This window comes from Dendropsophus ebraccatus, chromosome 14 (genome assembly GCF_027789765.1).
Source record: "Dendropsophus ebraccatus isolate aDenEbr1 chromosome 14, aDenEbr1.pat, whole genome shotgun sequence".
Lineage (NCBI taxonomy): Eukaryota > Metazoa > Chordata > Amphibia > Anura > Hylidae > Dendropsophus > Dendropsophus ebraccatus.
In genome coordinates this window covers 15,773,515-15,845,603 of record NC_091467.1, presented here as the reverse complement: position 1 = coordinate 15,845,603, position 72,089 = coordinate 15,773,515, and the positions used below count along the sequence as shown (strand labels likewise).

The window sequence follows — 72,089 nt, the reverse complement described above, 5'->3', positions numbered from 1 at the left end:
ATTTACTTCTATTTAAGAAATCTCTAGTCTTCCAGTACTTATCAGCTGCTGTATGCCCTGCAGGAAGTGGTGTATTTTTTCCAGTCGGACACAGTGCTCTCTGTTGTCACCTCTGTCCATGTCAGGAACTGTTCAGAGCAGGAGAGGTTTTCTGTTTCGATATATTTTATTGAATTTTTGTCAATAAAGTTTTGCAAACAAAAGTATAACAAGAGTACATTGAAAATACTACAGATAAAACAGTTTTCACAAATGGAATGAGAAATAGAGCAGGAGAGGTTTTCTATGGGGATTTGCTATTGCTCTGGACAGATCCTGACATGGACAGAGGTGGCAGCAGAGAGCACTGTGTCAGACTGAAAAGAATACACCACTTCCTGCAGGACATACAGCATCTGATAAGTATGGGAAAACAAGTTTTTTAAAAAAAATAAATAAATAGAAGTTATTTACAAATCTATATAACTTTCTGACACCAGTAGATTTGAAATATTATTTTCTTCTTAAGGAGTAGCTCTTCAATTTCTTTATAGGAGATAGATGTATGATCGCTGGGGGGTTTAATCAAGTATTGGAAGACTTGAGATTTTTAACTAGAAGTAAATTACAAATCTGTATAACTTTCTGACACCAACTGATTTGAAAGAAAAAAAAAATCAGGAGTACCCCTTTAATATGTATACCCTGGAGAGAAGGGTTTTTGTTTGTTCTTCTCTTGGAATTGCAAAGCAAATAAACAGAAAAACAACCCAGATGTGAACCTAGCCTAAGAAACCTTATAAAGACGTCGTGTTCACACCACAGCAACCTTATCTTCTGATGAGTAAAACTTGAAACGCGTCTTCCTTTAAAACATAGAAGATTGACAGATAAGAATTCCCCAGGGTGCGTGTAGTCTGCCCTTTTATTGTTTCCTTTTTATTCTTATCTACGGATTGATATATGTTTATCCCAGCCAGGTTTCAGTCATATATTGGTGATTTTCCAGACTCTCTTATTCCTAGCATCCACTACTTTATCAGTAACATACCTTCCCCAAGCTCATTCCACATTGTAGCCCCTTGTTCTTGCATCTTATTACCTTACCTACACCTTCTACATATGTAAACCTTTCATATTGTCCCACCATTCCCCTCTTTTCTCCAGCTATACAATGAAGTTCCTCATAGGGATCTCACCGACAATGCTTATCTCCAATCCACAGGAGGTGTCTGTATGATTCCTGGAGGTCTGACCTCTGGGACCCCCAGGATGAGACTAACAATTCCTTCCATACTTGTTATTATCTATTCAGTCTCCTTCTCCCAGTTCTCAGCTGCTGCTTTCTGCTGAAGTGGTACACAATACCAGGTAGAGGAGAAAAAGGGGGGCCCGATTCTGTATAACAGTCCACAGCCCATGGCCACTGGACACAGTATTTCAGATGCAATCTCACGGCAACCTGCTGTTCATCTCCTGTTGTTAGAGGAATTCTGTCTTGGGTAACATGCAGACCAGGACAGAACACAGAAAGTAAGGAAAGGAACTAGTTTTAAGTATAGTCTTAAGGACTAGGTGCTGTGATGTAATTGGCCATGCAGCTAAGGGAAAGTGAGTGCCTTCACGTGTACTGCTAGCAAACAGCTCTGCCCAAGTTCTGCCCCTAAAATGGGATAGGCGAGTGATTGTCTTCTGCACTCCTGTTATCTTTGCTGTCGGGCTGCGGGGGGGGGGGGGGGGGCTGCACTTTGGGGGATCCGTGCCGCGATCCTCCTCTGGCCATCATGTCACAGATAGTGTGAATGCGGTCTAAGGGTGTGTTCACATGTACAGGATCCACATCAGATTTGATGGCCCAAATATCAATGTAGCTAAATAACTGAACACACCATTAAATCTGCTATGGATCCCGTACGTGTGAACGCAGCCTAAGTGTCTCCATTTTGATCAATGCTACATATAGAAACGTTGCATGTCTCATACTTTTGTGTCTATGGCCAGTCTCTATATACATATGCTGCCCTGTCCGTTATTCCATTGTCTCCTCACTGGCCGCTTTGTCTTAAATTTATCTTTAGTTTCTTTGTAAGAAAAACTACAAAAGCAGTAAAAAGAACACGCTGAAAAAACCTCAGGAAATGCAGCAGATGAAAGCGCTGGCAAAGAGAACCTTATCTGACTAGGAGCCTGGTTCATGTCCCATCCTGAAAACCACAATGATGACGATCACAGGGCCCAGGACTGCTGAGACGGCCATTAGATGGATAGGAGGCTGGCAGCTCTTATCTAATGGGCAGCTTTCATCCTGGGCCGTACACAAGCTTATCCACTTAGCACCTTATATCTCCCGTCCCCTGAGATTATCCTCTGGAAGCCGTCCTGGTGCCAAAACGGGCACCATGGTTTCTTTTACTGTTCTAAACCTGAGCAGTTGTCAGGGCCCGTTATGATCTACGGTAAGTAAATCTGCACTTAGGGTCCTATTACACGGGCCGATGGGGGCCCGATTATAACTGTAAACGAGCGCCGATCTACTAGATCAGCGCTCATTTACTGGGTCTATTACACGGCCCGATAATCGTTTAACAAGGGCTGCAGGGACATCGTTACCAAAGTCCTTGCAGCCCTTGCTTAAAGGAGAAGTCCGGCCAAAATTAATTTTTGATATGTTGTTACTTATGAAAAGTTATACAAATTTCTAATGTACATTAATTATGGGAAATGCACATATAGAGCTATTTCCCTTAATTTAGTAGATCAGGAAGTGTTAGAAATATCTCTGAAGTGACGTCACGACCCAGGGTGTAATTCCTATGGAGTGTCCAGCAGGGGGCGCTCTCTATATAGAAGTCTATGGGACTTTATTGTTTCTATGGGTTTCTATGTAATGTAATGTAATGTAGTGTACAGTGCTTTATTGAATGAATACATCTATGGAATACTTTGGGGAGCAAGTGTCCTTGCTCCCCAAAGTATTGCATAAATGTATTCATTCAATACATTCAATACACAGTAAGCCCGCTGATCCGCCGCATTTCCGCCGAATTTCCGCCGCATTCCCGCCGATCCGCCACACGCTGATCCGGACCATATACATTGAACTACAGCTCCCATCATCTGCTTCTAGTATGAACAGGTGATGGGAGCTGTAGCTGGGTAATGGATATGACATGCCGCCGGGCGCAGGGGGGAGCCGCTCAGTACACAGCAGCTCTCCCCTCCTCCTCCTCCTTCCGTGATAACTTCCGCCTATACCAATGCTGACTCCCTGCCTGGCCGCCGCTCTCCGCTCTCCCCCCATACATACCGGCTCCCGATGCATCCTGGTGTCCGCGCTGATGCCGGGAGCCGGTATATGTGAGCGGAAAGCGGCGGCCAGGCAGGGACTCAGCATTGGTATAGGCGGAAGTTATCACGGAAGGAGGAGGAGGAGGGGGGAGCGCTCCTGTGTACTGAGCGGCTCCCCCCTGCGCCCGGCGGCATGTCATATCCATTACCCAACTACAGCTCCCATCACCTGTTCATACTAGAAGCAGATGATGGGAGCTGTAGTTCAATGTATATGGTCCGGATCGGCGGGAATGCGGCGGATCAGCGTGTGGCGGATCGGCGGGAATGCGGCGGAAATTCGGCGGATCGGCGGGCTTACTGTGTATTGAATGTATTGAATGAATACATTTATGCAATACTTTGGGGAGCAAGGACACTTGCTCCCCAAAGTATTCCATAGATGTATTCATTCAATAAAGCACTGTACACTACATTACATTACATTACATAGAAACCCATAGAAACAATAAAGTCCCATAGACTTCTATATAGAGAGCGCCCCCTGCTGGACACTCCATAGGAATTACACCCTGGGTCGTGACGTCACTTCTTCAGAGATATTTCTAACACTTCCTGATCTACTAAATTAAGGGAAATAGCAGTATATGTGCATTTCCCATAATTAATGTACATTAGAAATTTGTATAACTTTTCATAAGTAACAACATATCAAAAATTAATTTTGGCCGGACTTCTCCTTTAAACTCTATACATTACCTATCCATGCTGCAGGGCTCCCAGGGTCCCACGCGCTGCAGCTTCAGAGCGACCTGTCTTAGCTGACAGGCCGCTCAGCCAATCACTGGCCGTGGTGGTCCCAGCAAGTGATTGGCTGATCGGCCTCAGACAGCTGGAGCGCGCAGGACCCGGGGAGAAGAAGACCGCAAGAGGAGCCCTGCAGCATGGATAGGTAATGTATAGAGTTTGGAAATCGTCAGCCGCCGGCCGCGCACCGCTATTACACGTGGCGATGTGCGGTCGGCACTCGACAATTATAAGTCCAAACCTATATCAACCATCAGCCGATTGTTGTCATCAGCTGAATGTTGTGTTTACTACACGGAGCGATAATCGGCCGGATAGGGCCGATTCGGCCGATTATCGTTCCGTGTAATAGGGCCCTAAGGATACTATTCCACAAAGCAATTTTTCAACGATTAACGATAAACAATCTCAAACTACCGCTATGGCGAACGACCTGAAATCGTTCACCCAATTACACGGAACGATGATCGTTACTTCTGATCGTTCTTGCAGTCGTCCTCTCGAAGCTATTGCGTTCATCACTCCTACAAATGACCAAACGACGTCTTATTACATGCGAACGGTTTGTAAACGATCAACGATATAAATAGGTCCAAATTCTATAAAACGACCAACGATTACTCGTTACTCGCTATTACACTAAACGATTATTACTGAAATCCGAATGATCAAACGATTTTTTAAAGAATAATTGTCCCGTGTAATACCACCCTAAAGGGGAGATTTATTAAACATGGTGTAAAGTGAAACTGGCTCAGTTGCCCCTGGCAACCAATCAGATTCCACCTTTCATTTTCCAAAGAGTCTGTGAGGAATGAAAGGTGGAATCTGATTGGTTGCTAGGGGCAACAGAGCCAGTTTCACTTTACACCATGTTTGATAAATCTCCCCCTATATTACTAAGTTAATAAGCTATTCCTGCAAAGATTGAACAAATATTCCTTTCTCAGTCTTTCTATACTTATCAGCTGCTGTGTGTTCTGCAGGAAGTGGTGTATTCTTTCCAGTCTGACACTCTCTGCTGCCACCTCTGTCCATGTCAGGAACTGTCCAGAGCAGGAGCAAATCACCATAGAAAACCTTTCCTGCTCTGGACAGTTCCTGACATGGACAGCGGTGGCAGCAGAGAGCACTGTGTCAGACTGGAAAGAATACACCACTTCATGCAGGACATACAGCAGCTGATAAGTACTGGAAGACTGGAGATATTTCAACAGAAGTAATTTACAAATCTTTACAACTATACAAAATATTATTTTCACCGGAGTACCCCTTTAAGCTGCATAGGAACCACTTTGTGGTCTGATTGGCGACACTTCCCCTCCAAGATCAGGACCACTGGCAAACATGGGTAAAAGAAAATCTGATTCCAGTTCTCATCTATCAGACACTATAGGCACTCTTTCTATGCTGTACTTTTGATATACTTCTCCCCAGAGTGTTTTTTTTCTATGTAAAAACTAATAAATTCCACTTTATTCTAGTAGATTTCCATTACTTTTCTATTACAGCTCAATGGTAAAAGGGAAGTAATTGGCCCAGCCCGGCCGGCCGACGTATTTCTTACTCTGATGGTGCATTTACACAGACAGATTTATCTGACAGATCTTTGAAGCCAAAGCCAGGAACAAACTATATACAACAAACAGATCATAAAGGAAAGACTGAGATTTCTCCCCTTTTCAAATCCACTCCTGGTGTCGGCTTTAAAAATCTCTCAGATAAATCTGTCTGTGTAAACGCACCATGAGAGCTAAATCTAATTAAGGGGTTGTTCAGCGAAAAAATCTTTTTCTTTCAAATCAACTGGTGTCAGAAAGTTATATAGATCTATGATTTACTTCTATTAAAAAATCTTAAGTCTTCCAGTACTTATTAGTTGCTGTATGTCCTGAAGGAAATGTTGTTTTATTTTCAGTCTGACACACTGCTCTCTGCTGACCTCTCTGGCCGAGACAGGAACTGCCCAGAGTAGGAGAGGTTTTCTTTAGGGATTCATAGAAAACCAAGACAGAATTCCTGTCTCGGCCAAAGATGTCAGCAGAGAGCAATGTGTCAGACTGGAAAGAATTCACCACTTCCTGCAGGACATGCAGCAGCTGATAAGTATGGGAAGACTTGAGATTTTTTTATAGAAGTAAATTACAAATCAATATAACTTTCTGACACCAGTTGATTTGAAAGAAAAAGATTTTCGCTGGACAACCCCTTTAAGTTTCACAGAAGAGAAATGCCGGCCGGGTGAATCTTTGGTACAGTTACTATTCCTTGGTCTAAATCTTAAGTCAGACCTTACATTGTGTAAAGAAACACAAATCGTCAGTCTTTCCGCAGAAATGAACGTTGCAATAAACGTTCCCTGCTATTGACATGTCACTGCAGAAATGAGGTTTGGCCGCTCACATAATTGGCGTCTAACTATACTTGAGTAATTATAGAATCGATGGAGCCGTAATTGGGTTCACAGCCCGCGCTATAATAAATGATTTTCTGATCGCCGCATTAACCTATGTCATCAGAGCGTCCAACCACTGGCAGGAATAAATAATGGAGGGGCCTGGACTAAACACATGGGCCCTAACCTGCTATAAGGAACTCTTCAAGCTTAAAGAGGGTCTCCAGTAACTTTTTTCTTCAGTTGTCCCAATACATGTTAGTTAAAGGGGTACTCCGATATAACAGTGGAATTAAAAAAAAAAAATCAATTGGTGTCACTGTCGTTTAACATTTTTTTTACAGGCGATTTTAAGAAACTTTGTCATTGGTTTATTAGCCGAAAAATGCATTTTTATCATGAAAAAGCAGTTTGAAGCTCTCCCCGCCTGTCTTCATTGTTCTCTTATGGAGAGGGGAAGGGTGGAGGGAGATGAGGCAACAAACCAGGACAACAAACTGTTAATTTACAGCTACGTCACGTGCTATCTCCTCTGAAGTCAGTACTGACCTCTGAATACTGGCTTTCACACAGCTCCCACTGTGTAATCCTTTGTTCTCTGCTCTCTGCTGGTGGCTAATCTCCCTCCCCCCCTCCCCTCTCCATAGGTTACACAGGGCTCGACTTATGTAAAAGTCGAGATTTCCTGATAATGAGCAGTGAAGGAGAGAGAGGAGGAAGGGGGAAGGGGGGACCTGGGGAAAGTCTTTTTGAAGGCAGATAATGGCATATTTACTTAATAAACCCAATTACAAAGTTTCTTAAAATTGTCTGTACTAAATTACTTCTATTTAAAAATTTCAAGTCATCCAATACTTACCTGCTGCTGTTTTTCATGCAGAAAGCAGTGTGTATTCTTTCCAGTCTGACACAGTGCTCACTGCTGCCACCTCTGTCCATGTCAGGAACTGTCCAGGTTAGTAGTAAATCTTCTGTCCTGCTCTGGACAGTTCCTGACATGGACAGAGGTGGCAGCAGAGAGCACTGTGTCAGACTGGAAAGAATACACACTGCTTTCTGCATGAAAAACAGCAGCAGGTAAGTATTGGATGACTTGAAATTTTTAAATAGAAGTAATTTACAAATTTGTATAACTTTCAAACACCAGTTGATTTGAAAGTAAAAAGGCTTTGCTGGAGTTCCCCTTTAATCGATAACAGTTCTTTATTTCCTCAATGTTTTAATACCAGGTTCTCCTCGTTTTTGCTTTGGCTTCCACCAGCTTTCCTCCTATACAGATTTAGTGAGTTTGGAATTTAGATTTTGAGTCCTAATGGGGACAGGGATCAATCTGAGTGATGACAAGCCGTGTACAGCTCTGCAGAATACATTGGTGCTACATAAAGGGATTATTATCTGCCGGACATAAATCCTTGTTCAAGAAGAGCAAACCCTGAAACTAAAGGCCCTATTACAAAGACAGATTTATCTGACAGATTTTTGAAGCCAAAGCCGGGAATGGATTTGAAAAGAGGAGAAATCTCAGTCTTTCCTTTATGACCTGTTCTCTGTTTAAAGTTCTTGTTCATGGCTTTGGCTTCAATGATCTGTCGAATCATCTGAACAGATATTATAGAATCTTGTCAGCTACTAGAACATTAAAGTTAGTTTTCAATTTTTTAAATCAATGTTATACATATGGCCACTAGGTGTCTCCCTTCCTGTCATACTGTTCTCCTGCTCCCTCCCTGCCAGGAGACCAAACACAGGAAGTCCCAGTCCTTTGCACACTCACAGACTTAGCTTAGTGTTGATTGACAGCCATTCCTGAGCACATACGTAGCAGGACAAGTCTTCAAGTCTTCACTGCCCATGTGTACCGCGACTGCTCTTTTACATTGAGTAGCATTGAATCCCAGGGGTGCTCGCATTGTATGGTCAGCTCTCCTGTCACACAGCATCAAAACCTCTGTAACCACACAGTGACATTATACTGAATTAATTGTTACATAACACAGATTATTGTCTCATGGTAAGCTGCAGAGCTGATAATAGAATTAGTAATAGGTACTAATATAATTAGCCTAAGGTAATTGCCCTAAGCTGATATACAACCTGCATGATGGATAGGTGTCTTTCCTTGTTTGAACGACAAAGGATGGAGACTTCCTGTGTTCGGTCTCCTTTTCTGAACAGAGAAAAGACCAAATATCAGCATAGAGGAAGCTCAGAGCACAGTATGACAGGAAGGGAGACACCTAGTGGCCAGATGTGTAATGCTAACTTAAACATAAAAAACTTAAAAAGTGAGTATATTGCATAACTGCCTGCAATCACAACTAGAATTGAGCAAATTTATAGTAACAACGAAGCAAAGCGCCTCGTTACCTCTGCAATCCGCTCATCAGCTGGCTGTCTGCCGCTCCATCCTGCTCCTCCCCGGGCGCAGGGAAAAGCTGGATCCAGTCCTGGGAAACTGGGAGAAGTCTAAAGCCCAGATAACTACTTTAAAGGGGTGTCCTGTGAAAATCTTTTTCTTTCACATCAACTGATGTCAAAAAGTTATATAGATTTGTAATTTACTTCTATTAAAAAATCTCAAGTCTTTCCATACTTATCAGCTGCTGTATGTTATGCAGGAAATGCTGCTGACTGAATGCTGCTCTCTGCTGACATCTCTCTGTCTCGGTTTTATATGAATCCCCATTAAAAACCTCTCCTGCTCTGGACAGTTCCTGTCTCGGTCAGAGATGTCAGCAGAGAGCACTGCGTCAGACTGAAAATAAAACATGTCCTGCAGGACATACAGCAGCTGATAAGTATGGGAAGACAAGATTTTTTAATAGAAGTAAATTACAAATCTATATAACTTTCTAACACCAGTTGATTTGAAATAAAAAGCTTTTCGCTGGACAACCCCTTTAATATTTCCAGCATATCATGACAACGTGGGGTTAAAGTGGCCCAGCAGAGTCCCAGCGGATCCTGTATCGGGATCAGTCTAATATACTATAACGGGCCCCAAAGTGCCGCAGAAGGATCACCAAGCTGTAGCTGACTTTCCACTAAGGTATTCCTTATGGGACGTTTCACAGATAACCTATTGGACCTTATTGATCAGGTGTCTTGTGTGCTCAGCTGAAAGGGAACATTTATATAACAGTCTGTCAATTCACATTAGCGTTTGTATCTCCAGATAACATTAAAGTGTTGCTCCATACTAATATGTCATCTACACCTGAAAATGGAGTGAATAGGTGTGAAAAAGTGATCAGCATTAAAGGGGTACCCCAGAAAAAAAAATTCTTTAAAATCAACTACTGTCTGAAAGTTATATAGATTTGTAGTTTATTTCTATTTAAAAATCTCAAGTCTTCCGGTACTTATCAGCTGCTGTATGTCCTGCAGGAAGTGGTGTATTCTTTCCAGTCTGACACAGTGCTCTCTGCTGCCACCTCTGTCCATGTCAGGAACTGTCCAGAGCAGTAGAGGTTTTCTATGGACGACACTGCAAGTTATATCCCCTATAGCTGTAACACTGACCTGCGTAGCACAAGCTTCATGGTAAGAAGTGATCAGACATGAGGCCAAGAAACGCCAACATACAGAACACTGTCACTGTGGGAGATATTTCCCATTCATAGACATCTACTGCCCTCTACAGGTAAAGAGAGGGATAAACTCTGCAGAAGATATGAATTCTGGATTCTCAAACCCATTCATAAAATTCTTTCATAAAAAAAATCTATCAATCTACTACTACAATATCCCTAAATATTGGCTGGGAAGTCGGGGATTTCATCAGCTGTTAGGTAATTGTCAATACTGGACGGTAATGTTAAGCAAACTGTAAAATAAGTAAGGAACCCCAATAAAGTTAATGGGAGATTAGAGCATTTATCCAGGTTTCCCCTGGTCAGCAGAGGGGAGGGTGTCTGGTTCACCTGAAAACCTCAGAAAGTTACAATCTGGCCCCTAGGGCATTCAGTGCATGCTCACATAACCCTCTGGGGGACAGACTATACTATGTTGGGGGGGGGGGGATTATACTTACCATCCTGAGCTCCTGACAGCATCTTTTATCTTGAGCTTGTTTATCTGCAATCAGTCAATCAGCAGCCAAGACAGTTGCTGATTGGCTGTGCGGGGATGATTGACAGGCGGAGAGACCCATTACACTTGCCTGGTTAAAGGTGTTATCCAGAGCTAGAAAAACATGGCCACTTTCTTCCAAAGACAGCACCACTCTTGTCTCCATTTTGGGTCCAGGTTTTGTAACTCAGTTCCATTGAAGTGAATGGAACTTAATTGCAAACCGCACCTGACCTGGACACAAGAGCGGTGCTGTCTCTGGAAGAAAGTGGCCATGTTCTTGTAGCACTGGATAACCCCTTTAAGAAATACCCAACACTTGGAATCCCAATGGCCCATGAGTCAATAAAACTAATTTTTCTTAGTTATGTTACTGCTTTGGACATCAACATAGATTTGTTTCAGCTTGTCTCATGTCACATATATAGCGCTATCAGCAATAGTGCTGAGAGTGTCACTCCCCCAACCCCCCCCCCCGGTCCTCAAGCCATATATTTGTTGAAATAAAGGAGCATAATTTTATTGAAGATGAAGAGTCATGATTGTCCTTTTCCTTTATAAATATACTGGATTTACTGTTGCTACCACTGACCACCATCAAAGGAGGATAAGGAAGGGTTAAGGAGAGTAGTACCGATGTTTCTTCCTTCTACTTTGGTGATTTAAAAAAATTAAAAGTATAAAAAGGAGACGCGGTGATGAACAGGGATCAGAACAGCAGCTGCAGGGGATCGGGGTAGGTGAGTATATGAGTAAATTTAATCTGCAGGGGATCAGGGTAGGTGAGTATATGAGTAAGTTTTATTTGCAGGGGATCAGGGAAGGTAACTATATGAGTAAGTTTCATTTGCAGGGGATTAGGGTAGGTGAGTATATGAGTAAATTTAATCTGCAGGGGATTAGGGTAGGTGAGTATATGAGTAAATTTAATCTGCAGGGGATTAGGGTAGGTGAGTATATGAGTAAATTTAATCTGCAGAGGATCAGGGTAGGTGAGTATAGGATTAAATTTAATCTGCAGGGGATCAGGGTAGGTGAGCATGAGAGTACATGTAATGTGCAGGGGATTAGGGTAGGTGAGTATATGAGTAAACTTAATCTACAGGGGATCAGGGTAGGTGAGTATATGATTAAATTTAATCTGCAGGGGATATGGGTAGGTGAGTATGAAAGTAAGTTTAATCTGCAGGGGATCAGGGTAGGTGAGTATGAGAGTAACTTTAATTTACAGGGGATCAGGGTAGGTGAGTATATGATAAAATTTAATCTGCAGGGGATCAGGGTAGGTGAGTATGAGAGTAAATTTAATCTGCAGGGGATTAGGGTAGGTGATTATATGAGTAAAGGCCCTATTTCACCAACAGATCTGACAACAGATTATCTGCCAAAGATTTGAAGCCAAACCCAGGAACGGACTATAAACAGAGATCAGGTCATAAAGGAAAGACTGGATTTCTCCTCTTTTCAAATGCACTCCTGGGTTTGGCTTCAAATCTTTGGCAGATAATCTGTTGTCAGATCTGTTGGTGGAATAGGGTCTTAAGTTTAATCTGCAGGGGATCAGGGTAGGTGAGTATGAGAGTAAATTTAATCTGCAGGGGATCAGGGTAGGTGAGTATATGATTAAATTTAATCTTCAGGGGATCAGGGTAGGTGAGTATGAGAGTAAATTTAATCTGCAGGGGATGAAGGTAGGTGAGTATGAGAGTAAATTTAATCTACAGGGAATCAGGGTAGGTGAGTATATGATTAAATTTAATCTACAGGGAATCAGGGTAGGTGAGTATATGATTAAATTTAATCAGCAGGGGATCAGGATAGGTGAGTATGAGAGTAAGTTTAATTTGCAGGGGATCAGGGTAGGTGAGTATGAGAGTAAGTTTAATATGCCCTCAGCCATTTACCCCCCAAAATTTTTTAAATACTAGAGGTAAATGTTGAAGCCTATTATGATCTCCTGAATGAAATAAAAAAAAAAAAAAAAAAAAAAGTTATATTCTTCCATTCATGTTGATATAAAAGAAAGCTAATCTGGAAAATAAGGGATGCAATTCAGATTTAGTCTTTAATTAATGCTCTAGTTTTCATAACGCGGGAATAAAGAATGTTTCACAGATTTCATGGAAACAATGCAGTCAGCCTTGTGTTACCTCGGCTATAAATAAAGGGAATTCATTGTAATCAAAGTGTTACTTCCATCTGATGTACTGCGCTTTATCTCTGCCTGCACCTTGTAATAAGCTGCATTAGTTGTGATTATTATCTGTACATTGTCATAGTATTGTGACTCATTTCCATTTCATTTTATGGTCTTGTTTTTATGTACTATGAATTTATACAGCCGCAAGAATACTAAATAGAACTCCCTGAAAGCCACCGAATCTTTCATCGGTTTCTTAACTATGGTTGTCAACTATGGCGACGTCTTTATGGTACAAGAATCTTTCATAAGTAAGGGGTATTAGGTTATCAAGCTGTAATATGAAGGAGAAGCTCAGGGCCGGTATCAGCACAGGGCTCGCCCAGGCAAGTGTCGGGGCCCACGGCGTCTCTAGGGGCCCAGAGAGGGAGAGGAGCCCGGTGCTGCAATGTTTAGTCTGCTCACTGTAGTGCCGAGTGAGTGGCCTGAACATCAGAAGACAGGGGAGGAGCAGAGAGAGAGAGAGAGAGAGAGAGAGAGAGAGAGAGGGGAAGGACCTGATCACATGACCTGCAGGTCCTCAACATTACAGTGTGCTATTCAGCCCAACACAGAGAAACATGGAGAAGCCTGAGCTGCGAGTGCTTTTTGTACCAGTAAGGCCTAATTCACACGTCAGTATTTTTCATCCATTTTCCCGGACCAGGAAAAACGGTATCCATTACAACTTATTATTTTCAATGGTGCTATTCATACGTCCGTTTTTTTTGTGGATCCGCAATCCGCGGAAAAAAATAAAACGGACATGTTGTAATATGGTCCGTAATTACGGAACGGACACCCCAATAGAAGTCTATGGAGAGCACAAAATTTGCGGAGAGTACATTGCAATCCGCAAAACCATCCGTATCACGGATACGTTTTTTGTGACATCACCAAGCTCCTCCTGCCAGAAATATCCTGCCTGATAGAAATAACAGTAGAATGACCCCCAGATGACCAGGTGACCTTTTCTGGGGGGTTGGGACAGCAAATGACATCATTTTTGCCATCCCCTCTCTTTTCTTCACTACAATACAGAACACAATACGGATGCAAAACAGATGATTTTTTGCGGATTGCGGATGAAAAATAGAGGATCCAGATTTTCATCAAGGAAAACATACTGACGTGTGAATAAGGCCTAAGTGTCTGTGTCAGTAATGTGTAAGTCAATGTCGGTGTAAGTGTGGGTGTCAGTAATGTGTGTGTGTGGGGGGGGGGTAGGTGTGTCAGTCAGTGTCTGTGTCAGTAATGTGTGTTTGTGTATGTAAGTGCTGTCTTTGTGTAATATATATTTATATATATTAGATAAGTTTTCTAAATTAGACATTCTATTGACATTATCTCTACCCCCAAAGCAGGTGACAGGGAAGCAAAGGATCAGGGATGTTTTATTTTGACTACGGCGGGGTTCACACTGCATTTTTGCAGTCCATTTCTTCATTCATTTTATGCAAAAAAAAAAAACCTGATGTATTTGTGTGCATACCTTTTAAATTGCTATTCCACAGACTTCCATTATAAAGAAAAAAGGATCAGAAAACAGATCAAAACGCATCCTTTTTAGCATACACAAAAATGCGGTCAATCATGTTTTTACGCAAGCAAAAAAATAGTTAGTGACCTGGCTCTCAGTTAGGCTACGTTCACACATAGCAAAAGTGGCGGAATTCCGCGGCGGAATGCCGCCAGCCTCACTGTCATAATGACAGTCTATGGGAGGCTCACGCGGCTCCTCGCTGAAAAATGAACATGTTCACTCTTCAGCGGGGGAGAAAAGTCTGCCACTTTTGCTACGTGTGAATGTAACCTTACACAAAAACTGATGGATACACAGCACTCACATTGTATGCTGCACCTGCTCCACAGTCTTTTTCTGTCCATGGCTTCCTGCAGCTGTCAGGTCACCTAGCAAAGTCATGATAAAACAGATATAGATGTATACCATTTTATTAAGTGTTTGTTATTGTATTAATGTCTGGTGATAATAATAGACTTTGGTGTAGTTAGCCTATTGCTACATTTGGTATTAAAGGGGTACTCCAGAGACATAATTGTTTTCAGTTCAACTGGTGTCAGAGAGTTATATAGATTTTTAAATTACTTCTATTAAAAAATCTTCAGTCTTCAAGTACTTATCAGCTGCTGTATGTCCTGCAGGAAGTGGTGTAGTCTTTTCAGCCTAACAGTTCTCTCTGCTGCCACCTCTGTCCATGTCAGGAACTGTCCAGAGCAGGAGAGGTTTTCTATGGGGATTTGCTACTGCTCTGGACAGTTCCTGACATGGACAGAGGTGGCAGCAGAGAGCACTGTGTTAGGCTGGAAAGAATACACCAGTAATTTACAAATCTATATAACTATCTAAAACCAGTTGATTTGAAAGAAAAAGATTTTAGCCGGAGTACCCCTTTAATGTAATTAAGCAGAATAAGGAATGAAAAATAATTCTACTATTTCCACTGATGTTTCCGGCTTTTTGGATGTGCATGAAGTTGGTAGTAGGAGTAGCAGAGAAGTAATGTTCAGTTCTTCACAGTAGGTCAGGACAAGGACACCTAAATAACAATACATATAATTAGATATATTTTTCATGTATAAGTCCTAAAAACCTCGGTACGGATCACAGTTGACAAATCGTCGGCAATCATTCACATCCCATGGAGTCAGTAGGGTTTGCTTACAGATCTATCCAGAATACAATTGTTGCCATGAATAGCAAGTAGCAGCTTTGCTTCTCCGCTCACAATAAAATGCAGGAAATATTTGTCAGGCGGGATGTGTTTCAGTCTTTTTTGTTATAACAATAAACTATGAAGACAAGAAAAATTACCATAAATATACAGCTAGATCATGTCAGCGTAGTCATAATATAATAAATCATCGTATTCTCAGTGCTGGGAGCCTGTCTGAAACACGTCAAGGCTTTCTGCTAAGAATTCGGGAAAATTAGCATCTCTGGTTGAGAGAGGTAAATCCTGGCCGCCGCTCTTCCCAGGGTGATATAGTAGGCATGAGGATGATTCAGTCAATGAAGGAGGATGCAATAATAATCTGAAGTCAGGGTTGGGTAATATCTATCCCTTTCGATAAAAACTGCTTTAAATTAAAGGGAATCTGTCAGCACCTGGGCCCTATCTGTAGCTGGCAGTCCCAGAGTGAGTTTGGTACCTTTTGGTAATTTGTCAGTGGAGGGGATTATGCACAATCTCGAAACTGCTCCTGTAATGAAGAGTCCAAGAGGAGTTGTGGTTCAATGTTCGTGCAGCGCTCTGGCATGCCTCACCACTGCTTTCTCTTCTTCATTAATAATTTACACTTACACTGTCAGCCAGTGTCTGCCTACAGAAGACTGATCTGCAATAAGCTAAAGTTGTGTTAGAGCTGTGGTCTAGGGGTAAATTACTTGTCTGGAAACCATCAGTTTTTTTTTTTACTGGGTTCAATTCCCCTGATGGAAAAGAAATATTGTTAGGACAGGGACTGGGAAGACAAACAAACGGTGCAGTGCCTGATGCTGACACCCGCCCCAGCGGTCCCTGCCTGCTTGCTGCACTCTAAGGGCCCTATTACACCAAAAGATGTTCTGTCAGATTATCTGACAGATATTTTCAGCCAAAGACAGGAATGGACTATAAACAGACAACAGGTCCAAAAGAAAAGACTGAGATTTCTCCTCTTTTCAAATCCATTCCTGGCTTTGGCTGAAAAAAATCAGATAATCTGTCAGACATCTTTTAGTGTAATAGGGCCTTAAGCGGCAGCAGACAACTGGGCGACGTTCCCTCTCCTGCAGTAAGGTGGAAACACACAAAACAAGACGAGATGAATACACACAATAATGAGTAGTCAGCAGTCCAAGTTGGCAAGGTTCAGTATACTCAGGTACAAAATCGGGGTCCAAAAAGAATTGCTGAGGTCCAATAGCCAGAGGTCAGCGGACAACTGGGCGATGTTCCCTCTACTGTTGTAAGGTGGAAACACACAAAAAAATACAAGATGAATACACACAATAATAAGTAGTCAGCAGTCCAAGTTGGCAAGGTTCGGTATACTCAGGTACAAAATCGGGGTCCAAAAAGAATTGCCAAGGTCCAATAACCAGAGGTCGGATACACAGGATAATCAGGTCAGAAGAATGCTAGATCAAGATAACCTAGGGTTACTAGGCTCTATCACAGGCAAGGGTTAACAACAACAAAGAGTATATACGAGAGCCTGAGTCCCAGCCCTGGACGAGAAAACACAGTATACTGACTGGTGTTGCTGACCCCCAGTCACAATAACAACCACCTACAGCTGAATCCCCGGCTGCAGTAAAACGATAGGAGAATGCCGACGTGCTCCTCAGCAACCAGCCGGCTGCTCGGGACGCCCTCGGCGCGCCCTCAGTAACGGTAGTGGGGGGAGCCTAGCGCGGCCCGGCTCCTGACAAAGGTTAGTTATTTAGTTTAGAGTTATTTATTTTTTCTTATTCTCATATTTGTTTTAAAATTAGTTTTAAAATCAATTTGTTAAATTCAGTGATGAAAAAATAAATAAATAACCACATTTTCTTGCATTAGGGGAATTGAGTCAAGGAAAAAAAACTGTTGCTGGTCTCTAGACAGGTGATTTACCCTTAGACCACAGCTCCAACATAGTTAATATTCAACTATATTTATTTCAGATCAGTCCTTTGTAGGCAGGTTATGAGTGAAATAAACACTGGCTAAATGCGTGAGCAAGCAGGAGGCCGGGCAGCAGAGAATATTCATGAAGAAAAGAGAGGAAGGAGTGGCCATAATGATCCTTCCTTCAGTACACTGCAGTCGTCCTGTGTCCTTTGCACCCCAAAAGTATGATGTTTACACCCTTATGCTTCAAGATTGGGACAGTGTTCTTGGGCTTGTACTCATCCTTTTTTCCTTCAAACACAGTGATTGGGGTTGATACCAAAAAGTTCTATTTTGGTCTCATCTGATCACATGACCTTCTCCCATACTTCCTCTGGATCATCCAAATGGTCATTGGTGCACTTTACATGGGCCTGGACATGTGCTGCCATGAGCAGAGAGACCTGGTGTGTCCTGCAGGATTTCATTCCATGACAGCATAGTGATGTGTGGCCTTTTCCAGAATCATCCTTACCCCATGAGAAGGGATCTTGCATGTAGCTCTAGACTGAGGAAGATTGACAGTCATCTTGTGTTTCTTCCATTTTCTAACAATTGCACCAACACTTGTTGCCTTCTCACCAAGCTGCTTGCCTATTATTCTGTAGCCCATATCAGCCTTGTGCAGGTGTACAATGTTGTCCCTGGTGTCCTTAGACAGCTCTTTGGTCTTGACCATGGTGGAGAGGTTGGAGTGTGATGAACTGAGTGTTTTTTATACAGGTAATGAGATCAAACAGGTGCAATTAATACAGGTAATACGAGCAAAGTAGGAGGAGCTTCTTATAGAGAAACTAACAGGTCTGTGAGAGGCAAAATTCTTGCTGGTTGGTTGGTGATCAAATACTTATTTCATGTAATATTGTGGTGTCCCACTAGGGGTGTTACTGTTGTCTACACCCTTCACGAAAGTCGGTAGTTTTTGTGGTCTTGTTGCACAGCTGAAGTGTCTCAAAGGGTTATTGTGTTTGTGTGCACCAGAATCTGTGAACCAGTAGGATATTTACTTTCTTCTGTCCTATCGCCTGCGAGGTGCCCCGCATGGGTAGGATGCAGGACAGTGCTCTCTTACAAACTTCTCTCTTAGTGCCTATACCCTGCATGATGCAGTGTTAAACCCCACAGGAGAGGACTAGTCAACAGACAACCTCGACCCACGCTGTGGACTCGGAGAAACAACAGTGCAGGACAGTATCCACTAAAGAGCCAAAGAGCTAGGACCTGAATCGGGTGAAGAAAAGTTACTGTACAGTCTATACACTCCATCTTGCAGTGCGAGTGTCAGCCAGGGAACCCTCAGCACTCTGCTCATCCCAGGTAACAAGGTCTGGGGCCTGTGTCACCTATTAGTACGGTTCAGCCAATGCTAGTGGGCATCACATTGTGTGAAAACTCAAGGTCAATACACAGGCACAGTTTTCTCATTCTTCTTCAACAAGTATTCTTCTCTACACTCCAACATCCCGGCAGAGCACATTACTACTTGGGTTGAGACTCTCACGGCACCCTCCTCTCTACGCTACCTCAGTACAACTCTACTCTACGAACTCTACTATATCCCACTTAGTAACCAAAAAAACAAAATTGAGTAGTGTAGCAATAATTTTATTTAGATCATGTTAAAATACAAAAATGCAAAAAAAAATGAATCAACACTATAAAAACAGGGTGGCAATCCTGGAGAGATATCACATACTTCATGTTACATAAATATATGGGAGCAATTCATATGAAAGAACACTGGGACCGGGTATAAAGTGCTAAGTGCAAAAACTTGTTACATGGGGAACAAACCCCTGTATCTAATGTAAACACCCTTCCCACCCCATATAAGAACCGCTCGTATTACCAGGGAATCACAAAGTCCACTTGCTCTCCAGGACGCCACCGCCCCGACGCGCATTTCGTGTCCTTAGCACTTATTGTACAGACCTGGTGGTCTTACGTTCAAGTATTTATTGGAACTTATCAAGCGTAAATCCGAGCTCATCTGTATCACCTGTTGCACATTTGCCAATAGTAAATCAAGTCAACGTTATCCACGGAGTCTGTGATTATTCATCATCACCTGCACAGCATATACACCGCAACCTTAGGACACTTCCCCTTTCTGTGAGTGGCGGGTCCTACCCTTCAGGAGGGTCATTACACCGCTCTGGCCATCTGTGACTGTATCATCCGTGACTACACTATTCCAATGGACCCGGCATAAACCTGACGGGACACTGATCACAAGGGGAAAAGGTACAACCGGACTTACACTATAAAAGCAGGCGTGCCATCACACCTGTGTGCCCACCTGGCACTGGCGTCACGTGACAAAACCCTAAGGTCCGGCGTCACACTTCCATCTAGCAAGTGACCGTCCGTCCCTCCGCTATAACACCATCCGGGGGCTCACCACAATATTCTTTATTGGAAAATCATATAGTTATTTTCTAGATTTTTTTTTTTTTTTTTTTTTTTTATAGATTCTGTCTCTCACAGGTGAAGTGTACCTACGCTCAATATTACACCGCTCTCCATTCTTTGTAGGTGAGAAAACTTGCAAAATCATCAATATATCAAATACTTATTTACTGTAAATACTGTATTAGGGAAGCACTAAACTTGTAATAAATATCTGTGAATATCTTGTATTTCTGTAGCCTATACTTACTTAGTATTCCTGTCACTCCTCCCTCATTTGTATACACTTTTGTGACTTCCATCTGTTTCATTGGATAAATCAGTACAGCGTACCAAAGGAAATGTCGATCTCAACAATTGATGTGCTATTGACTTTGACAGGTTCATCTTCCACGTCACTTCAGGGTCAGGTTGTAGTGAATGTTCTGAGAGATCATGGGAGGCATCTGAAAATGATAGTGTAATTGGGTCTGACCACAAGCCTCATGTTATCAAATTGAACTCATATTCAGAATAATTTAGGGTGTTGGAGTCCATTACAGCTACAGCAAGTCAGACTGCTTCTATGGTGGGAGAATCACCACTTATACCCTGTCCAGAGCAAGAAAGGTTTTCTATGAGGACTATTCTTCTCCTTGCTGCTTTTATTCCTGCACTGAAACTTAGGGCTGTATTAGACAGCTCAATATTCCGGATAAAGGAGCACCAAGCTGCTAGATCGGTGCTCGCTTACAGAGCCTATTACATGGCTCCGCTATTGCACACCAAGGGCTACATGGACATCATTAGTGATGTCCTTGCGGCTTCTTGCTGTGTATAAAAAATAAAAAAATATATAGATATAATGTTGTTTTTAAAAAAAGTTATTTTAAAAAACTATTGTATACAGGGCGCTGTACTTAAAAAAAAGCCAACTGTTATGCTGCTGAAGTGTAGCAAGGGATTCTGTGATACACCAGTACTATTTACTCGTCAGCAGCACATTATTTAAGTATACAATGTAGCGCTATAAGTGTACAAACATAATTTTGGAGAAAATAAAAAAGTTTTATACTTACCTCTCCATGCTCCCCGGTGTCCTTCTAGATGTTCCCTGCTGACCTCAGCCAATCACAGACCAATAAAAGCGTCGCAGTTCGTGACTGGCTAAGCGGCCTGTCACTTTAGAGAGTGTAAAAGCTTCAGTGGCAGCTTCAGTCAGTGGGGAACAAGCAGGAGGATGCTGGGAAGTGTGGAGAGGTAAGTATACATTTTTATTATTTTCTATACACGGCCTGATTTTATAACATGCCGAAAGAAACCTATTATTTATTAATACTTATTAATAACTGTCCGAATTGGCTTGATAATGGTCTTGTGTAATACGGCCCTTGGATGCTTTTTTCTCTGAGAACAAAGGGTCCAGGCAGTGAAAATCCATCATACCCCAACCATATATCCACCAACATCATCTGTCAGGGGAGACTCGGGAGACCCCTATACACTTTATACTGATGGGCAGCTGACTTTATGGGGCAGTGGACCCTGTGGGACACTACAAATGCAGTTAGAAAAAAAAATTCATTTGCATTGTACAACACGGATAGTGTCGGAATCTAGGGCTAGGGGATGTTGGAAGTGTGATGGGAGTTATAGTACTTGTGTTCATTCAAAGTCAAAGTGAGAAGTTACACCCTTGTACACCCTCCTGTCTGAGATTCCAGTTGAAAAAGGGGGTGTACTGGTAATAATAGTCTCTGTCCTCCAGAGCATCTCTTGTATAGCATGTCTGGTGGGTGTAAGTTGAGTTTCCATGATGTTCACAATGCAATGATGTAGCCAGGAATGAGTTAAAGGGGTACTCTGGAGTGTCGTTTTATTTATTTTTAATAAAAAGTTGTATAATTTTGTAGCTGTTACCTATATGTAGCAGTGGTTTGGTTTCCTCACCTGCATTTAGAAGTGTCACCATTAGATGGCAGCAAAGTAGTGAATTCACATTCACAGTGTTTGCATTTGTACAGCATAAGCCATGAATCACATAGGAAATAACAGTACAACCATAGGACAAGCAATAGGCTCTGTTCACATGGAACAAAACAGGCAGAATTATGCGGCTTGCGCACCTCCTCTCTCTGCACTAAGGAATGGACATGTCCATTCTTCAGCGCGGAGAGACGCCAAGAGAGGAGGCGTGCGAGCCTCCCATAGACTGTCATTATGAGGGTTGAGGGTACAAGCACACAGGCTGGATCCGCAGCAGATTTCTTGCTGCGAATTTGCTTTTCCTTAACCCCCTTTCTTGTGAGGAACAAGACACCTCACTTTGCTGCTTCAGATGGACTGATGCAACCAGAGTTCCAGTTGTTTACAAAGTATTGCACTATGGACAATTTAATTATTGCCTTTGCCAAAAGTTATTTATTTTAATATATAAATATGCCCATTTCTATTGCCTTATTTAACCCATGCTGTGTCTTACCTTCTTTTACGACTTCCTATTAGCGCTACACCGAGATTGGCTTTTCTCAAGTGGGGGAGTATGCGGTGTCCCACGACAGGTGTTGTTGTATATGCACCCCAGTAAGTCGTGCACTCAGGTAACAGTGGTGGATGAAGTACCTTGGTTTCCCCACTAGGTGTCTCTATTGTTATGTGTATTTCTTGTGTATACAGCTGACGTTAATGGGTTAATTGTTAATGTCATATGTTTATGTTGTACTTGACCAGTGACGTGCTGTGATGTTACTGGAGACGCCACTTCTATGGTGTTTGGTCGGAGGTGTTGTACGGCTCAGCCAGTGATAGTAATGTTGTGACGCCAGTGCTAGTCCAGCACACAGCTGTGGTGTTAATACCCGCATTATAGAGTGGCTTACTGTACCCCCATGAAATGGTCGGTGACCTGCCAAGTTGTGCTGAATCCTTTGGGCTCTTGTCACGGTAGTCTTGATTGGCAATCGACCCACCTGGACTATCAGTACCACCACCCACAGAAAGGGGAAAAATTACCCAAAGAGTGTAGCGAATGAGTATAGGTGCTGGTGCAGAGGAAGAGATGACCGAGTCCCAGTGATAAAGATAGAACAGCTTTACTGTGCAGTCTCTGAATAATACAGAACACTTTGGCAGCAGATAGATTATCTTTGTACAGGTAATATTGCCCAACTGGGTCTGTGCTGCAGAGATACTTGAAAGTGCTGAATATAGTAGAGGTAGTCATAGCGATGCTTGTATAGCTGAGAGTAGAGTGAAGCAGTGTAGAGGAGAGGAGTTTGTCAAGGGAGTCCCATCCCAATGTAGTACTTGTGCTCTGGCGGAACTTTAGAGAAATACTTGAGACTTGAGAGTGAGAAGTTAACTTGTACCCTTGTATAGACTAATGTCTGACCACCTTCTGCCCTACAGTGTCGAGCTTCCTGTGACACAAGCCCCAGCCATGGTTACCTGGGTGAAACTAAGTGTCCGAGGTTTCTATGTGTCACCTGCACTGCGAGATAGGATACGTAGACCCTCTGGTTGCTTTATCCTATCTTGGCTAGTTCCCCTGTATATCAGGATACTGCCCTGCACTTTGTAGAGTGATTCGCGGCGTGGGCTGTGTTTATCCCCGACTTTCTCCCTCTTGTAATGTCTAGCACTGCATAGTAGATATAGTGGATAGACTGGACATAGGGAGTCTGGAGAAACTGAGTGTCTCTGGTTGCTACTACTTCCTACAGAGGTATGTAATAGACCCTGTGAGTGGTGGAAAAGAATGTGTGCAAAGAGAAAAGACGAGTGATAGGTTAGAAAGAAAGAGTATCTCTTATAGGTCAGCACTGAACACAGAAAACCTTAACCAATTACAAACTACAGCTGTGCAATACCTAGACATATACAACACTGACATCTAGTGGTGAAACAACAAAAGTACTTCATCACCATTTAACCTGAATACGAAGCTTTTGCGAACGGTGCAAATAACATACACAAAAGAACCACAGTGATGGGATACCACATTTATGTGCTGACCACTAGTAGGTGCTCTTTCTATCTGTCCTATCTTCTTCTCCCTCTCTTCTACCCACACTCAGCCCCACCACTCACAGGAGGGTACACAAAAGCCCCTGTAGGAGGAGTTATACTCGTGGAGGAAGTAAGCTCAGTCTTAGTTTAGTTTCTAGTGAGAGACGACACAACACAAAAGAGTTACTGCCAGGGCTAAAGATTTCTTCTATACAAGCAACCACTATTTCTACTATGCAGTGCTAAGTCCAAGTAGGGGAGAGCAGTCACTTAGGAACACCCTAGCCCATGCCAGGAACCTTTTAAAAATGTGCAGGGTGATCGCTTGTTACTAGAGGAATCAACCCCAGTAGGACATAGCTACCAGGGGGGAAAAGTCTATGTATCCTACTGCACAGTGCAAGGCAACTGGGAAGTCTCGGGAACTCACTACATCCAGATAACGGAAGACTGGGGCTCGTGCAACCCCCTAGGACGGGTTGTACGGTACTAGGGGGCAGAAGGTGGTCAGACATTGTCTGAACATGAATACGGGTATCACTTATCTACTTATATCTACACTACAGTTCTGGCAGAATACAGGATCTACACTGGGCAAGAGCTCCTCTGGCAACTCCTCTCCTCTCTACCTCCACAAAGCACTTCTACCAAGCACCTATTCCTAAAAAGAACTAAGTCTGCTCTATTGTCAGCAACCAAGTTGTGTCAAGATCTCCACTGTCTGCATAGCGTGTACTGTTTATTTGCAAAGTTATACAGTAAACTGTTCTATTTTTGTATGAAAAGCACGGGACTCTATCTTCCTTTGTCTGCACCTGCACCCATACACACACCACCGTACAGCTTGGGATATTTCTCCTTTTACTGTGGGTGGCAGTACCGACATCCTGTGTGGGTCAGCTACCACTCTAGGTTGTTGTGTCAAGAGCCCAAGTGACCCACAGCAAGCCCGGAGGTTACCTACCATTTTGGGGATTACAAACCGGCCATACAAAGCAGGTATCAACATCACACCTGTGCACTGCTACAGTGCTGGTGTCACAAATTACCATCTACATGGCCGAGGGTAAATGTTAAAGTAACCACTCTTCCCGACTAAAACCCTACCACATCAGCAGGGACAGCTCGCTCAGCCAATCCCTGACTAAGATGGGTCAGTGACTGACTGAAAAGGCTGTCACTGCCAAGACAAGTCCTTCTCAAAAGTGGAGACAGGATCATTCAGCGAAGAACCCAGAGACCTGTAGGAGGACACAAGTCTTCAGCTACTTTGTTAAAGTAAATGTTACAGGGAAACAGGAGACAGAGATAGACGTTTACGCCAGGACTGCCCGGGAAGTTTCCCCCCTAGGTTTGCAGGGACTCAATAAAGAGGTTGAACCTGGAAAACGCCTCTTTCGGAGGTCACTTCAGATTGAAGCTGTTCATAGGAAAGTTATGTGACCAAAATCCCTACATCCTTGACATGTGACCACTGGGTGTAGCAATAACAAAGCAATATTAAAGTGGTTTCCCATTCAGAATTTTCCAGCCAAAATAGACAGATCAAAACCCAGTATCCATACAGATCAGCTGTACGGTGCCTGCACTACACAGTGATCGGAGCCAGAAGCAGCATGTCTCCATACACTCTATTGTAGTGGTGGCCTGTAACTGCAGCTCAGCTCTCATTCAAGTGAACAGGGCCTGAGCTGCAGTTACAGGTCCCCACTGAGGTGAACAGCGACAACCTGCTTCTGGCCTCGATCACTGTGTACTGCGGGCGCTGGACAGCTTATAAGTGCGGGTGCCAGTACTACAGTAGATCAGTGACTGATGAGTTATCCTCTGGAAAAACCCCTTCAGGTTCTATGCCCGTGGAGGGAGTGAATGAAAAAAATAACACATACTTATCTCCTATGCTCTTTGCTGCAACCAGTATCATGATGCTCCTGTCCCCATTGTACAGCTACCTCCGGGATTGGGGACATGACATACAGGCCCTCTCAGCCAATCTGAACCAGGAAATCGCTACTGCCGCCAATTGGCTAAGTACTACATCACATCCCTGAACCCAAAACATGAGCCAATGAGCCTTCTTGGTCACATCACAGAAAACAAATTAAAGCACAAAGGGGTTATCAAAACTTAAAAAACATGGCTGCTTTTCTGCAGAAACAAGGCCTCTCCTATCCTAAGGTTGGGTGTAGGTTTTGCAGCTCAATTCCATTGAAGTGAATGAAGCTGAATTGTAATACCACACACAACCTGAGGACAGCAGTGGTGCTGTTTTTGTAAAAAAAAATAAAAAATGCTATGTTTTTTTCTAATCTCCAATAACCCCTTTTAGGGTGCGTTCACACCTACAGGATCTGCAGCAGATCTGCAGCAGATTTGATGCTGTGTTCAGTTATTTAAATGAAATCTGCTGCAGAAAATCAGCTGCAGATCCTGTAGGTGTGAACGCACCATTAATGTATGAAACTTGTAATAGCAGTTTTAAGTTATACCACTAGATGGTAGTGTTGCTACAAGTATGTATAATACTAGGCGACGTGGCCAAACAAGTGCAGTCCTTGTCCAGTTAGGATCAGGGCCAAGATGTCTGCTCTGCCATATGCCAATATCTGATTTATTCAATGTCTGTTATTAAGTTGTGGTTTTTTTGCACATATTTTACAATTGTCTTGTCCTCATTGACTATCTTATAACGCTGTGACATTGATAGAGATTGCTGAAGATGTTTTCCAGAACTCCTTAGGGCTGCATCAGACCTCTTCAGCCACCGGTATACAAATGCTGCCCACTCAGGCTTGCTCATCTCTATTACCAGGGCCTTATTATATTATTGCAGGAGTGACACATAACACATGGCGCTGCTGATTCCCCAGAACCCTCAGACTAAAATAATAGGTGCAGAATACATTCCTACTTAGCATACTTTTTTCCTCTAAAGCATTGCATGGCTTGTAAGACTTCATCAGCCAGTTTGTCAATCTCTACAAGGAAATACACTACTCCCCACCAGTCTCATTTTTACCATCGAAAAACTATTGTTCTCATCAAGTAATAACTTTTTATTCCACTAGATGGCGACCTCTGCCACCGTAAATGAGACTCACTCCACCCTAAGCTGCTTCTATTGAGTAGAACTGGGCCAGACAATAGGATTCATGTTCTGTAGACATTACCATTGTAAATACATGTATAAATATTGACAAGACACGGTTCACGGGGCTCATCGTATATTCACTGGCTCTGTATTCTATCAGAGTGTTTTTATTTACATGAGGGTGAGATGCACATGAGAACTGTATTGCATAGAAAGAGATAAGTAGTAATGCATGGAGTCTTGTATGTTTCCATATGTCTAAGGGTTTGGACGCGCCCTGAATGGATGTAACAAGCTGTATGAGCTGCACTCATCCTCCCATGGGTTTAAAGGGGTGCAGTACCAGACCTATGGGCACCTGTCAACCTGCCAATAGAAAGATGCTGCATGTAATATTTCTAGTTCTGATGCAGACATGTCATAGGGATATCATATGTGACTACGTATAGTAGCCCCATTACACCTGGCGCCTTATATTGCTTTACTGTCCAAATAATTTTCTATCATCTCGGACCACCACTGATCCCCCAGACTCCATAGATCTTGCTCAGAGATTGCTTTTATTACAAATCTGACTCATTTGCCTCCTACACAGTCAGTATCCAGCACACATGGCTCGCCAGCCCCCTCCTACCGATGCCCATGCCTTGTGGGACTACACCACCTGCGTCACTGCATAATGGGGCAGCGTGATCGTCCTGGGCCTAGGTATAAAAAACATGTCTGGTTAATCCAGCTAATACCAACACCTTCATATGCCAATGTATTCAATGATAACATGGAGAGAAAAATACAGCAACTGAAGGGACCAGAGATAAGCGATCAATCCAACACTAACTCATTAGGTTAAGAATTTCGCAACAATTCGGGTATTCTGTGACTACAACATTATTCTGATTAACAAAAGGATTCCAGCACCTCCTGTACTACTCCTACCGCCACTACTGCTTCTACTCCTACCCCTACTACTGTACTACTCCTACCGCCACTACTGCCCCTACTTCTACCCCTACTACTGTACTACTCCTACCGCCACTACTGCTTCTACTCCTACCCCTACTACTGTACTACTCCTACCGCCACTACTGCTCCTACTTCTACCCCTACTACTGTACTGCTCCTACCGCCACTACTGCTTCTACTCCTACCCCTACTACTGTACTACTCCTACCGCCACTACTGCTCCTACTTCTACCCCTACTACTGTACTACTCCTACCGCCACTACTGCCCCTACTCCTACCCCTACTACTGTACTACTCCTACCACCACTACTGCTTCTACTCCTACCCCTACTACTACTACTGCTGCTGCTGCTGATGCTACTACTACTGTCAAAACTACTACCCCTACTGCTACTACTCCTCCTACCCCTACTAGTACTGCCACTACTACTCCTCCTACCCCTACTAGTACTGCCACTACTACTCCTCCTACCCCTACTAGTACTGCCACTACTACTCCTCCTACCCCTACTAGTACTGCCACTACTACTACTCCTACCCCTACTATTACTACTATCCCTACTGCTACAACACCTCCTACCCTACTACACCTCCTACCCCACTACACCTCCTACCCCTACCACGGTGGCTGCTGCTGCTACTACTACTGCCAATACTTCTACTACCCCTACTGCTACTACTACTCCTACCCCTACTAGTACTGCCACTACTACTCCTCCTACCCCTACTAGTACTGCCACTACTACTACTACTACCCCTACTACTGCTGCTGCTACTACTACTGCCACTAATACTATTACTACTCCTACCCATACTACTTCTACTAATCCTACTCCCACTACTACTACTTCTACCCCTACTACTACTTCTACTCCTACCCCTAATACTACCACTACTACTATTACCCTTACCCCTACTACTGCTTCTACCACTGCCACTACTACTCCTACTACTATTACTTCTACCCCTACTACTCCTCCTACCCCCACTACTGTTGCTACTACTACCACCACCACTAATACTATTACTACTACTACCCCTGCTACTGCTGCTATTACTAAGTCCTTCCACTACTACTCCTACTGTTACCACTACTACTCCTACCCGTAGCCAAACTACTTCTACTCCTCCTACCTCTACTACTCTTCCTAGCCTTACTACTTCTACTACTCCTAGCCCTGTACATCTGGACATTTTGGTGAGCGGTATGAGCTCAGTTAGTGGCTGTGCGGCTTATCTCCGGGTATAGTGGGTACACCGCCCTCACTCAGTGGAGTCCATCCTAGTTATTGTTGCCCCTTTAATTGTAACTTTACTACCTATAGGACTTTCAGCCATTACAAAAGGAGATTAATATGTTATAAATGAAAAGAAAAATAAATCCCCTTTTACATCCTGTTGCTCAAATCTCTGCAAACTGTAGCTGACCTTACTTGGCACCATCTTCAGCTTGGAATGACTGGAGGGATAGACTGGACTGTGGTTTTTCTATGAAGAGTGCAGGTGCCTGAGGATGCACTGGGGACCCCTCCCCGAACTCTGGATAACATTATGATTCCAGCCTCCCAGTGGGCTCAGAACTGTTTACAGTGTAGGATCAGCCGACGGACCCTGCACAGAATTTCCAGCCCTGGAGCAAATCAATCTAAAATCAGAGCGCTTCACCTAATACAAACATCCAATCTGCCTGTTATACTCATCTTCCTGGAGAATACAATGTCCTCACTCACTGATTGTACTGCGCCTTTTATTTATGGCGAGGTCAAGTATGTGCTTACCAGGCACACAGGAGCAGCAGAAACTTCTAGCAGCAGGGCCATATCCCAGACATCTGCAATATCTATGTTACACCAGCTATATACCTAACATACTAATACACATGATGTATAAGCATCTAGGTGCCATTCACTTGAATGGATGTTTGCAGCAGTTCCCAGCATATCATGTGGCAGGAGGCGTCTTGGTCACAGAGATTGGGCCACCACCAATCATAAAGTAGTGGTGCATCCTTTTAGAATAGTCCCTTTAAGGTGTCAGAAAATTATACAGATTTGTAATTTACTTCTATTTTTAATCTTTCAGTGTTCAGTGCTGCCATCTCTGTCCATGTCAGGAACTGTCCAGAGCAGGAGAGGTTTTCTATGGGGATTTACTACTGTTCTGGACAGTTCCTGACATGGACAGAGGTGGCAGCAGAGAGCACTGTGTCAGACTGGAAAGAAATACACCACTTCCTGCAGGACATACAGCAGCTGAAGTACAGGAAGACTGGAGAATTTTAAATAGAAGTAAATAACAAATCTGCATAATGTTCTGACACCAGTTGATCTAAAAGAATTTATTCTTGTCAGAGTACCCCTTTAATGTTATTAGAGTCAAGACTTAAGAACTTGTTCTTTTTGAGTAGTGTTACAGCACACGCACAGCGCTCCATTCATTCTCTGTGGGGTCTCTGAACTTTGCTGATCGCTAAATTCAGCAATGTTGAGCTCCCCATACACTTTATACTTTTATCAACCACACCCGTCACTCACAGCCGATGATATAAGGTGTATGGGTCTGAAAAATCACTGCACGGCCCCTTTGTTCTGGGAGATAAGCCGCAGTCTGTAAAAAGTCAAAAGTCAAAAAAGTCATTGTTGAAAAAATGCATACAGATCCAGACTTTCTTTATACTGTTATTATTGCCTTTTCTCATTCAAAAGGTTATTCACCAAAAAAAAAAAAAAAAAACAACTTTAAATAAACTGGTGCCAGAAAGTTATATAGATTTGTTATTTACTTCTATTAAAAATCTCAAGTCCTCCAGTGCTTATCAGCTGCTGTATGTCCTGCAGGAAGTGGTGTATTCTCTCCAGTCTGACACAGAGCTCTCTGCTGCCACCTCTGTCCATGTCAAGAACTGTCCAGAGCAGCAGCAAATCCCCATAGAAAACCTCTCCTGCTTTCCAGACTTTCTTATACACCTCTTCCTGCAGAACATACAGCAGCTAATAAGTCCAGGAAGACTTGAGATTTTTTAATACATGTAAATTACAAATCTGGCACTTTTTGGCACCAGTTGATTTGAAAGGAAAAAAATGTGTTTTTACCATTTTGAGCAGTATTCAGCGTCAGAATCTATATCGTTACTAGTGAAGCCAACAGACATTTTTTTTTTAACTTTCTATTTATTTCAAATGTATTTTCTTATTTGTTTATTTTTGTTATGACATCAGATGCTTTAGAACACTTATCACATTTTAGATCCACCACCACCATGATCATTGACTTCCTCATCACTCATGGGCTGTGTTGTCGGCTTGGTCTCTGCTTCTCGGTGTCTCTGGTTGCCGGGAGTAGTCAAGAGTCAAGATAAGCAGATTGTAGTCTGGAATTTGTCTTTGTCTTGTATTGTGATAACAGGATGAGGGTTATAAGACAGGAGGAAGATGAGACATGAGAACGCATGACATTGATAAGATAACATCCACCATCATCCTGCTTGTAGCAGAACAGCAGGGACCATTATCAGCTAGAGGAGATTCATGCCTTTATAGAGACCACTGTGTCATCCAAACCCATCGATTTCAATGGCACTGGCCAACCATCTAATGTGTATGGCGGCTTCTGACTCTCTCAAGAGGTCAGGGAAGACAACAATCAGCCGTTCGTTCATTGTCCGTGTAATGGCTGATGTGGGGCCAATGGCTGATTACTGCAATCGCTAACAATGTTCATGCAGTCCTGCCCGCACGATTATCGAGCTGAATAATAGGCTCGGGAAGCGATCACCAATCTAGTAGATCTCCGCCCTCTTACCCTGTGCATCCGGTCGTCTAATACGGCCTTTACAGGTTACTCCTCTGCCTATTACCTTATTGGTTCCCTCAGGGCCGGCTCCAGCTTTTTGTGGGCCCTTGGGCGACAGAGCCTCGGCGGGCCCCTTTGAGGAGCAAATCATGGAGAGACAGGCGAGGAAAGATTTGCAGCAGAAGAAACATGCGGCTGCTGCATATCTTTCTCCTCCTGTATCTCCTGATCTCTGCAGTAGTCAGGACTCTGGAGGAGTCAGACCCAGTCACAGGATTATATATATATATCATGCTGGTGCTGCTAGTTCTCTAGTATACAGCTCCTTCTGTGTGTGTTTGTGTGTGTGTGTGTGTGTGTATATACATACACACACACAGAGCAGGAGCTGTATACTAGAGAACTAGCAGCACCAGCATTATATATATATATATATATATATATATATATATATATATATATATATATATATATTTATTTATAATATGAACATGGTGAGACCTCTAGTTCTCCTATATTCAGGCCCTGCAGTGATATACAGTGTGTGTGTGTGTATATATATATATATATATATATATATATACACACACACACACACTGTATATCACTGCAGGGCCTGAATATAGGAGAACTAGAGGTCTCACCATGTTCATATGATAGATAGGAGATAGGGAAATAGATAGATAGATAGATACAGATATCTAGTTGTTTTGTGTATAGAGGTCCTGCTGTAATATATATATATATATATATATATATATATATATATATATATATATATCCTGCTGTAATAGTTATAGATATATTACAGCAGGACCTCTATACACAAAACAAGTAGAAGAACCAGCACATACAGGACACTTAGTTTTCAGAGCCTACCTGCTGCCCTCAGGTCATGTGTCCGATCACATGACCCGTGACATCATCAAAGGTCCTTCAGACTCAAAGGTCCTCTTTCCTACTCGGCTGTAGGGAAGATTTGTGATGGAAGACAGGTGCTCGGGGGCCCCAGTATGGATCGGCGGGCCCCTAACTGTCACATGCGGCCTCTAGGGGCCCAGTCCTCTTTGTTACTACACTTTTTTTTCTTTTTTACTAACAAAAAAAATGTAGTAACAAACGGGAGTGGGCCCCTAGAGGAGCTGGGGGCCCCGGCATTTGCCCTACTTAGCCGGGTGCTGACGCCGGCCCTGGGTTCCCTAGTGAACATACATTATGGATGATATAGGGTTTTGCATTATAAAACCATTGAGATCACGTACCCCCCAAAAAATGGTGCACTCTACATAGATGCTGAACTATTATATGTCCTTGATCTAGGAAATGATTTTTGCTTAAAGGGAACCTGTCACCATGAAAATGCTACCTAAGTTATCACCATCATGTTATAGAGCAGGAGGAGATGAGCAGATTGATATATATCTTTATGGGAAAAGATCCTGTATAACTTGTAATTTATGGATTGAAATCTCTGATGTTTCCAAGAGTCCAGTCCACTGAGTGACACCGCCCACTGGACTCCTTACCACAGAATGATTAGTGATCTCCATCAACATGTTACAAGTTCTACAGAATCTTTTCCCATAAAGATATATATCAATCTGCTCAGCTCTTCCTGATCTATAACATGATGGTGATAGATTAGATGGCGTTGTCTTGGTCACAGGTTCCCTTTAAAGCAATGGACCTAGTGATTTTTTTCCACTACCTGGTCTCGCCGGGGCAGGGATCCTGGTGGTGCGATCCATATTTTAAAATGCTGTCTGGTTCCCACAATCGGCCCTGGTTTCTTCATGTGCACCGGCCCCCTGTATGCACTGGAGGTGTCCCCAGTGTAACAATTGCCCATCACCCCAGTGACACCCCTCCATTAGAATCAAGTCTGTCTGCGTCACAGAGGGGAGGGGGTATTGTCAGGGCTGTCTGAACAGCATTATGGGCCCCTAGGCCCCAACTGATCAACCCCTCCCCCAACCTTGTGACCCCTCCTGCCTTCCCTGTCACATCCGAAGGCACCCGGCTCCTCCCATTGCCCCTTCTTTTGAGGCCCCACCCCGGTGCACACATGCATGATTATTATAATGATGTTATCATGCGGTGGGTGTATTGCAGCGCAGCCTCTAGTAAGTGCGGCGGGAAGGGGAGGTAGGGGTTACGGCACCTGCGGTGCGATCCATGACCCCATTCTTATAAGAGAGAATGACAGTGAATTGCTCATTGCTTCTTTATCTGTCAGGCTTTATTCACACACCCGTAGTGCAGCCCGCGACCGCGGCCCGCACTACACATGTGCATCTGTAGTGCTTCGTGCTTCACGGTGCACTACGTTCACACTCCATTACCCCAGCGATCCGTGCCGCAAAAAGACGGTCCGCATTATAACATGTCAGTTTTTTTGCGGCACGGATTGCGGCCCCGTATACAAGTACGGACGCGTGAATAACATTGGTTTTATGTTCTGTCCGCAATTGCGTGCCTGCAATCGCGGACTGAACAACGGATGTGTGAATTAGGCCTCAGTGTTTTGCAGTCAGTTCAGAGCGCAGAGGGGGCCCCCTATGAGTCATGGCCCCCGGGCAGCCGCCTACCCCGCCCAAAAAGGACTATAGATATTGTTACACTGGGGGGCGCCGGGCCCACCTCCAGTGCATAGAGTGGACGGGCTGGTACACATGAAGAAACCGCCACTGACATTTTGAAAAATTGTTAATGTAAAAAAAAAAGTGAACCATGGTGAATACATATCTGTACAATCCTGCTTCTGTGCCACAAGTGCCTGTAGTCAATACCATATGGCTCCTGATCTAATTAAGAAGCAGCCAATAATACATTGACTCCATCCAGCATCACGTCGCTCCTCCGACGTATTATCCATGAACTCTGTTCTTATTCAGCCGCCTCCTTCCAGTTTCTGCATCTGATAGAAACAGCGGTGTCATGTTCTTTGTGGTAATTTCCTGAATGACCATCGACTAGTCATTGGCTCTCCAGTCCCCCTCAGCAACCAGACTGGGTACCACTGCGCACGTCACAGCATCCTTAGTCACCAAGGTAACACAGCAAAAAAAAAAAAGAGGATCTTCTGCATGGTTAACCCCGAGGGCTAAGGGTGGAAACACGAGGGTGACGGAACAAGAATAGGATTCACGTTGCATCTGGATGACATCCTGTGTTCTATATAATGAGAGTTTCACAGCTTTACAGAGAGAATGGGGGCTACAAGTGTGACGCACATCTGAGACATACCTGAATATTCAATTGACAGGTCGCTGCCGGGCGGGGGAGGACTTGCCGTCAGCCAGGAGCGGGTCCCTGCTCTTTTGCTGGGTGCAATTTCTTCAGTGTATTATGTAGATGAGGAAGATCTGAAGATGAAAGGGAAGAAGAAGAGGGAGAAGTGAGGAGGATTCTGCAGATGGGTGAAGGCCGGAGAACCGGACGGGAGTCACCAGCGAGACATTGTGATGATGGCCACTTAGGGCAACAAAAACTGGAACCAGCAATAAATATATAACCATAAAGCAGAGCACATAAAGTGTCCACCATTGTATGAAGATAAACATTGTAAAGTACATTACACACACAGTAACACTACTGAATAGTTGGGGGGGGGGTTACCAAGTGGGGTGACACTTTGCTCTATGGCTCTGTCACTGTTATTGAGGGACATTTTGGTATTGTTGAGAACGCTGTGTCCCCATCTGTTATTGAGAACTTTGTCACTATTAGGTTATGTTCACACAAAGTAAACAAAAAAAAAAAAAAAAAAAAAGAGAGAGAAAAACACATTTTGATTGACCCCAATGAAATAACAGACGCCCAATGCACACAGTGTTTTACGTAATGGTTTAATGATGATCATGGCAACTGTTCGCAGACGTCTTTTGAAAACACCAGACGTTATTTTTTTAGTTGATCACACACAGTTTGTTTGTTTTTTTTTTTACTAAAAATAGTAATTTTTTTTTACTATTAAATTCAATGGACTTTTTAATTAAAGACATTCAAATGGCAATCTGTCCCCCTAACTAGTATAGTGTACCAGCAGCCCTCAGTGTAATGACCAAAACACGAAATGACTGACATTATTTTAAAAAAGGTGTCTGTCACTATTATGGGGACACTGTGGATGTGACTGTTATGGTGGCACTATGTGACTGCTATGATGGTAGTGTGGCTGTCACTTTTATGAGTGTAGTGTGGCTGTCACTATTATGAGTGTAGTGTGGCTGTCACTATTATGAAGGTAGTGTGGCTGTCACTATTATGAAGGTAGTGTTGCTGTCACTATTATGATGGTAGTGTGGCTGTCACTTTTATGAGTGTAGTGTGGCTGTCACTATTATGAGTGTAGTGTGGCTGTCACTATTATGAAGGTAGTGTTGCTGTCACTATTATGAGGGTAGTGTGGCTGTCACTATTATCAAGGTAGTGTGGCTGGCACTATTATGAGTGTAGTGTGGCTGGCACTATTATCAAGGTAGTGTGGCTGGCACTATTATGAGTGTAGTGTGGCTGGCACTATTATCAAGGTAGTGTGGCTGGCACTATTATGAGTGTAGTGTGGCTGGCACTATTATCAAGGTAGTGTGGCTGGCACTATTATGAGTGTAGTGTGGCTGGCACTATTATCAAGGTAGTGTGGCTGGCACTATTATGAGTGTAGTGTGGCTGGCACTATTATGAGGGTAGTGTGGCTGTCACTATTATAAAGGTAGTGTGGCTGGCACTATTATGAGTGTAGTTTGGCTGGCACTATTATGAGTGTAGTGTGGCTGGCACTATTATGAGTGTAGTGGGGCTGGCACTATTATGAGTGTAGTGTGGCTGGCACTATTATGAGGGTAGTGTGGCTGTCACTATTATAAAGACACTGTGGATGTGACTGTTATGGGGACACTATGTGACTGTTATGAGGGTAGTGTGGCTGTTACTATTATGAGTCACTGTGGCTGTCACTATTATGAGGCTTTGTGGAGTTCATTATTATGGGGGCACTATGTGACTGTTATGAGGGTACTGAGGCTGTCACTATTATGAGGCACTGTGGATGTGTGGTGTCCTAACACTGGTTTTACTCATATAATACACCCCTCGCAAAAGTGATGAAAGCAGTACTAAGTTTCGCCACTAGATGTTGCTGTATTATGTATATGTATTTAGAAGCCGCACAGCTGAAGTATGTAAAGGGTTACTATTTCCTTGTTTGTTACCAGAATCTGTAGACCAGTAGGATTCTTGTTTTCTTCTCTTCTATCACCTCTCCTCTTGTTTCTTCTGTTGCACTCTTCACCCACTCACAGCGCACCTTACATGCTGGGAGGAAGTAAGTCACATGGGTGTGGGAGGAGCAAAGGTCTTTCGTCCTGGACATTGTGGAGAAAGCACACAAGCCAGATAGCTCTCCACAGTGATCTTCTGCCTGGTCTTCTGAAGTTCAGTCTTAGCTAGCACCCCGTATGGGAAGGACGCCAGACAGTACACCTCCCCAACTTTCCTATAAGTAACGCTACCAAGCACTATGCAGAGGACAAGCCAGAGACAACCTCAACCCACGCCATGGACAAGGAGAAGTCACAGTGCAAGACAGTATCCATGAAAGCCAAAGAGCTAGGAACTGATCTAGATAGAACAAAGTTACAGCAAGCCTATGAACTCCATCTTGCAGCGCAGGTTTCAGCAGGGAACGCTCAGCTCCGCTCATCCCAGGTAACAAGGTCTGGGGCCTGTGTCACCCTCTAGGAAGGTTCAGCAGAGTCTAGTGGGCATAAGGTGGTGTGAAGACTAAGTAAAAGTCAATACAGGGGCACAGGTCTTCTTCTTCTTCTTCTAAGTATTCTACCTCATCCTCCAACATCCCGGCAGAGCACAGAACTACATGGGTTGAGACTCTCGCAGCATCCTCTTCTCTGCTACTCTGTTTCTACGTATCACTCAGCACTGCTCAGTCTGACACGACTATATCCTACACCGCAGTTTCACTACAGATCTGGTCGTTGTCTTGTCAAGTATTTATTGTGAACTTTGTCCAGTCTGTTATCAAGTGTTTTACCCAAAGGAACTTTATACTACCTATTCTGTATTACCTGCTGCACATTTGCCAAAAGTAAACCGGCTTAAAGGACAACTCCCGCGGGACCCCCCCAAAAAAAAAAAAAAACACAGACACACACAGACACCATACTCACCATCCCTCCGGTGACGATCGCCACTCCATTCGCCCGCCGTCCGCCTCACCGTCACCGCCGTCCAGCGATGTCTCTGATTTCCGGGTCCTGGGGATGGAAAAGGCTGCCAGTGCGCTTGCGCACCGGCAGCCTTTTCATTGGCTGGAGCGCATCACATGGCTTCCAGCAACCTCAGCCAATCAGGGCTGACGAAGCTGGAAGCCATGTGATGCGCTCCAGCCAATGAAAAGGCTGCTGGTGCGCATGTGCACCAGCAGCCTTTTCCGTCCCATTCACTCTCTATGAAGACGCCGAGGAGGAAGAAGACCCGGACCGCCCCCCGGCTCTGACGTCGTCGTCACCAGATGCCGCCCGGGAGAAGAGGACCGTGACGATCGTAATAGGTAATGTATATATTCTTTAACTTCCGGGCGGGGGGGTCGGGGGTCCGAAAGTGGGGGAAGGGGGCCAGACCGGGTATTTAACCACATTACAAAGTTATATAACTTTGTAATGTGTGTTAAATAAGCTAAAAAAATTTTTCGTGGGAGTTGTCCTTTAACTATACTGAAGAGACTCTGTGATTTATCGCAATCCACCTACACCACACACACCGCACCTGGTAGCAACCCGGCAGGACACTGACCACAGGGGAAAAGGTATAACCGGCCTTATAAAATAAAAGCAGACGTGCCATCACACCTGTGTGCCCTCCAGGCACTGGCATCACAAGTTAACACCTTAAGGTCAGGCTGTATCTTGGCCAAACACCACTGGAGTGGAGTCACACCCGACCACCTAGCAAGTGACCGGCCGATCCTCCGATATAACATCACACCGGGGAGGCACTGTGGCTGTGACTATTATGAGGCACTGTGAATCGTGACACTGTTATGGTGACACTGTGGCAGTCACTGGAATCTCTCTCATACTTACTGGGACACTGTGACGGTCACTGTTATTCACCCACTATTGTTGTCTATGGCATAATAGTCACCACTGGGATTACGGTGTTTTGCTCTGAAAAGGGATCCCGGAAAGTTTACTATGGTTCATGTACTTGGAAAAAAGCCTCCATTACTGCGGCCTGTTTACCAGTGACATTTCATGGTGCAGTTTTCCCTGTCTCCCGCCCACCCACCAGGGACCCCTCTGCTCCTCATTCCTGGGCTGTAAACCTTACCGAGCTCCTCCATTTCCTGACTTTATCATAAATGACCACGGTCAGCGTCTTCAGACCGCTTCGCCATCATTCCAGAGATGGGAGTTCCCCAAATAACTTTTTCACCCCGACTTTATACAAACGGATGCCTGGAGTGTAAACGGTTGAAATCACTTTTTGGCAGCGTGACCTGGCTGAGGAATGGGGAGATCTCCTCTGAAATCATAAACCGCTCCGGGGAGTCTTCAGAGAGGAGAATTCTGAAGACCTTCATCCTCCGAGATATATGACCGCATCTATAAATAAGGAACGAATGGGAAGAACATGATATCCTCATCTTCTTTTTATGAGTTGGAGCTGGACCCAGTTTTGTACGTTGTTCTGTGTTCTGCTTTTTCTGCTGCTTGTGCACCGGTGAAAAATTTATCAAAAGTATTGAGTCCTGTTAGGGTATATTCACACATAATTAGTCTGCTGCAGATTTCATCTATTTATTTGTATTAAAAGGGTACTCCGGAAGGGGAAAAACAATCAGAAAGTTATATAGATTTGTAAATTACTTCTATTTTATAATCTCACGTCTTCCGGTACTTATCAGCTGCTGTATGTCCTGCAGGAAGTGGTGTAATCTTTCCAGTGTGACACAGTGCTCTCTGCTGCCACCTCTGTCCATGTCAGGAACTGTCCAGAGAAGCAGCAAATCTTCATAGAAAAGTTTCTTCCTCTGGACAGTTCTTGACATGGACAGAGGTGGCAGCAGAGAGAACTGTGTCAGACTAGAAAGTATACATCACTTCCTGCAGGACTTACAGCGGCTGATAAGTACTGGAAGAGGTTTAAATTTTAAATAGAAGTAAATTACAAACCTATATAACTTTCTAACACCAATTGATTTTTGAAAAAATTAAGAAAAAGTCCACAAGCCACAAATAGAATGATTTTTGACCTTAAGGGTCTGTTCACACTAAAAACAGTAAAAACAGTAAAACAGGGGGAATTCCACGCGGAGGCCCCACCGTGGACTCTGAATCCTGCCTGCCTCAGAGTGTCGATGCGATGCTTTGTGGGCCTCCGCCTCTGCCGCTCTCTGCTCAAAGAATCGACATGTCAAGAGCTGAGGCCATCGAGGCATCACATTGACACACTGAGGCAGGCGGGATTGTGAGCAGAGTCCATGGTGGAGGCTCTGCGTGGAATTCCGTCTGTTTCACTGAGTGTGAACAGACCCTAAAGGTTACATGCGATGCCCTGGCCCCTAGAGGCCACTCCGCAGTATAGATGGTGCTAACAGGCTGGAACCGGGGCAGCTGTAGGATAATGTGGTCACGGTGTAGGCACGAGGGTGATACAGCTGGAAACCGGGCTCCTGACCCTGCAGGATACTGGGCATGCGATTCTTCGTTGTCCTTAGTCAGGGCACCAATTATCACACCAATGCCAAGGTTCAGAAACAACGGTAGTTGTATATTTATTATAACGGTGGTAACTAGTAGCAACAGTCTCTCCGGATGCAACCGGGAATAAGGCAATCTTGAATAAAGCAGAGTAATGGGTGATGCTGCAATAGGCTGTGGGAGTAGCGTGCTGAATGATGGGAGTAGTAGTGATACTGAAGCAGAGATGCTGGGTGGAATGAGACTTGAATTAAATACTTGCTGTTGATGATTAGAGAAGATGATGATGAGAGGAACTGAAGAATGACTGAAGAATCGACACCCAGATGAGAATCTTGAGACTTGAGACAGGAACACAGCCAGTGGACTGGAGCAGCAGAGCACACGCAGGCCTCTCTCTTAGCAGGGAGAGAGGACAAAACCACAACTTGTCTCCTGAAGGTGGAGGACAAGACTACACTGCACAGGAACAGCAGAGCAACACACCCTATCCCCCCTGGGTAAGGAGATAGACTGAGGTAGAACAGGAAGTCACATGGTAACCCCAGCCAAAAGCTCGATGACCATTGGTGTTACCATGGAAGCAGGGCACAGTCATGTGATATCCAGCCATTGCATCATCACACCATTAGGCATATACAGAGAAATATACATGAGAAGTACCATCCTTGAACACTAGGAGGCGACATAATACCTTTAGACACTGATACCTGAATACACATGCAATAAATGAATGAAATAGCAGACCTGAATACTGAGAAGGGTAACGCAATACACGCAGTTTGCAGTGGACCATAGCTTTCCAGAACAGAACCAGTTATAATAACAATATGAGCACAAGAAGGGCTGTTCTGGGACACTGCATACATATATATATACTCCTGGGTTAGGGCCCTATTCCATGGGATGATTATCGTTCGGATAATCGTTAATGATAAATTATCTCAAACGACCTCTATTGCGAACAACCTGAAATTGTTCACCCAATTTCACGGAACGATGATCTTGCGGTCGTCTTGTCGTCACTATTGCAAACAACCGAACGATATCTTATTCCATGCGAATGATTTGCGAATATCAGGTCTTATCAAGCGATCAACGATTTCTCGTCAACTGCTATTCAACCGAACGATTATCGCTTAATTTTGAACTATTTAACGATTATCCGAACGATAATCGTCCTGTGGAATAAGGCCCTTACATCTTGTATAAGAGCACAGCACTGAATTTACAATTCTGGAGACTTCACAGCTGAAATCTTCCAGAATTCCTTGGTGCCGCTATGCCTACACAGAACTTGCATGGCTGACTTGCATCAGGAAAACCCTAATCTATGTACAGTAGTCTATTATAATTGTCACACGGTATTATAGGATATCAGCTAATCGGCTAGGGATTTGTCTGACAATGAGCTTGTTTTCCCAATAAGCAGCACAATTGTGAATGCAGCTCTGAAGTATAGTATAAACTATATAACTATATAAGCAGTACAAGGTCAGTAGTCAGACCTCTATATAAAGTTACTCAACTTTTTGTAGTTTCTATCTATATAGAAGCTGTAAAATACTGCTCAATCATTACTATACTCCTTAATAGCTGTTTCTGGAAGAAGTCAGCCATTTTTTCCTAAGCCTGGATAACCCCTTTAAAAGGAAACTGACAGCACTGATATGCATATATTCATGCTGCCAGTTTTCCCTTGCCAATCACATGAACATATCATCCATGCTGCTCTGCGATCTGGCGTCTTCTTAAAAAAAGATTTTTTATTTTTTTTTATCCCCAAGTTGATAGTGTCACAATAACATCTCTATGACACTGTCAGTACCCGCCCCGCTCTCCAGCCGTGCAGTACCTATAGGCTGCCGCCCGCCTCCTCCAGAATGATTGAAAGCAAGAGAAGGGGGACAGCTAGGACAGCTAGAGCTAGACAGCCAGATTTACTGGCAAGTCTGAACAGGAGGTGAGAGACTAAAAAAATAAAAAATGTTTTTTCTTTCCACCTGCTCCCTGGTGCTGCCCCCCTGCAAGGTGCTGCCCTAGGCAGCGGACTACGGGTGCCTAGTGGTAAATAAGGCCCTGGGGACAGCAGCAAGAAAATACCGCATCGCCTGGAAAGGAAGGCGGTCAGAGGCCATACGGGGATAAAAAAAATAAAAAATTTAAAAAAAAAACTTTTTAAAAGGAATGTGTCACCTAAATTTTCAGATACTAAATTTGTTCTTTAATTCTAATCTGTTTAGCATAAAAACATTATTTAAACAATAGGTCATTTTCTGATAACACATTCCCTTTAAGAAGATGTCGGATCATAGGGCAGCGCAGTCGGTAACTACGCAATTCTCCTTTGATCGGCAATGGGAAACTGGCAGCAGAGATATATGCATATCCGTGCTGTCGGACTCCCTTTAAAGGGGAACTCCAGTGGATTTTTTTTCAAATCAACTGTTTTTATAAAGTTATACAAACTTGTAAATTACTTCTATTAAAAAAAAAAAAAATCTCCAGTCTTCCAGTACTTATCAGCTGCTGTATGCCCTGCAGGAAGTGGTATATTCTTACCAGTCTGACACAGTGCTCTCTGCTGCCACCTCTGTCCATGTCAGTAACTGTCCAGAGCAGGAGAGGTTTTCTATGGGGATTTTCTACTGCTCTGGACAGTTCCTGACATGGACAGAGGTGGCAGCAGAGAGCACTGTGTCAGACTGGAAATAATACACCACTTCCTTCAGGACATACAGCAGCTGATAAGTACTGGAAGACTGGAGATTTTCAAATAGAAGTGATTTACAAATCTCTATGAAACCAGCTGATCTGAAAATGAGTACCCCTTTAACTGTTAAAGAGTGATTCTGCTAACAACATTATCATTATATATTCTTCTTGGTTTATATTCTGTGTCTTTGTGCTACCGACTCATGTTTGTCCAACATGTAGTGAAAGTATGCGAATATGAATTTCCTGAACTAAAATGTGGACACAGATGGACACCATATGCTCCAGGCATTTTTGTGAAGCGATTCTTGATACTATATTTGTGTCTTTTAAGCCCACTGAGAAGGCTCTGAGGAGAAACAGTCAGCAGCATCCCTGCTGGTTCAGCTTCTGCTACTATCCGAACCTATACTGCAGGGATGGGGAACCTTAGGCCCTCCAGCTGTTGCAAAACTACAATTCCCATCATGCCTGGACAGCCAAAGCTTTAGCTTTGGCTGTCCAGGCATGATGGGAATTGTAGTTTTGCAACAGCTGGAGGGCCGAAGGTTCCCCATGCCTGCTATACTGTAGCCTGTACCGTACCCACTCCCTCTGACATCAAGCTGAATATTACTAATTGAGTATGGAATAGACTGGGAAGAGAGCAGAGACTTCCCAGGAGTGACCGGCTTTGCCAAGATGACTTCATTGACAACTCATTGGAGCAACGACAACTTATTCAGGAAGTCACAGAAATTCTAGCAGAATATCCAAAGAATGTTCCTGAGCTTGAGTTACTAGTATAAAAGAGACAGGGTGAAAATATGATCCATGGTAGGAAGTGCTAATGTGATGGGCAAGCTTTGCATATGAATGTACTAGCCAACTTTCTATCACCAGGTTAGGATCTATTCACACTGCCCTTTCTTACCACCTGCAGTTGCTCAGTCATGATTGACAGCAATTTTTAAAGGGGAACTCCACAAAAAAAAATTATTTCAAATCAACTTGCGTCAGAAAGTTATATAGATTTGTTATTTACTTCTATTTAAAAATCTCAAGTCTTCCAGTACTTATCAGCTGCAGTATGTCCTGCAGGAAGTGGTGTATTGTTTCTAGTCTGATACAGTGCTTTCTGCTGCCACCTCTGTCCATGACAGGGACTGTCCAGAGCAGGAGAGGTTTTCTATTGGGATTTCCTACTGCTCTGGACAGTTTCGGACATGGACAGAGGTGGCAGCAGAGAGCACTGTGTCAGACGGGAAAGAATACACCACTTCCTGCATAACATACAGCAGCTGATAAGTACTGGAAGACATAAGATTTTTTAATTGAAGTAAATTACAAATCTGTATAACTTTCTGACACCAGTTGATTCGAAATATTTGAATAAGATTTGTTGATTGTTGTTTGGACCTACTTGGCTAAGCATTAAGCTGTCAACAGTGGATGAAAGCCATGATGCAAACCTGAGCGTGGCCGTATATATCAAGGCAATGGTCCAAAACAGAAAACCATAGTGATTAATTAGACTAGTTAACCCCTTAGTGACCAAGCAAATTTTGAGGCTTGTTTGCAGAGACTTTACAAGGCCTAATAAATTGTCGCTGTATCGCTCATGCCACCTATTACCTTCATCATAGTCGGACGCAGATTCCTGTTTATATAGAAAGATGTGCGACCAAATAGCGATGATTTAATTACCTACACAACTCTTTTGTTGACTGATGGCATGGACCAATCATCAGAAATGATTGTTCCTGTCTGCTGATAAATGGCAAAAGGACAACTTGCAACCAGAGAGCTTTGACTGCAGCATATGTCTCCTAGAACAAAGGAGTCAGTGGTGATTTTCCATCATGTCCGACCTCTTTCTCTACCAACATTATCTGTCAGTGGACGGTCAAGACATCCCCATATACTGTACTCTGACAAGCGGAAGGTGTAAAAGGTGGATAGAGACTGGAGATGAGCGTTCCTTGAGCACGCTTCGGTTTCACTGATTCCGAAAACGCTCTGCATTTGATTAACGGTGGCTGAAGACGTTGGCTGTATCCATGTTTTCCAGACAGCCCTAGGGCTGCAGTCAACTTCTGGGCCTAGCCTAGCCTGTGGCTTCCAAACACAGCGAAGCAGTTTGAGTAAGGGCCTTGGTGTAAGCAGGCGCTGATCTTCTAGATCGGTACTCCCTTACTGAGCCCGAATACGGCTCGAAAATGTTACAGCAAGGGCTGTGAATTTTATATATATATATATATATATATATATATATATATATATATATATATACTGTTAGCTATGTCCGTGCAGCCCTTGCCTAATAATCGTCTCCCCCTTCTCTCCGCCGCCTTCTGAGACAGCTAATGTAAACAAGTCCCTGACTGGCTTTATCTGACCTCAGATTATCCCTCCCAGCATTACAAAGAAGCTAGACAGTTGCAGATACAGCCAGACAGGGACTTGTTCAAATCAATTGTCTCAGAAGGGGGGGGGGGGGAGAGACAGAGAGAAAAGCTCACACACAGATTTTTATGTTTTCAGTCATCATGTTTCAGTTTCATTATGGGCAGAAACATATCAAAAGTTATGTCTGAGTTGAATACCTCTTTAATGTAAAGTCTACTATAGAAATCTCTCTAAGGGTGCCTTCACACCTACCGACTCGCAGCGTTAATAACGCCGTGAGTCGGCTAGGTCCTGGCAGATCACTGTCAGTACATACACGCAGCGGTCTGAACCACCGCTGCGTGTAGGTAAATCTGCCGGCAGCTTAACCCCTTCTGATGCCGGCCGGCAGCCTCCCGCTCAGCTCTGTATACATTACCTCCTCGCTCCACGGGGTCCCGGCGTCCTGCTCTCGCACCCGGCCAATCAGTGGCTGCGGCAGGGCAACACACTGATTGGCCGGGCGCGAGAGCAGGACGCCGGGACCCCGTGGAGCGAGGAGGTAATGTATACAGAGCTGAGCGGGAGGCTGCCGGTCGGCATCAGAAGGGGTTAAGTGGCCGGCAGATTTACATACACGCAGCGGTCGGTTAGACCGCTGCGTGTATGTACTGACAGTGATCTGCCAGGACCTAGCCGACTCACGGCGTTATTAACGCTGCGAGTCGGTAGGTGTGAAGGCACCCTAAAACGAAAGATTATACTGTAATGAATTGGATTACTAGATTCTAGACTGAAGGCATTTCCCTCTGTACTATAGCAATATACTTATGGTTACATATACCTCATAGCACATATAGCCGCATTATCTTCAGCACTATGGGGGAGATTTATCAAACATGGTGTAAAGTGAAACTGGCTCAGTTGCCCCTAGCAACCAATCAGATTCCACCTTTCATTTTCCAAAGAGTCTGTGAGGAATGAAAGGTGGAATCTGATTGGTTGCTAGGGGCGACTGAGCCAGTTTCAATTTACACCATGTTTGATAAATCTCCATATATATATATATATATATATATATATATATATATATATATATATATTTACATCGCCTTAAGCTTATTCCCGTAATTCACAGGGCTGATATATCCACCAATATAATTACATGAAATTACAGCAATCCTCGGGGGTATTCTGCACAAACAATGCGACTGTGTTAGCGGTGTCAGTGCACAGAACTCCAGATCCTGACATTGACTCCATGTATGCATATTACCTGAGAAGAAGGAATACATTACACACATCACTAATGGAATGGAGCTTCTTTTCTTCTCATACTAATGTTCCATCACATGCTGGAGCTGCTCTTTCCCCGCCAGCTTCAATGATTGTATATTCCCAAAGGCAAAAACAAGATGTTCAGTGACAGTGATTTCTTAAAAGAAACTTGTGTTATGTTTCATCTCGAAGAAGTTGGCGTTATGCACACCTTAGACTTCTCTATAAGGAAGAAAGCTAGTGAGCTTCCTTCCCACTGGAAGAGATTTACATACTATTTCCCAGGGGACATTGCTTGGCCTATAATACTCCTTATACCACCTTGACAGTCTACCCATTAAGGCTATGTTCACACTACATATTTTTTCGTATTTCTACGGCCGTTGTTGCCGATTGCAACAACGGCCGTAGTTAATACGAAAATATGTTGGCCGGGTGTCTATGGGATCCCGGCCGGAGCGTATACACATAGTATGCGCTACGGCCGGGACCCCTAGCGGCACCGCAAACAACTAACATGTAAGTTTTCTGCGCCCGCTATTCCGTGAAACCATGTCAGTGCACACTATGGAGCGCGTGGCTGCGGCCACAAGCTTCATAGCGTGCAGAGGGGAGTTCTGATGCGGGAATGCACAGATGCGCCCGCATCAGAACTCTGCGGGCCGACAGATAATCCGGCCGGTACTGCAGTACTGGCTGGGATGATCTTTTTCAGAGACCAGGTCACAGAACGGCTGGTCTCTTATACCATGTGAACATGGCCTAAGGTAGTATTTTTTTTAGCTCTGGTCCTCAGGGTGCCTGGTGTCAGAAAGTACTATTTAAAAATTTCAAGATTTATCAGCTGCTATATGCCCTGCAGGAAGTGGTGTATTATTTCCAGTCTGACACTGTGGTGTCTGCTGCCACCTCTGTCCATGTCAGGAACTGCCAGAGCAAGAGAGGTTTGCTATAGGGATTTGTTACTGCTCTGAACAGTTCTTGACATGGACAGAGGTGGCAGCAGAGAGCACTGTGTCAGACTGGAAAGAATACAAAACTTCCTGCAGGACATACAGCAGCTGATAAGTACTGGGAGACTGGAGATTTTCAAATAGAAGTAATTTACAGATCTCTATACTTTATTTTTAAAGGGAAAAAAAATCACCTGCTGGGAGAACTACAGGTATTGGATTTGTGTATGAAATCTATTCTAGAGGATTACTGCTGGGACCTAACACTGGATTGTGTTTCTGTGATAACCAAATCAAATGACAGCAAATGCAGGAATATGGGGACATAGGCCAAGAACATGGATGAGCAGGGCCCTGTCCTCATATGACACTTAGCCTTTTACAGACTTTTACCCTGAATTCTGGCTGCTGCTTTAATAATTTAGTTGCGTGTGAGTTGAAACAGATGACATTTAAATTGAAATATCTCCAAATAAAAAGTGAGCTATAAGTATAAAATATAACATATCCAAGTCAATTAAAAATATTACTGGATAGTAATAAAAGGGTTATCCAGCACTCCAAAAACATGGCCACTTTCTTCCAGAGACAGCACAACTCTTGTCTCCATTCTTCTTATTTTAAAGCAACTGGTTTCTGGAAGTTATATAGATTTGTAATTTCCTACTATTTAAAAATCTCCAGTCTTCCGATACATATCAGCTGCTGTATGTCCTGAAGGAAGTGGTGTATTTTTTCCAGTCTGACACAGTGCTCTCTGCTGCCACCTCTGTCCATGTCAAAAACTGTCCAGAGCAGCAACAAATCCCCATAGAAATCCTCCCCTGCTCTGGACAATTCCTGACATGGACAGAGGTGGCAGCAGAGAGCACTGTGTCAGACTGAAAAGAAAACACCATTTCCAGCAGGACATACAGCAGCTGATAAGTACAGTAAGATTGGAGATTTTTAAATAGAAGTAAATTAAAAATCTATATAACTTTCGGAAACCAGTTGATATGAAAGAAAAAGGTTTTTTATTTTGCTGGAGTCCCCCTTTAAGCTCCATTCACTTCAATGGAACTGAGTTACAAATCCTGCACCTAAACTGGAGACAAGAGTGGTGCTATCTCTGTGGCCATGTTTTTGTAGCACTGGATAATGCCTTTAATGGCAACTGGTGTGGAACCACTGCATTACTAAATCAGATTGGACCATGCTCAGCCAACTAGGTTTTCATCCTTTATCCTGTTTCAGGATTTGTAATCTGGACTTTCAGGTCACTTCCCAAAGTTGCCCAAGTGTGGGTAATGGCTGGCCAAGTTGACCAAATGGTAGTACTGTGTGACACCAGGCTGTCAGGCATTGTATGGGGAGAAAAACAGACATGGCCGCACATCCATATACTTATGACTGATCCATCTGCTTCTCAGCACTATATATACTATTAACATCCAGAGTTAGTTACAATTTGATCAAAGTGCATAAGCCCACACAGCTTTGAGGTTCCTGATTCGTGTGGCTCCCTAACCTAAGTATGGGGCATCCCCACGCGGTGACCCTCAAGGCATATGTAGTTGGTATGTGTAGGTGCTGATGCAATGATCACTGAGTCCCAGTAGAATAAATAAAATGACTTTACTGATTGTCTCTTGTGATACAGGATACGCTGGTGATAGATAACTTCTTAAGTACAGACTTGTGTTCACTGGATCTGTGCTGGGAGATACTTTAATTGCTTAGTTAGAGTAGCGGTGCTTGTGGGGCTTAGTGTTGAGCAGTGAAGAGAAGACGAGAGGAGTTTGTTGTGAGAGCCCCAACCCAGGGTAGTAGTGTGTTCTGCTGGAACTTGAGAGAAGAATACTTGAGAAAAGAATACTTGTGCCTATGTTTCACTAACCACCTTCTTCCCTGCAGTGTCGGGATACCTGTCCTACTAGGTTGGCACAAGCCCCAGGCTAGGTTACCTGGGTGAAGCTAAGTGTCCATGGGTGTCCCGGTTTCATCTGCGCTGCGACATAGAGTACATAGACCTTCGTTATGGTAACTTTGCTTTATCCGGGTCAGTTCCTCTGTTCTATGAGACCACCCTTGCACTTTACAGAAAGGTTCATGGCGTGGGCTGAGGTGATCTCTGACTTGTCCTCCTTTTGGGATCTAACACAGCATAGTTAGAATAAGTAGAGTATAGGAACTGAAAGTCTTTGGTTGTTCCATACACGTGTGTCTCTGACTAACTAACACAGAGGGTCTGTCCCAGACAGGGAACCTGGCAGAGCCAGGCCCTGGCTAAGTTCAGCAGGGATGCCTGTTCTGTGTGCGTCCTACTCCTCAGAGAATCAGAGGGAAACAATAGACAAAAAACCTTGCGGGCATCACTTAAAAAAGGAATAAAGCTCAGTGGTAGCCCCTAGCTCAAACTACAGAACATAGAAACAAAACCAAGGGGGAGCTGGGAAACAACAGGCTGCACGCCACAAAATAAAAAAAAAAAAAAATGAATTTTATTTAGCACAACTACTGAATACAAAAATTTAAAACCCTTAAAACCATACATGAAACAAGCACAGAACCTAGTGAGGTTCACTGTGCAACCACACCCCCTCCGACCAAAATAATGGTACTGAGAGCTGTCTATAGAGGTTTAACAATGACCATGGAACAAATCATAACACAAGATATGACGTGCTGATATACCACCAAATAATGTGAAGAGTGTCCCAAATAATGGATATCATATAATTAGAAAAAAACAACAAATCAAGGAAGTAAAAAAATATATCCAAAAAATAAAGAAAATCACAAAAGAAACAATAATGAGAAAATCAACCACATAGTCATATAAAGCCCAAGGGGGGTAAGTGGAGCAGAGTCCCCTCGCGTTCCGTCCTCAAGACTTCATCAGGGGTCACCCCGGATAAAGTCTTAACATTACATAGAAAGATATAAAAAAACACTTTTCACAACTAGAAGGCAATTCACCTTAGAAAACTTTGTGGAAACTGACAGCACGGATCTGCATATATCTGTGCTGCCAGTTTCCAGATGCTGATCACAGGAGCATTGTATACATAACCTTTGGCGATGAACTGTGATTGGTATCGGCATCTGGAAACTGGCAGCACAGATATATGCACATCAGTGCTGTCAGTTTCCCTCTTAAGTGTAACTGTCATATTTTGCAGGAATCAATAGTACAAGCGATTTTAAGAAACTCTGTAATAGGTTTTATTAGGTATAAAAAAAACTCTCTGTACTCAAAATGCTGTTTCATAGCCTCCCCCTCTTCAGTTCATAATTATTAAAGTCATCTACATTAGAGAGGAGCAAAGGTTTTCTGAGTACCTTATTGCCTTTGGAGAGAGGGGGGGGGGGGCAGAGGGGGATGAGTAAGCAGGAAGAGCAGACAAGCAGCTGTGCAGTTTGGAGACTGGGCACATACATTGCTGGATTCAGAGGTCAGAACACTCAGTGCTTATCTGGAAACTTGGTTAGAGAAGATTGCAAAATATTATGTTGTGCGGGGCTGTCTTTTCTCCTCTCCCGGCTCACTCATCCCCATCAGCACCCCACCCCTCCATAGACCTTAATGAACACAGAAATACTGCTTATTCTGAAGTGAGGGGGGAGATAGGAAAACAGCTTTTTGAGTAGATAAGGAAATTCTTTTTCTCGATAAAACCTATTACAGAGTTTCTTAAAATCGCTTGTACTTGATTTCTGATTTCTAAAAAGTGACAATTAAATGACAGTTACACTTTAAATTTACCTAGATCTATTAGAAGCCACCATTAACATGCCCAAAAGTCATTCTAAACATTTCGGTGAACAAAGGGTATTCCTCTGCTGTGATCTGCGGTGATCTGTTGTGACCCCTACAGCACTACTACAGGTGAAATGAAGCATTACAGTCTGTATTGTAACACATGCCTATCCAGAGTCCTCCAGATAAGGAAATTCCTCTGTATTCCTGAGAACCCCTATGAACTAGAATTTTTCTAGTCGATATCCGTTCTTTTGTAGACAAACATGAAGCAACGTAAGCTCGTCATATAAATGTGGATGAGAATTGAAATCTAAACAATAAGACACAAACTATCATCCGCTTTCGGATATTTCCATAATAACACATGATCCAGGTGACATAGAGACTATTACTCAGGAAGAAACCAAACATTCATCAATACGGCTTTACTTGCTTAGCACAAAACATGATACCTGACGTACCACAACTTAGCTTTTCTGTAGCACCAGGTCATAGTAGTAAAGTGTTTTTGACAGGCAGCAGCACATAAATGATTGACAACGTGCTGCCTCGTCCTCCTGGGCTCACCTGGGACCATGTGATTGGCAATGGCGTTTCCTCATGCAAACCCAGCTTGTTCTTAGTTTGCTGCCTGCAATGAACTTCTGCCTATTAGTCATGGTGACTGTGCTACACCCAGGGGCGTAGCTAGGATTCATAGGGCCCCATAGCAAAAAATTTTAAGGGGCCCCCTTAATATATATATCTGCTTTACTGCTGGTACACTGATAACCCCTGACCTCTGCACGGAGCTCTGCACATTTTCCTAGTTGATTTGTAGCTGGAGAACAGAGGTCAGAGGTCAGCAGTGAAGCAAAGATCTCTGTTTTCTGCTTGTTAACCCTTCTTTTGTGTTGCAGCATGTAAGTAAACATTGGGTCACATACACACTGCAGTACATAAGGGGTTAAGCAGAAGGAGATGGCTCTTATCTTCTCCTCCGGGCCCCCCCTCCTGCACGGGCCCCATAGCAACTGCCTACCCTGCCTCTATGGTAGCTACGCCACTGGCTACACCCTTATCAGACCTTAGCTTGATAGACTATGGTTGTCCATACACCCACCACCCACCACCACCACCACCATCAACTGTGTATGGGGGCCTCCTGACTCCTGTTCTGAGAGGGATAAGGCCTTGATGAACATTCATGTGGATGGGGAAGATAGCTGTTACCAATAATGTATGGGCACCTTATGTCTTCTACCTTCTTCTGTAGTACAGTGCTTGAACATATCAGCTGTTGCTGCAAATGTGCTAAGAATGGCAATCTGTGGGTTACCTGCAGTGAAGTCAAGAAGCACAAGGATTAACCCTTAGAGGACCGGGCCAATTTCAATTTTTGCGCTTTCGTTTATTCCTCCTTGTGCTTAAAAGGCCATAGCACTTGCATTTTTTCACCTAGAAACCCACATGAGCCCTTATTTTTTGCGTCACTAATTGTACTTTGCAATTACAGGCTGAATTTTTTCATAAAGTACACTGCGAAACCAGAAAAAAATTCAATGTGTGGTGAAATTGAAATAAAAAACGCATTTCTTTTATTTGGAGGATATATTTTTTTACGCCATTCGCCCTGTGATAAAATTGACTTGTTAGGTATGTTCCTCAAGTCGTTAAGCTTACAACGATATATAACATGTATAACTTTTATATTATTCAAACCATTGTTAACAAATATATGTTCCTTAAAATCGCTCTATTCCCAGGCTTATAGCGCTTTTATCCTTTGGTCTATGGGGCTGTGTCACGGCCGCGGCGGCTTCCCGCGTTCCGGGTCGCCGCCGCGACCGCCTCCTGTCCCATGCAACCGGCGGGGTCCTTGTGTAGGGACCCGGCGCTGCTGCTAGTTCGGCCCCTGGGGCGCCTCACCTCTCCTCCGTTCCTGTCTCGGTCTGTGCCGGCCGGCGCGCGCGTCCCCGCCTCCTAGGGCGCACGCGCGCCGGCTGTCTCAGATTTAAAGGGCCAGTCCGCCCTTAATTGGTTAGTTGCACCAATCACTCCCCTATAAATCCCAGCATGCCCTGTCCCTCGTGTTGGAGCCTCTACATGCTTCCCATAGCGTTTGGCCCAGCTCCCTCTTGTTCCTGTCCTTAGTCCTTGTCCCTATCCTTGCCCGCTGCCTTCCCATTGTTCCTGAGTCCTGTCCGCCACCTGCGAGCACGCCTTCTGTCCTCTGCCTGCGCGATCTCCTGCCTACTGCTCCTGCCACGCCTCGCCTGCCGTCACCAGCAACCAAGCCAGGGGTAGCGACCTGGGGGTCGCCTGCCGCAGCAAGTCCATCCCGCCTTGCGGCGGGCTCTGGTGAAAACCAGCGGCCCCTTAGACTCCGCTCCCTGGTGAGGTTAGTGCCATCGCTGGTGACGGTCCAGTGGATCCACTACTCCAGGCGTTACAGCTGTGTATATATAATGGTATGCTGGGCTGTATATATAATGCTATGGTGGGCTGTATTTATAATGGTATGCTGGGCTGTATAGATAATGGTATGCTGGGCTGTATATATAATGCTATGGTGGGCTGTATATATAATGGTATGCTGGGCTGTATATATAAGGGCATGCTGGGCTGTATATACAATGGTATGTTGGGCTGTATAGCTAGAGGTATAACCAGTAGCAAGAGGGAGATTGTGATCCCGCTGTATAGAACTCTAGTAACATCACATCTGGAATACTGTGTCCAGTTCTGGAGACCTCATCTACATAAAGATATTGATAAAATAGTACGGGTCCAAAGAGGGTATGTAAATCAGTATAGTCTCGAGGAAAGAAGAGAAAGGGGGGACATAATCAAAACCTTTATATATGTTAAAGGAGTAAATAAGGTTCAATAGGGAAGAGAAATAAATGAATATAAGTGCAAGAGGACACAGCCAGAGGTTAGATGGGGGAAGATCATAAGAGAAAATATTACTTTACTGAAAGAGTAGTCGATGCTTGGAACAAACTTCCTTTTGATGTAGATGATAAATCTACAGTAAATGAATGTAAACCTGCCTGGGATATCTATCTATCTATCTATCTATCTATCTATCTATCTATCTATCTATCCTAAGACAGGGGCGTAGCTACCATAGAGGCAGGGTAGGCAGTTGCTATAGAGCTCGTGCAGGAGGGGGGCCCAGGGGAGAAGGTAAGAGCACGTGTCCTTCTGCTTAACCCCTTATATACTGCAGTGTGTAATTGACCCAATGTTTACTTACATGCTGCAACACAGAAAAGGGTTAACAAGCAGAAGACAGAGATCTCTGCTTCACTGCACTGATAACCTCTAACCTCTCTTCTCCAGCTGGCAATCAAGTAGGAAAGAAAAATGAGCTCCTTGCAGAGGTCATCAGTTATGAGTTTTCAGTGCACCAGCAATAAAGCATATATTGCTTTGTGTTGTGCGTAGGCAAGGGGGTCCCTTAAAATTTTTTTTGCTATGGGGCCCTGTGATTTCTAGCTATGCCCCTGTCCTAAGATATTAAGAAAGGAAATAATATAAGGGCAGACTAGATAGAGAGGGGGGGGGGGGGGGGGGTTTGCAGACAATGCTTCTCCGTTATACCTCTTCATAGTTGTATTGCGTGCCCATTCCGTTTATGTAATCCTTGCCAACTCTGTGTTTCTGCAATTAGAGTGCACAAAACATCTATAATGAAATCATTCAGCCATACACAGAGCCATGGCACTTGATATAAAACACAGAGGACTCTCATGTGAGAGATTTGTTCAATGAAGAACTCATAACAGAGCCAAGAATCCCTTGTATCCAATCCCTTAGCTTCTCCCTGCATAGACATCAGACAGTACGGTCCTGGTTTGGCCTAGTCATTCCAGAACAGGCCCCTTTTAAATCTAAATTAGTATACAGGAAACACATCCTGACCTAACCTAACAGGCCGCACTACTGCTATATACTTGTAGACGGGTTCATCTTCATTGAAAACTCGGACTGTTGATATTATGACCTGAGCAATCTTCATGTAAATCACCCATGAAAGCATCTTTTTTATTCTTCCTTTGAATTTAAAGGGACACTCCGGACGGGATACTTTTTACACAATCGGAAATCGAAAAGATGAAAACAATTACATCTACTTACCTCTCCGCCTCGGCCACTTCCTGGTTCAAGAAGGGCCTTGAGACATAGCGTTTCAAACCTGCTGAGCAGCAGAGGCGGGGCCGAACAACAGCCACTGAATGGCTGAGCAGGCTTGCCAATATCATGTCTCGAGGCCCGTCTCAAACGAGGAAGTGACTGGAGCAGCTGGATGTGGGTATCAGCGCCGGAGCCAGGGAGGTAAGTAGATGTAATTGTTTTCATCTACCCCCTCTCTGGCGATTGTATATCTCTATAAATAGCAGGGTAGACATTACAGAGCAGTACTTAGCAGTGTAAGCTGTTAATCAAGCCTTGGGGAAGTCAAAGATAGAAAGCTGATATAATTTCCCTGCAGTTTCTCTGTTTCCTTCTAGTCTCTCCACTTACCCCCTTTTCGATTGGCCTTTTCTCCTCTCCATATATTTGTATAGGCAGCATATAATCTGCTCCCTCACCAATCTGCTAACAATCTGTGCCTAGTATACACAAATTTGACTCCAGCTTTTTTTTTAGAGTGAATAAAACGTTTGTATTGGGAGATTGGGTAGGAAATGTAGAAGAGAAGAAAGAGGCATTTTACTGTGATAAAGTATATTACAAAGTAAGGAAAGAAATAGGCATTTTCTATGATAAGATTTATTATAAAGTAAGGAAAGAAAGAGGCTTTTGGTGATAAGATATATTACAAAGGGATGAAAGAAGCATTTTTCTCTGATAAGATATATTACAAACTAAGGGAAAAGGTATTTTTTTCTCTGATAAGATATATTACAAAGTAAAAGAAGAAAGAGGCATTTTCTCTGATAAGATATATTACAAATTATCTTGCATTTGCTTATGCTATTGATTCAATGCAAAGTTTTATGAAATGCTGGTAACCATATGGGCACTGTTATACAGATCTCCCCATAATACGTGAATGAAGCCTAAATATTTTGGATGTGGCGATTGCCTGTGTAGCAGACTAAAACTATATATAAAAGTATATAAAACTACATCTCTAGTCCTCATGTTGTTTAGATGGTAATACATAATCTCAAACTCAAAAGCTCGCAGTTACATATCGGGTACCCAGGTGGCAACATGATTGCGGACGAACATTGCATAAGATAACAAGTGACCCCTCATTAGAGGAAAATTATATACACTATTATACTGTGATTCAATTGCAACCTCCCAGAGTCCCGGCAAACACCAGATAATTCCTTTTCCTCTGCACCTTGCACCTCATTGCTACCAGACAGTATAGACATGGCCCCGGCTGCACAGATGTGCGTTACCATGCAGATTCAATTAGACTTCAGCTTCTTATGTAGGTAATGACATGATGTATGACTTCTTATGGAAATATTATCTACACAAGTCCCAGTGTGCAGAGTGCAGGGCAGTAAAGGGGTTAAATAAGCTGGCCACTCATTATTTGCCATGACAGTAACATTGGGATGCGCCAGCTGTCTCCATGGAAACGTAGCATCGCAAGCAGGGACAACGCCTGCGGCCTTGATAGAGGAGGCATCCAAAGGGGCACCGTCTCTCTGCTTGAAGCCGGCAGGAGACATTTGTCAGGGGCTAAACAGCAGGGAAGCTGTCATCTCCCTCATGCTGCTGACACAAGGACAATGTACAAGAATACATAAAAAAAGGGGGCATAGAAATGGCCCATCCCAGGCCTCTCAGCATAGCAAGCAGCTGGCCCACTTAACCCTTTCACAGGTCAATTATACTGTAGATAGATAGTAGACAGTAGAGAGTAGACAAATGATGTATAGACAGCTAAACAGAGAGTAGATAGATGATAGATAATAGAAAATACAGAGTAGACATATAATAGATGGATAGCTGGATAATAGAGAGACGACAAATGATATATAGATTGCTAAATAGAGAGTAGACAGATGATATATAGATATATAATAGAAGATAGATATAGAAGGCATATAGATAGATGACAGTAGACTGATAATAGAGAGTAAACAGATGATTGATTGATTGATTGATTATAGATAAAATGATAGATAAGAGAAGATAGGGAACAGAGAGTAGATACATTATCTATATAATAAAAATCAAAGTCTGTCTGTCTGTCTGTCCTTCTGTCTGTCCCAAATAGATTTCCAAACGCCTGAACCGTTTGACCCCAAATTTGGCACACAGGTACATTGGGTGCCCGGGAAGGTTATTGCGAAGGTCCCGTCCCCGCCAGATGTACAGGAGGGGAGGGGGAGGGGGAAGAGAGGCGCCCCATAGAGATGAATGGGAAAATCTCCTCACTGCAAACACAGGTGATATAATTAGCTGCAGCAGACACGGCAGTTGGAGCCTTAGCAACCAATAGGATTACTGCTTTCATTTTCACAGGGAGCAATGGTTGCTAGGGAAGCTGCCTCACAACATCCACAGTAATAACTGGTAGACCCCCTACTCCAACTATACAGTACATATATACAGGACCCCCTACTCCATCTATACAGAACATGTATATACAGGACCCCCTACTCCATCTATACAGTACATGTATATACAGGACCCCCTACTCCATCTATACAGGACATGTATATACAGGACCCCCTACTCCATCTATACAGTACATGTATACAGGACCCCCTACTCCAACTATACAGTACATGTATACAGGGCCCCCTACTCCATCTATACAGTACATGTATATACAGGGCCCCCTACTCCATCTATACAGTACATGTATACAGGACCCCCTACTCCATCTATACAGTACATGTATATACAGGACCCCCTACTCCATCTATACAGGACATGTATATACAGGGCCCCCTACTCCATCTATACAGTACATGTATACAGGACCCCCTACTCCATCTATACAGTACATGTATACAGGACCCCCTACTTCATCTATACAGTACATGTATATACAGGGCCCCCTACTCCATCTATACAGTACATGTATATACAGGACCCCCTACTCCATCTATACAGTACATGTATATACAGGACCCCCTACTCCATCTATACTGTACATGTATATACAGGGCCCCCTACTTCATCTATACAGTACATGTATATACAGGACCCCCTACTCCATCTATACAGTACATGTATACAGGACCCCCTACTCCATCTATACAGTACATGTATATACAGGGCCCCCTACTCCATCTATACAGTACATGTATATACAGGACCCCCTACTCCATCTATACAGTACATGTATATACAGGACCCCCTACTCCATCTATACATTACATGTATACAGGGCCCCCTACTCCATCTATACAGTACATGTATATACAGGGCCCCCTACTCCATCTATACAGTACATGTATATACAGGACCCCCTACTCCATCTATACAGTACATGTATACAGGACCCCCTACTCCATCTATACAGTACATGTATATACAGGACCCCCTACTCCATCTATACTGTACATGTATATACAGGGCCCCCTACTCCATCTATACAGTACATGTATATACAGGACCCCCTACTCCATCTATACAGTACATGTATACAGGACCCCTACTCCATCTATACGGTACATGTATATACAGGGCACTACAGGACAGGTATACCAAACTGTGACTGGGTAACACTGCCACACCAGACCTGACCAATACCGCCATACTGTGCTGGATAACACTGTCATAACACGCCTGACCAATACCGCCACACTGTGACTGGGTAACACCTCCATACCAGACCTGACCAATACCGCCATACTGTGACTGGATAACATCGCCACACCAGACCTGACCAATACCGCCATACTGTGAATGGATAACACCGCCACACCAGACCTGACCAATACCGCCATACTGTGCTGGATAACACTGCCATACCAGACCTGACCAATACCGCCACACTGTGACTGGATAACACCGCTATACCAGACCTGACCAATACCGCCAAACTGTCACTGGGTAACACTGCCACACCAGACCTGACCAATACCGCCATACTGTGACTGGGTAACACTGCCACACCAGACCTGACCAATACCGCCATACTGTGACTGGATAACACTGCCATTCCAGGCCTGACCAATATCGCCACACTGTGACTAGATAACACTGCCATACCAGACCTGACCAATACCGCCATACTGTGACTGGATAACACTGCCATACCAGACCTTACCAATACCGCCATACTGTGACTGGGTAACACTGCCACACCAGACCTGACTAATACCGCCATACTGTGACTGGATAACACCGCTATACCAGACCTGACCAATACCACCATACCGTGACTGGATAACATTGCCATACCAGACCTGACCAATACCGCCATACTGTGACTGGATAACACCGCCACACCAGACCTGACCAATACTACCATACTGTGACTGGATAACACTGTTATAACACACCTGACCAATACCACCATACTATGACTGGAAAAAACTGCTATACCAGACCTGACCAATACCGCCATACTGTGACTGGATAACACTGCCATACCAGACCTGACCAATACCACCATACTGTCACTGGATAACACTGCCATACCAGACCTGACCAATACCGCCATACTGTGACTGGATAACACCACTATACCAGACCTAACCAACACCGCCACACTGTGACTGGAGAACACCGCCACACCAGACCTGACCAATACCGCCATACTGTGACTGGATAACACTGCCATACCAGACCTGACCAATACCGGCATACTGTGACTGGATAACACTGCCATACCAGACCTTACCAATACCGCCTTACTGTGACTGGATAACACTGCCACACTAGACCTGACCAATACCGCCATACTGTGACTGGATAACACCGCTATACCAGACCAATACCGCCATACCCCCCTCGAAAAGACACCAGATTTTCTGGCAAGTCAGAACGGGAGGGTACTGCCCCTCTGCAAGGTGCTACCCTACGCACCAGACCATGGGTGCCTAATGGTAAATACGACCCTGCAGGTATACAGGACACTGACACTTTATACCCGGGCAGCGCCGGGTACATTTTCTAGTACCTAGATAAATATAGAGTAGACAAGGTGGTAGAAGATAGATAGATAGATAGATAGATAGATAGATAGATATCAAAAATAAGCAGCACTCCCGAAGATACTAGTTAGGTGCCAGCGGACGGGTCCCAGACCAAGGAGCAATTCACATAAAGTAGAGAAACTCTGCAGCACACTAGTAGTGTAGAAAACGTGCAATACGTGGATTTATTCCATAAAAATATGAACAGCAACAGCACAAGTGATACACGACGCTTCGGCGTCTCCTACGCCATTTTCAAGATGGAAAATGGCGTAGGAGACGCCGAAACGTCGTGTATCACTTGTGCTGTTGCTGTTCATATTTTTATGGAATAAATCCACGTATTGCACGTTTTCTACACTACTAGTGTGCTGCAGAGTTTCTCTACTTTAGATAGATAGATAGATAGATAGATAGATAGATAGATAGATAGATAGATAGATAGAAGATAGATAGATAGATAGATAGGAGATAGATAGATGGATAGATAGATAGATAGATAGATAGATAGATAGATAGAAGATAGATAGATAGGAGATAGATAGATGGATAGATAGATAGATAGATAGATAGATAGATAGATAGATAGATAGAAGATAGATAGATAGGAGATAGATAGATGGATAGATAGATAGATAGATAGATAGAAGATAGATAGATAGGAGATAGATAGATGGATAGATAGATAGATAGATAGATAGATAGATAGGAGATAGATAGATAGATAGATAGATAGATAGATAGATAGATAGATAGGAGATAGATAGATAGATAGGAGATAGATAGATAGATAGATAGATAGATAGATAGATAGATAGGAGATAGATAGATAGATAGATAGATAGATAGATAGATAGATAGATAGATAATAGATAGATAGATAGATAGATAGATAGATAGATAGATAGATAGAAGATAGATAGGAGATAGATAGATAGAAGATAGATAGATAGATAGATAGGAGATAGATAGATAGATAGATAGATAGATAGATAGATAGATAGATAGATAGGAGATAGATAGGAGATAGATAGATAGATAGATAGATAATAGATAGATAGGAGATAGATAGATAGATAGATAGATAGTTATCACAGTATACAGGTAGCACTATACCAGTTTGTGGAGTAAAATAATTCTAACACACAGCCATAATTTTGAGGTAACAATACGGTTGCATTTTCACTATAATAACATGCCCAATTGAAGTCAATGGGAAATCGTCCGGCAGTGCACACACCATATAGAATAATGTCCGTATGTAATTACAACCATCCATATAATGAACATGCTAATTATGTAATACTGCCTTTTTTTACCTGTTTACACATTGTGTTATTTTCATTGGAAATGATGTTGTAATTTAGTAACATAACTATATACTACACAAAAGAAAAAACTTTGTCCAGAAGCGGCGTCTGTGTCAGATGTTTGATCGGTAAAACGTAGATATCAGTAAAAGGTAAGGTGTAATGTTGTGAGCGGTAAGAAGCGACATTGGTTGCAGCATCCCTGCAGGAAGACAATTTACTACCTATAAATCAAGTGTAGCCCTGTATAATGGATATATTAGATTACCTGCGGCGTTCCTCTTCTTCTTTTTTTTTTATTCATTGTCATTTATCATTTCCTAATGACATTTCCCCCTCCTTAATATCCTACAAACTTGTTTTCTTTCCATATATATACACTACGATATATTCTATTAGGTAAACTAGAGAAAGATGCCCAAATATTTGTAATTTCCAATCAGATAATTTCATTTCCTGTTTTCAGTGACTCTGGGTGGAGAGTGGTCTCATTGTGTCTACTTATATAGTGAATTTTATTACAGTCTCCTTTCAGCACTGGGGAATAGCTGGGTAATAAAAATCTAATCTAAGGCCGCTTTCTCTTCACGTGTGAGGGATTCGGTCCCCCATATATCTTATTTTAGGACGGCAGAATCTTGACACATAGGAAAAGAGAAAGAAACGGTCCTAAAAATTTGTGTCCTTCTTTTATTATGGCATCATTTTTGGTCACAACTGCTATATTCATTAATTTTATATTATATTTTTTTAAGGGTTGGATGGCCATCCTCTAGTCCAAATCCTCTACATAAGGTTAAAGGGGTTCTCCGTTTAAAACTTAAAGGAGTACTCCGGCGGACCGACTAAAAAAAAGCAGACACACGCAGCTGATATACTTACCATCCCTCCGGTGACAATCGCCTCTTGTTTTGAATACAGACGCGGGTCTGTACGTGACCCGCAGCTCTATTCATTCTCTTTGTGGCTGCTGGAAAGGCCAAGTGCTGTACTCGACTCTCTCCGGCGACTTTATAGAGAATGAATATAGCCACAGGTCACATCTGGAGATCCAGGCATGAAGTTCGAACCCCCCCACACACACACACACACACACACAAATATGTTTTAATTGGAGACCCCTTTAAATTATAAAAAAAATTGTGTCTGAATTGATCAAATCTGATCAATTACTCATTCGTCCGCTAATGACTTCATTTTGATTGGCCTAGAAACCATCAATCATTGGCTGCACAACTCTCTGTGAGCAAAGGGGTTAAGCCTTGTAATAGGCTCTATAAACAAGCGCTAATCTAAGAGATTGGAGATTGTTTACAGCAAGAATTGGGCCATGTAAAAGGGAAGTGCACCTACTCTGCCACCTCACTGGTTTGGCATTGGGCTACTCCCAAGGGCAACGTCTAAAAAGCTTTCACCCTTTATCCTTCTTTTACAAGGATCTAGTTATCCCTGCAGGAGGCTACCCGGTTGCCACTGTCGGTGGCCCAACTGGCAAAAAAGCACTGGTGAGAGGCATTGAGGAGAGGAACCGGCACTGGTGAGGGGCACCAAGGAAAGGAACCAACACTGGTGAGCGGTACCAGCACTGGTGAGAAACACCAAGGAGAGGCACCGGTACTGGTGAGAGAAACCAAGGAATTACCGGCACTGGTGAGAGAAACCAAGGAATTACCGGCACTGGTGAGAGACACCAAGGAGTGGCACCAGCACTGGTGAGAGAAACCAAGGAATTAACGGCACTGGTGAGAGACACCAAGGAGTGGCAGCAGCACTGGTGGGAGGCACCAGATAAAGAACAATCTAGGTACTAGCGTTCATTCATTGCGCCCTCACATCCCCCCAGGAATGAAATAGATGTAAGGCATGCATACTGCCAATCCATTTAGTTTCTACAGGATTGCTGTGGTAACCCATGGGGAGCATGATAGGTGGAGTAGTGCAGGTTAGTGTATCACAGTAGTTTTTTAATGGTAAATAATAAAAATTTCATGTTGCAGAGTGATGCAGCTAATCTCATGGTCCTGGCGACCCCCACAGCACTTTTGCCAATGGTGTTCTGCACAAAGCGGAGAGTCCATGACCCCAGGCCACTTCCTAGTAATGATGCCCTGCATGGTGGTATGTGGAGGCTATGACGTTGGGTGTGTTATGTAGGCAAGACACCAAGACCCAAAGGGTGTGGCAGCATAATGGGTAACTTTTTCTGAATATCGTCCAATGGAGGTACAGATCTAGAACAGCCCTATGGTCTATGATCTTATCCATGTTTTACAGGGCTCTGCAGCCAACTTCTGCAGCCTTGAGGAACCAAACACCAAGTGTTGGGGTTCAGATAAAGTTGTCGAACCCCAATATTTTTGACAGATCTGCTCAATACTACTTGCTAGTACTACTAGTAAAGATGTCAATCAGAATTTTATGAACATCTAATAAACTAGTAAGAAACTCCTTCCCGAAGAGATCTGTGAGATCTTAGATATGTGAGTGTGATCAGTTGCATCTACAGTATGTTAGCAATTCTTTAACACATATCTCTAGAAAATAATTGCCTGGGATGAAAACATCTTCCAGAGAACTAACGCCAAGAATAAAGGAGGGACGGGTATCAAGGGACCATTACATGAGCTTTGGGTGGATCAGGATTATATTGAGCCGAGAGAAATGAAAATTGAAAGCAGACGGGAATAAGGCTGAAAACAAAAAGAAGGAAAGGAGAAGAAATGTAAAGGCGGTGGAATGTGTATATGGATGTATGTATGTTGTATATGTCTATGGCTAACACTATAAGGTTGAGCCTACAGCATTAGGAAATGGCATACATATCTAGTATAATATTTCAATTCAAGTCATTTTGGTCACACTATTCTATATGAAGGTTTGTCATCATGGGACTATAAAAATGCAGTGTAATGTGATCAGTGGGAGCATGGGTTGGACTAGCTCATCATATATTCTATTAAAAAGAGCACTGTTCCTCAACTTGTGGTTCTCCAGCTGGTGCAAAACTACGACACCCATCAAGCCCTGACTGTATGCTATGCAGTATACGTGCCATGTATGATGTCATTGAGTGGTACCTGTTATACAGTGGGAAAAATTTCGTATTTGATACAATTCCGAATGACCGAAGTTCAGGTCATTGTCATACTGGAAGACCCAGCCACGACCCATCTGCAGGAGGGAGGTTGTTGGTAGAGATGATCGAACAACGGAAAAAGGTAGGTTCGATAGAACTCGAACCTAGTCGAACCTTCCACATTTGATTCCTAATGCCTTCCCGGTCCGTGCGGAAGGAGGAAGCATCCTGGGTACTGCCTGGACTTCTGGAATTCAGCCTAGGTAAAAGGCTGTATCCTGGAATTCCAGGCGATCGCCAGGCTGTCTCCTCCTTCCTCACGGACCGGGAAGGCATCAGAAATCAAATGCGGAAGGTCCGGCTAGGTTCGAGTTTGATCGAACCTACCTTTTTCCGCTGTTCGATCAAGCTTAGTTGTTGGCTAAAGTCTCCGGATATATGGCCCCATCTATCCTTTCTTCAGTACAGTGAAGTCATTCTATCCTCTTTGCAGTAAAGCATCTCCAAAGTATGATGTCTCCCAGTGCTTTCCGGTTGGGACTGTGTTCTTGGGGTTGTACTCATTCTTCAGCGAGTGGAGGTGATACCAAAAGGTTCTGTTTTGGTCTCATCTGACCACATAACCTTCTCCTGTGCCTGATACCTGATGTTGATACCTCTTTTGGCCAGTTTAAGTCCCCAAATGGTCGGTAACCTCAGAGTTTGTTGCGGGTCCCTTGGGCACTTGTCACGGCAACCTGAAGTGGTAGTAGACCCACCCGGGATGTCAGTACCGCCACCGACAGAGAGGGGAAAAATAAAAGGCAGACAGTGGTGTGTGCGTGGGTGCAGGTGCAAATATATGAGACAAAGTCCTGTGTGTTTCCTACAAAATTAGAACACTTTACTGAATCATGTTGCAGGTGAACAGTGCACTCAATACAGGTAGGGCAATTCTTGACAAAGGTGGTTGCTGACATTAGAATAAACCAGTGCTTTTAGAAGTAGGTGTTTGTTAGAAGTAAGTGCTTTGTGAAGAGAAGGAAGGTGAGAGGAGTTGCCAGAGGAGCCCTGCCCAATGTAGAATCTGTACTCTGCCAAAACTGAAGTGTAGATAAAGAGAAGTAAGTGATACTCGTACTCACGTTTAGACTATAATCTGACTGCCTTCTGCTCCCTAGTTGCATAAAACCCGTCCTACAAGCATAGCACAAGCCCCAGTCATTGGTTATCTGAGTGTAGCAGACTTCCAAGATTACCCAGTCATCCTGCACTGCGCAGTAGGATACGTAGACCTGTTCTGGTAACTTTGTCCTACTGGGGTCGGCTCCTCTTGTTTTAGGAATCTGCCCTGCATGTTTTTGAGAGGTTTCTGTTGTGGGCTAGGGTGATTCTAGGTAGCTTCTCTCCCCAAGTTGAATCTAGAATTGCATAACTGTAGTAGTTGCTTGTACAAGGGGAGCTAGCTTCTCACACATCTGTTCACACTGGAAACTAACAAGAGACTCTCTCACTTCCTCCACCTGGTTAACTCCTCCTACAGGGGCTATATCTAAACCATCCTGTAAGTGTAGGGGCTGAGTGTGGGTGAGAGAAGAATAACAGGATGGGACAAGAAAGAAGAGCACCTACAACTTGTCAGCAACACATGACATACAATAGTTAACCTTAGGCTCTACAACTGTGCATAGAAGACATAAAACTAGTGGGGAAAATAAGGTACTTCATCTCCCACTGGTTAACCTGAGTGAAAACTTTAGGACAGTTGCCAAGCAACAACAGCAGTGGCGGGACACCACACTTGCTCAAGAGCAGGTGTAAATTTTTGCCTGGTTTATGCCTGTATATGACCCTTAGTAACACACTATGGGGAACATTTATCAAAAAGGGTCAGATTCGCACCTTCTCCCCACCTAGCTGCACCACCCCTGTCTGCCCATCTGGCAAGCGGGGAATACAGCTGGTGTACGCCACGGAAAAGGGGCAAATCTGCCCTTTTTCTGTGGCATACACCAGGGGCGCATTTTGATAAATGTCCTCTATAGTGTGACAAATGGTAATCTGTAAGCTGTTCAGGTCATTGACCTGATCCTCCCACGTAGTTCTGGGCTGATTCCTGACCTTTTTCAGAATCATCCTTACACCACAAGGCAAGATCTTGTGTGGAGCCCCAGTCTGCGGATAATTGACAAGCTAACAGTTTTCGCCTTTTCACCAAGCTGCCTGCCTATTGCCCTGTAGCCCATCCCAGCCTTGTGCAGGTCTACAATTTTGTCCCTGGTGTCCTTAGACAGCTCTTTGGTCTTGGCCATGGTGGAGAAGTTGGAGTGTGATTCATTGAGTGTATGGACAGATGTTTATTTTTTTTTATACAGGTAACAAGTTCAATCAGGTGCAATTCAGGTAAGGAGCACAGGGTAGGAGAAGGACAATTACACACCTCTTTATTCTTTGCAGGAGGGACATCTTGCAAAATCCTCACATACTTTTATTTTCCCTTTTATATATGTCAAAGGTATAAAATGTATGAAAATAACCTTATACAGATTTAAGAAGGATGTGACAATTCCATGGTCCCCAAACTGTCTCCAAGATAAAAGTCCAGTGTAACTTGGATTCTAGCATGTCTCATCTCCTGGTCCTTTAACAGATTTTTCTATCTCCATCCTATTGTAATAAACATGCTTGGACAATTTGGAGCATGCAGGTTTATGGCGGAGAAGATAGCTATCAGCCAACAGTTATGTGTATGAATGGCAATAAAGCTGAACTGTCAGGTCACATGTCACATGCCAGAATACAGATAAACCGCTGTCTGTTTCCAATAGAATAGCAGCTATGTGTATGGGAAGCCAGAATGTGACCTGAAATAATCGAAACACTGCTACAAAAAGGATTTGTAATGTTGCTCAGTTTTTATGAAAATTCAGACTGTGAAATGTTGTTAAAAGCGGAATTCCGCTTCGACGTTGCATCCACATTCCATTCGGCTAAGAAGAGAACGGGCTCTAAAAGGATAACAGTAGTCAGATATCCAAGCCAAGGTCGGGGCAGGTGTCAATGCGCAAAATCCAGGGTCAAGTCCAAGGTAAAAACAAGAAACGTCTACAAATGGAGAACACATGGAAAAAGTCATTGCAAATGTGTGGAATGATGGTTGTGATTATGCTGTGAGCGTGGTTATAGTTATCATAGATATAATGATTCTACATAGTAGCTTATCAACAGAATCTGAGTCTAGACAGAAGAATGCTACAATAGATTCCTCTGCTTCCTCAATCACAGTATAGGACATGGGTGGGGAACCTTCACTCCACCAGCTGTTGCAAAAACTACAATTCCCGGCATGCCTGGCTAAAGTTTTGGCTGTCCAGGCATGATGGGAATTGTAGTCAGTGGCGTAGCTAACATAGAGGCAGGGAAGGCAGTTGCTATGGGGCCCATGGGGGGAGGGAGCCCGGAGATGCACAGGTAAGATAAGAGCCTCCTGTGTCCTTCTGCTTAACCCCTTATGTACTGCAGTGTGCAAGTGACCTAGTGTTCTCTTGCATGCTGCAACACAAAAAGGGTTAATAAGCTAAAGACAATTAGCTCTCTGCTCTAACCTCTGTTATCAATGCAGGAGTAGTGAAGCAGAGAGCTAATTGTCTTCTGCCTATTAACCCTTTTTTGTGTTGCAGCACGTAAGAGAACACCGGGTCACTTACACACTGCAGTCTGCTCCTGCACCTATGACTATAACCATGAGGCTTCTAATAGGCTGTTATAGTTAAATACAGTGGATGGCCAGTCACTGTTGTGGCTGCACGCAGGATTCTGCCACTGGCCACATCACTGAGTAAAAAATATATATATATATATATATATATAGTGTAGGGGGCCCCCATACAGTTTTGTGCTACGGAGCCCCATGAATCCTAGCTACGCCCCTGATTGTAGTTTTGCAATTGCTGGAGGGCCGAAGGCTCTGCATCCCTGGTATATGGGAAGGTTCAGTCGTCTTTCCAATCTCTCTCCAATCCATACTCTGGATAAGGCATAACTACCCCAGATGGGAATACCCATTTAAAGGGATACTTCGGCGAAAATCTTTTTGTTTCAAATCAACTAGTTTCAGAAAGTTATATGGTTATAGAAAGTTATATAGTTTTGTAATTTACTCTGCTGCCACCTCTGTCCATGTCAGGAACTGTCTGGAGAAGGAGAGGTTTTCTATAGGGATTTGCTGCTGCTCTGGACAGTTCCTGACATGGACAGAGGTGGCAGCAGAGAGCACTGTGTCAGACTGGAGAGAAGACACCACTTCCTGCAGGGCATACAGCAGCTGATAAGTATGGGAAGACTTGAGATTTTTAAATAGAAGTAAATTACAAATCTATATAACTTTCTGACTCCAGTTGGTTTTAAAAAGAAAAGTATTTTTTCACCAGAGTTCCCCTTTAATATACACACAATGTGAGGTTTTATATATGCCATATATGTATTCTATGCCATGACATGGTTTCACTATCATCTTCTATATATTCTTATACATAATATTGCATAAATTAAGAATTGTCTTGCTCTGTATGTATTCGATGAACACAAGTCAATTATTATATATACTAGAAGAAAAAGTTGAAAGACTTTGACCTTCATAATGGGTGGCATGCATCCAACTAGCTGCCTTGTAGGGCCAATGTCTTGTAGACCTAATGATCTTTTTCATCTAGTACATAGCTTGTTTAGCATGCTCCAGGTAATATATATATACTGAATCCTGACGAATCAGCAGATTATCGCTCCATGTAATAAAGACAGCTATCATCGGCTGATCGTTGCCTAGCAGCATGTTGAAAAATCATCAGCCGCCGAGTAATAGAGATTATCACTAAAGAGATGGGGCCAGAAGTGTCAGAGGTGGCTGAGGGGAGCAGGAAACCCGCATAAAGGCTGCAGGACACTAGGGAAGCATGGGTAAGTATAAACTTTATTATTTACTATGTGAAAGCAAGGGCTGCACGGACATTGCTAACTATATATATATATATAGAGAGAGAGAGAGAGAGAGTGTTGCACCTTGGTTTAAGAGTAATATGGACTGAGAGCGTTTTGCAAGAAGAGCTTACACTTTTTTAAAATTGTGACTTGGTTTAAGAGCATCGCCTTGGTGTAAGAGCTCCCTGTACTGGGTGGGAGGGGGAGTCGGGGAGGGGCATGGTCTGCATATCGGGGTCTACAGCCCTGTACTCTGACCCAGGAAGTCTCCCTCACCTTTCAAATCATGGCAGATCCACTTCACACTGAGGCTTGTATCAGGGGACAGGACTGTGGAGGTAATCTCTCTATAGCTGTAACCCCTCTCTCCCCGGTCAGAGAGTGCTGCATGTATGTGCCCACATATGTCCTGCTAATTTCTTCATGCTCCCTGCATCTCTGTCAGGCCCTGGGTTTCCCATCCTCTCCATTCCTGCTATAATGTGCCTGCACTCACACTCAGCTATACACACTGCTGCTATAATGTGCCTGCACTTACACTCAGCTATACACACTGCTGCTGTAATGTGCCTGCACTCACACTCAGCTATACACACTGCTGATACAATGTGGCTGCACTCACACTCAGCTATACACACTGCTGCTATAATGTGCCTGCACTCACACTCCGCTATACACACTGTTGCTATAATGTGCTTGCACTTACACTCAGCTATACACACTGCTGCTATAATGTGCCTGCACTCACACTCAGCTATACACACTGCTGCTATAATGTGCCTGCACTCACATTCAGCCATTCACACCACTGTATAGAAAAGTTTCTGTCACTGTCCTCCTGCACAGCTCTGTAATTTTTACTTCCTGATTGGTCCATGCTGAACACACACCCCTTCTCCATTGCTGTCATGTGACCACATAGACCTCTGACAGCAGCCCTGCTTCTCTATTCTAGCCTGTTGTACTACGCTACTCCATTATGGGGATCTGCAGCTCCATCCTGTATCTACAAACTGCTGCTGTGTTATCAGAGTTATGCAGTTACTATAAATTATACTCCACATGCTGATTGCTCTACTGTACAGTAACTTATAATATCACATATTCAGCTTCTAAATGTTTGTTTCATTAGTTTTACGTTATTCAGAATAAAAAATATTTTTGGGGTGTCGAACCAATCGTCTGCATTTCAATGATTTCTTATGGGAAAATTATTTGGATTACAAGCGCGTAATCCAAGCTCGTAATCCAAGGCACCACTGTATATATATATATCCCTTGTTACACGATCGTTGAGCTATGTAATAGGATCAGTAAGCAAGGGCCAATCTTGCGCTTAGGGTGTGTTCATGCTTCCATAATTTTTGTCCACGACCCTTATGTGAATGGTCACGGACAGCAGTACGGACGTGTACACTAGGCCTTAGGCTATCTGTCCCCCTGAGCAGCATCTCCCTGACAGCTGTCTGCTCAATACTTCATTCCTATAGTGTCAGAAATAGCAGCAGAGGGACCAGGGGCGCCGCAATCATGAGGCGACCTGAATCGTCTGCCTCAGGCGGCGCCACCAGCTGTCATCATGGGGGCGGCATTCAGTGGCAGATTATAATATGAGCGGTTCGGGCGGCCGCCCACATTATAATCCGCCACTGACTGTACCCAGGGCCGCTTTAACCAGAGGGCACATGGTGCACGTGCACCGGGCCCCCTGGTTAAAGGGGCCCCCCCGAGCAGGCCGGCCGTTGCTATGTGCGACCAGTGCGGTCGCACAGGGCTCCGGCCACCAGCCTGTCAGGGGGGAGCGCCATGGATGGGTAATCTACTTACCCCTCCATGGCGCCCCCTGCAGGGCCCCCCCGTCCGCCGCTGCCCCCGTCCGCTGCTGCTGCGGCGCTTCAGCGCTGCAGCAGCAGCGACACTGACAGAGAGAGAGCCATTGGCTCCCTCCCTGTCAGTCACTCTTGTGGCCGCACTTCCTGCGGTCACAAGAGGCCGCGCTCTCCCTCTAGCGCCCGACGTCACTGGAGCGTCGGCGCGAGGGTAAGGGGAGTGCAGCCTCTTGTGACCGGAGGAAGTGCGGCCACAGGAGGGAAGAGAAGAGGAACGCGTGGACCCAGGTGAGTAACAGTGTTTGTTTTTTTCAATGTTATATGGGAGGGGGAGCTATATACTACGGGGGGGGGGGGGGGCACAGGGGGCTATATACTATTGGGGAGCACAGGGGGCTATATACTAT

The 72,089-nt window shown here is 43.7% G+C and overlaps 1 long non-coding RNA gene across 1 annotated transcript; it reads right to left on the bottom strand.

The window, feature by feature from the left end:
• Positions 1-31,000: 31,000 nt before the first annotated feature.
• LOC138772591 (uncharacterized) lies at positions 31,001-51,947 on the bottom strand. Its single transcript, XR_011359780.1, has 3 exons — positions 51,860-51,947; positions 34,864-34,982; positions 31,001-31,212 (listed from the first exon to the last, which is right to left on the bottom strand). It is a non-coding gene; the product is annotated as an uncharacterized lncRNA (long non-coding RNA).
• Positions 51,948-72,089: the final 20,142 nt, after the last annotated feature.